Source organism: Hemitrygon akajei, chromosome 3, assembly GCF_048418815.1.
Source record: "Hemitrygon akajei chromosome 3, sHemAka1.3, whole genome shotgun sequence".
NCBI lineage: Eukaryota > Metazoa > Chordata > Chondrichthyes > Myliobatiformes > Dasyatidae > Hemitrygon > Hemitrygon akajei.
In genome coordinates, this window is record NC_133126.1 from 16,604,763 (window position 1) to 16,676,851 (window position 72,089).

A 72,089-nucleotide genomic window follows, 5' to 3' on the forward strand; every position below is an offset into this window, starting at 1 on the left:
GCCCTCATAGGCAGCTCATCTCGGAAAAGGAAAACTCCGATCTCAAACCTATACCCACTCATGGGGAAGGCTACAGGAGTAAACTCCGAGGAAAAGTCCGGAGCTGGAGTCCCTAAGACAATCCTGAATTGAGTTCAACACTGACTGAGAACTCCTGCAATCACTAGTGCCAATCTGTATTGGTCTCTGCCATTCCTTTGGATTCATCAGCAGCGTGGAGAGGGGGAGCCTGCTGCATGGGCAACAGCTTGCTCTCCATATCGTACTGTACTGGCTTGTGTGTCACGTAGACAGCTGGGACACAACAATCATGATTGACCCCGACCAATGGAGGGCCTCCTTGATAAATAAGAGAGAAAAGGCAGACCACTGAGAAGCCAACGAAAAGTTTTGAGCTTCTTTCATTATTCTAACTGGAGATACAATTGTCAAAACTTTTTACTCCATCAGTTTATCACCTAAGGAGCAGAGAAAAGTTTTGGAGCATTAGAAAATCTGTAGGGCACATGAATCAATTTTTCCTGCATGATTCTGACTTTATATATTTTTCCTTACAGCATAGATGTAGTTATGTCAACCCATTGAATTTATCCCCATTTTCCCATCAAATTCCACCCTCCCAGGTTCAGTCCCTCATCTATATATTGGGGGCAATTTCCAGCGGTCAATTAACCTGCACCAATATACGAGAAAATTGGACCACACAGAGGAAGTGTATAAAGTCACAGGGAGAGTGTGCAAACTTCACACATGACAGCTTGATAGCTCTGAAGGTCTGGATTGAATATAAGATCTGGAGCTAAGAGGTAGAGGCTGTACTAGATGCAACATTCAGCTATCTTAGATAAATCTTCAAATGTGCATCAAAGGCAAAGAAGGAAGATAATCTCTCCAGCTCCATTAAATGCCAATTAATATTTACAGTACAAGAATGAAAATAAAATGTATATTGAGAGTAATAAAGTCACACAGCTGGAGAAGACTGCAGTAGTTATTAAAATATGATATTGCTCTCTTAATGAATGTATTGAGTGAAACATTTCATGTAGCTGGTGGTGTGGTGGCATTAGCAACGGACTTTGAGGCAAATGGTACCAAGTTCGAAACTGGCCAGCTCCTTTCACACTTTCCATCGTGCTGAGCTTCGCCTCATAAAAAAGACAATCAAATGCTATGGAAGTGGCAAAAATGCCACCCACTGTGATACAAGGCATAGAAAGGAACAACAACAGCAACAACATTTCAGTTGGTGCTTGTCGGAAGCATATCTATAAGTGAGCATCCTGAAATTATCAGAAGCATAGGGCCAACCATTTGCTATTCTTGGAAAATACAGAAGTTTTTTAGGTTAACAATGCATTAATTTCCCTCATATGACCCAATTAAACATATTTGACATTCTTGCTCTGCCTACCACATCTTTCATCCATTAACTTTACAGTGTTAAGTTTCCAAATTTTAGCAGGATTTAAAATGAGACATTGCAGTGATTAGGGTTGCTTGTAGGGGTGAGTCTAGGTGCAGCATCAGAGTGGAAAGATGTCTCTTTAGATCAGAGGTGAAGAGGAATTTCTTTAGCCAAAGGATGGTAAATCTGTGGAATTCATTGCCACAGACAGCTGTGGAGACTAAGCCATTGGGTATATTTAAACCGAAGGTTAATAGGTTCTTGATTATTAAGGGTGTTAAAGGTTACGGGGAGAAAGCAGGAGAATGGGATAATGAATCAGCCATGATAGAAAGGTGGAGCAGACTCAATGGGCCAAATTGCCTAATTCTGTTTCTCTGTGTTTTATGGTCATATGGATTGCTGAGATCACAAATTCAGACTCAAAATGAACTGCATTTCCAATGATTGCTGTCTCTGATAAAAGTCTATTTGGTTCTTTGATATTTTAATTTCTAATTATCTATTAACATGAATTCCAGAAAACACCAAGTAACGCACCCAAAATGCTGGAGGAACACAGCAGGTTAGGTAGCATTTAGAACCATAGAAGGCCTTTTGGCCCTTCTTTGCGATACATTTATTGAGAGGAATAAACAGTCGACATTTCAGGCTAAGACCTTTCATCAGGTCTGGAAAAGAAGGGAAAAGAAGCCTAAATACTGTATGAAGATGAGGGAGGGAGAGGTGAAAGAATGCAAGCTAGAAGGTGAGGCCAGGTGAGGGGGAAGATAGTGAGTGGAGATGGGGGAGGAATCTGGGAGGTTATAGGTAGAAAAGGTAAAGAGCTGAAGAAAAAGGAATCTGGTAGTAGAGGAAAGTGGACCATGGGAGTAAGGAGAGAGGGATGAGCCCCTGAGAGGTGATAATCAGGTTAGGAGAAGAGAAAATGCAAGGGGGAGCCAGAATGGATATGGAGAGGAGGGGGAGGCTGAGAAATTACCAGATGTTGGAGAAATTGATATTCGTACAGTTTGTGTAATCTCTCTTCATTTTATAGAATAGATGACCCCTCCTCTCTATTCTGATTCTTGGTTAATTTCCTAATCTAAAAAATAATGGGGCTTCATCCTTAATTTTAGCTAATCTTGGTTTATTCCTACTTAAGTTCCATATACAGTGAATTCTAGTTAACCGGGCCATCTGTTAGACAGACCAACACATACAAAATGTTGGAGGTACTCAGCAGGACAGGCAGCATCTATGAAAAAGAGTGCAGTTGATATTTTGGGCCGAGAACCTTCAGTAGGTTTGGAGAGAAAAACAATGAGGAATAGATTTTAAAGGTGGGAGGAGGGGAGGGAGAAACACAGGGTTATAGGTGAAACTGGGAGGGTGAGGAGTAAGTAAAGAGCTGGGAAGTTGATTGGTGAAAGAGACACATGGCTGGAGAAGGGGGAGTCTAATAGGAAGGCCATGGTAGAAAGAAAAGGTGGGAAGAGCACCAGAGAAAGGTGATGGGTAGGCAAGGAGATAAGTTGAGAGAGGGAAAAGGGTTGCGGAATGGCAAAGGGGGGGGGCATTACCAGAAGTTCGAGAAATTGATACTTGTTCCAAGATGATGGCACGACGCAGCTTGCATCGGCCACTCCGGAGCTGATTATCTGTTATTTGTGAAATGGGGTGCCATGCACAATCATAATTGATTGAAAACGGATGTGGGAGCACGGAGGAACATCGGGAAATCTCCAGGAAGACCTTCTTCGTTGCTCCTGCTGCTGTGAGGTCCGGGACTCTGCTGGGAAGAACAGGCCCCCAGTCCTCGCGGTCGCGTTGCCAATGGCTGTTGGCGGGGCTGTCTTAATACGCTCGGCAGAGGATGGTTTTCAGAGAAGCTGTGCCGGAGGGGATGGTTGTCGGTTCGGAGGTTCGATGGACTCGGAGTCGGCTGCGGTCAGGTCGCTTTCGTTGTGTGCTGCGTCTGCAAAGCTGAGTCGGGCGGCGCCGTAGAAGTCCATAGCGGGGGTATTCCCTTCTGCCACCGGCGTGGGATGGCGAGTCTGTCGGGACCCTGGGGACTTGTGGAAACTGTGTGGTGATTTCTTTTGAACTTATAGTCCTTTAACATCTTTGGACTATTTTTACTGTGACCATAGTCTGTTTTTTTTTTATCAATTATGCTATTGTTTGCACTGTTGTAACTATATGTTGTAACTATGTGGTTTTGTGCAGGTCTTGTAGCTTTAGTTTTTGGTCTTGTTTTGTCTGGTGGATTTGGAGCTCCTTTCCGGGGAAGGCGCTAAGACGGTAGCGCGATATTAATACGCAACAGCCTCTCCGGACTCTGGATTGGGGATTGCCAAACATTATGTGGATTTTCTAGTGTAGTCTGTTTTGTCATATGCTTTTGTGATATAATTCTGGAGGAACGGTGTCTCATTTTTTAACTGCATTGTATTTGTGGTTTCGAAATGACAATAAACTGAATCTGAATCTGAATCTGAATCAGGTTGGAGGCTACCCAGATGGAATATAAGATGTTGTTCCTCCAACCTGAGAGTGGCCTCACCACAACAGTAGAGCAGGCCATGGACTGACATGTCAGAATAGGAATGGGAAGTGGATTTCTAGCATCTGCAGATTTTCACTTGTTTGTGATCGGGTCAATCACGGGCCACTTATTTGAGCAACTCTTCTCGAATAAAAAGTAATTGAGAATATAGCTAGGTTTTGTTTCATTTATTTGGAAGACTATGCTGTTTAATTGGGACAAAAGACTGTTGGCAAACACTTTCTAACTAGGATCAGTTGTGTGCACTTGTATGGTCGTTAGACACTTCCCCGTGTTTAGAACAAACAGTTTTTAACTTGCATCAGTTGCGTGTATTTATGTTTAAAAAGCAGTGATTTTGACACTGATAATTGGCAAGAAGTAAACAGTAAGACAATTCAGAATTATTTTGTTCACTGTGGTTTCAAGCATTCAGACTTGGAGATGCCAGAATGGCCAGGAGTGATTCAGTGGGTCTACAACTAGAGGTCATGGGTTAAGGGTGAAAGGTGAAAAGTTGAAGGGGAACATGAGGGGAAGCTTGTTCACTCAGAGGGTCATGAGAGTGTGGAATGAGCTGCCAACAGAAATTGCACATGTGAGCTTGATTTCAAGATTTTAGAGAAGTTTGAATAGGTACATGGATGGTAGAGGTATGGAGGGCTATGGTCCTGGTACAGGCCAATGGGAGTAGGCAGTTTAAACAGCTCGGCATGGACTAGATGGGCCAAAGAGCCTGTTTCTGTGCTATATTTTTCTGTGACTTTCTGACTCTAAAGGAAACAGGTCTCCTGCATCATTACTTACTTCCTTACTTCCTCTATAGCCATCCCAGGGCTATAGACGAAGTAAGAGAGAATAATCCATATGCTCTAACTATGACCTGCTGAGTTCCTCCGGCTTTTTGTGGGTGTTGTTCTGGATTTCCAGCATCTTCAGAATCTCATAGTTATGACTTACAGCATCCACTGCAAAGTCTTTTTGAGGAATGCCTACCCTGAAGAAGTTTCAATATTTTCTTCGACAGCCACTCAGTGAGACCCCCTCTCACTGCCCCCCTCCATGATCTCTGCTGCTACTTCTTCCCCTCCACCACCATATTATTCTTGCTTCTCTCCCCTTCTTTTCCAGTCCTAATAAGTCCATAAAGTAGAGGAACAGAAAAGGCCATTCAGCTCATTGAGTCTGTCTTGCCATTCCATTACGGCTGATTTATTTTCCCTCTCAACCCATACTCCTGCCTTCTCTCCATAACATTTGATGCCAATACTAATCAAAAACCTATCAACATCCACAGCCATCTGTGGCAAAGACTTCCACAGATCCCCACACTCTGTCTAAAGAAATTCCTTCTCATGATGCAGGGTCTTGGCCCGAAACATTGACTACATATGCTCATCCATAGATGCTGCCTGACCTGCTGAGTTCTTCCAGATTTTTATGTGTTTGTCTGGATTTCCAGCATCTGCAGTATCTCTTGTGTTTATAATCTGCAACAATCTTTTGATTCTAGAATTGCTCCCTTGGCATGAAAATAACACTGATATCACAATGAAGAGTGAAAGAGAAAACTTTGGGCAAACAACACAGTTGCCATAAATGCCTTATTAACAAAATAATGCTTACATTTATCTATATTCCTCATAATTTTGTATACCGCTATCAAATCTTCCTCTGTACTCTTTCAACCTTAGCTACATCTTTCTTGTAGGCAGGTAACCAAAACTGCACACAATACTTGAAATTAGGCCTCACGAATGTCTTATACAACTTCAGTATAATATCCTATCTCCTGAATTCAATACTTCGATTTATGAAGGTTAATGTTCCAAAAGCTTTCTTTATGACCCTATTAACCTTGTGGCGCCACTTTCAATGAATTATGGACCCATTGTTCTGCCACACTCCTCAGCATCCTACTCTTTACTGTTTAGTGCCATGACTTTCCTCATTGCTGTTATTTTGCTTACACCAATTTGTTGGATTCATTCCAATCATATTCCTCTACTTTAAGTAGTGATCTAAGAAAACTAATCAGCGAGTCAACCATTTTCCTCTTTTCACAGTCTCTCTTTCTCTATAACTGACTCATTAATCTAGCAACCCTGGACTCATCCTTCTCAAAGATAATCACCACCCCTCCATAACTCCCTCTGGAATGTAAACCTAACTTGTTTTCTCTCTTTCCCAATTCCAATAAAATGTTTTAATATTAAATCACATTCTGTTTTCACAACTGCTACCTGACGTGTTGAACATTGGCAGCAAACTTTGTTTTATTTTCAGGGCTGAGACGATGCAATGAAGACGAAGTTGATCGATGTTGGGTCATTCGGTTGAAGGCATTAGTCAAAAATTCTCACTTAATGAAATAGGCCACCTTGAGGTTGCAATCTTCCATTCTGCCTTGTCAATGTCTAACCATGCAGGACAGTGGTGTATCACGGGGATACGTAAGCCTATTTAACGTTAAAAAAAACCCAGTTTGAACATATCTTGGGAAAGTGCAGGAGAATGGATTGTTCTTCAAAGAACTGGCACGGAGTCAATTAGCTGAATGGATTCCTTGAAACAGTTTATTCTATTCAAAGTCTGCTCCAACATTTGAAAGCCTGTGCTGGCAAACTGTCATGCATACACTGCAAAGCCTCAACTCTCTACAAGTGCTTGTGAACTGAGGAGAACCAACATCTCCCTATTTGCCAGCGACTCACCAGCGTCCCTCCATTGATTTTCAGGTCCTGCAAATATCCTCCTGGATCCACGGAGTCAATCGTCAGCAAGGCATAGTCAACCCTGATGAAGCTTGAAAAGTGAAATTAAACTCACAAGAGGTTTCCCTTATGAAGAAAACCAGACCGTTAAATTTGCTCTGCCAACAAACCACAATGCTCTGATGTGAGAGTTCTTATAATATTTGAAAGGCACCTGGATGAATCTTTGAAAAGCCAGACAAAGAACTGAGAAGTGGGATTAACTTAAACAGTCCAATTTAACCAAATGGACACTATGGGATAAACTTCTCTAATTCTATAAATACTGACACAGAATTAATAAAAGCTACTGTGGGAATCAAATGGAGATAGAAACTGCTTTGGAATTGAATAGTGCCAAAATATTGTATATACATTTTAAAGATTTCTACAATCAGCAAAAAAAACACTGAAAATGCAATGCAGCAAGAAGACAAAGTGCATATTGTGCTTTCAAAGTAAGAATTTAAAATGAAACAGATCTTTAATATTCTTGGTTAACACTCCATTGCCTGCAGCAGTGAAGTTGGCAGTTCCTGTCAAACCTCAGCTGACTGTCTCTTCTTAATCTCTAGCTGACTGCGCAGTCTTATTTAAAGTACTAAAGGGCTGGTCACAACCCTCACTGTAACTCAGCTGCGCCTTGAGAACAATTCTCTGGTTATATTTCTGCTTTCTCCGTGAGCTTAGGTGTAACTTATTTCACTCGTGCACAATGGTCAATTATGTCATCGTATGTTAAGTTCCTGCAGTAGGTCATAAAAATAAACTGGAATCAGTGCAATGGAATGGGAAACCAGAGAGGTACCAACATGAAATGTTCCAAGAAAAAATGTTCTTGTTTGATGGAAAATAGCTTGTAATGATTAGACTAGAAACTTTGACAATATAGTGAGGTAGTTGTTTGCGGGCCAACTCCAGCTTCAGAAAACTGGGTTGGACCTATTTTCCTGTGCCACTGGTGTGGAGATCACCCACTCTCCAAGTGATTACAGAGTAGTAGTATGATCTTTTGAGTCAAGTATGATGATCTCCAGAGGGCTTGTTTTCCAGGATGCTGGGGTGGAGTCCCTTAATAGAAATCACCAGTGCATGACTTTGTTTAACATGCACAGGCAGCCACCACATGATCTTTGACTGATGAGGGTCAGGATCTAGTGGCATGGCATGCAAGATGATTGGGATCCTTCACTACTGCAGCCTTCCTGCACCTTCACTGCCATCATTTTCTGCCAGCAACACCATTGAGGTCTTGATTGGATCTGTCTTTGTCTGAAACCTTCCCCTTGAACTGACCACCATGGGTTACCCTAACAGAAGCACCAAATGGTTAAACTCCAGTCGGCATCACTCTCAGGATCTCAGGAACATAAAAGCTTCTCCACCATGACAAGGTGATGATCCTCAGAGAAGGACAACATAGGTTTTCCTCAAGTGTTCTAGATCCTCATATGTGCCAAAGATATGTTCATTAGTAGGTTAACTGGTGACTATAAATTACTCAAGGGCAAGTGAGTGGTGGAAGGATTATAGTGGGAGATGGAAGGGAGTTGTTTATGGAAATCACATGGAAGATATTAATTATGGACACTGAAGGACCTGTTCCTATGTATTGTGGCACCATGGCTATATATTTTCAAGACATTGGTCAGTGACACATAAACGTTCTGAAGAAATTCACTGACCCAAAATGCTGATTCTATCTCCAGTCTCTCCATACACAGTTGCTGCCAGACCTACTAAGTATTTCCAGCAATGTTGCTTTTAATTCTCCATCTGAAGGGTGGCAGGACAATGGAGCTCGCTGTTGCAAATGGTAACTCCTTCCAAGTTAATTGCTAATTTAAAATATGTGATTCGTAGAATCTTATTAACTAAAGACATGTCATGATCTCGTTGTACGGGAGAATGGAAGAGCAAGCTCCTTGGAATAAGTGGCTTATTCTCATTCCAGTTCTTCTGTGGCAATACTTACTGTGGTAATACCTACTGTTGAGGATGAGTTTCTTTCATGTTTTAAAAATATTCACACAGGAATGTTATAGCATGATGTTTGTTTCAATTTGCTACAGTATGTTCTAAAGTAGGTGTTTTGAATAAGATTTGATCAGGCCACAAAGTTTCCTCCATCAGGATGTATGAAGTAACACATAGAAAATATTGGAGGAACTCAGCAGGTCAGGCAACATCCATGTTGAAATGAATAAACAGTCAATGTTTCAGGCCGAGACATTTCATCAGCACTCAGGACTCAATAATTTGTGTGTGTTACTCTGGATTTCCAGCATCTGCAGAAACTCCTGTGTTACGTCCTTCTACAGGTGTGCAGCAGAGTGGATTCTAGCATTCTGTATCACCGTATGAAGGCTCAACAGTGAGTAGTCAAAACTGCCCAACATCTCACCAGCACCAGCCTACCTGCCATCAAGGACATATATACAGAAAGGTGCTGGAACATGGCCAGTAATATCATGAATGGTCCCACCCACCCTGCTCATGGATTGTTTGTCCCACTCCCATCGTGGGGAGACTATGTACCATCCACACCAGGTCCATCAGTCTCAAAGCAGTTACTTTCCCCAAGCAGTAAGGCTGATCAACACCTCCACCCAATAACCCACCCCACCATCACTACTTTATCATTTCCTGTCAGAGTAACCTTATGTACAGACACTCCTGTACCTCGAGTCACTTTATGAATATACAATCAATCTATGTATATAAGCTATCTTATGTATTTAAATTTATTGTGTTTTTATACTTTTATGTCTTGATCTATTGTGTTTTTTTATGCTGTATCAGATCCGGAGTAACAATTACTTCATTCTCCTGTACACTTGGGACCTGAAAATGACATTAAACGATCTCGAAGAAGAATAGCAAGGTAGTGTTCATGGACCATTCAAAACTCTGATGATGGAGGCGAAGATGCTGTTCCTAAAATGTTGCATGTGGGTTTTCAGGCTCCTGTACCTCCTCCTTCTGCTAGTAATGAAAAAGGGCACGTCTCAGATGGCGAGGATAGAGCTGGCTAAGCCTACAACCCTCTTTATCCTATTTCAATTCTGTGCAAGAGAGCCTCCCCTAACCAGGCAGAGATGCAACCAGTCAGAATGCTTCCATGCTACATCGAGAACTTTGCTGGAGTCTTTGGTGACATAGCAAATCTTCTAAAACTCCTATGGAACTTGTCACCGCCGTGGAACCTAAGCACCCTCACAGGCGGGTAGCCGAAAGAGTCGGCAATCACACTCAAGAGTATGCACATTCCAGCCAGCTAGGATTTACTTGTGATTGTATTTAACTCCCTTCCTTTCATTTCAGTCTTGTCAAATCCTGACTGAAGCATAGTGACAACAATGCTCTCTATTTCTTAATCCACGTTTCAGGAAGGAAGATTACAGTTTAGATTGACACTGTAAAGGAGCAGTATTAGTTTAGTATTAAGTTACTGCTTCCGAGCCACAGTGATGGTGTTAGATTTTAGTTTGAGAGTTTTAGTTAGCGGCTCTGTTGGCCTAGCATTTATGATTTTGTTCTGTTACAGTTACTACTAAATCTCCATGGATTGTTCATCTTGCTGCTGGTGTCTCTCCCTCAGCACTTGAGTCACCTCCGCAAACCCTTCACAAGTACTGTAAAGCCATTGGCGTGTCTTCATCGTGATTGCACCAATATGTTGAGCCCAGGACAGATCCACTGAGATGTTGTTACCCAGAAACTTACAGCTATTCATCCTTCCCACCGCTGGCTTCTCAGTGAGGACTGGTGTGTGTTCTCCTGACTTCCTCTTCCTGAAGCTCCTTGCTTCTGCGGATGTTCAGTGCAGGGTTGTTGCGACACCACTCCACCAGCCTCTTCACAGCCTTTTGAGATTCTGCCAACAACAGTGGCTTCCCATCAGAACAGATCATTGCATAGATGTAAACAATGCATCAAGTGCTTCTGCACTAGAAAGGATTGCTCGAGGGGATCCTTCACTCTAGATTCTACAGATCTGGATGGGTGTTTTGGAATAGGGAGAGGACACGGAAGAGGAATATTCCAAGCTGCAAAGCACTCTCACTTTGAAATTAATATCTTAAAGTCATCCACTTTCATGCTTGTTGAAGGATTAACAAATACACACACACACACATTACAGCAAATGCATAAATTATAGAAGTGAGAGTTGGAAATGTTTACATTTGCCTGTATAGTTAACAGGAGCCATGGGAGCTGGCCTTGACCCAGTGCTGCAACTCCTGCCAGAATCGTCCAGTGTTGATAGATAGAGCTTGAACAAATCAGAAAGTAAAGAACAGCTATTTATCAAGCAAACATCTGTAACTGAGACTTTCTGCATGAGCAGCAACTGTTACCATTTTATACATTCTTCTTTGTAACTTAAATCTGGGCCACGTTCTTGGAATGTTAATTTATTCATGAATCTTCAGTAAGATTATTGGCGACAGTGCATCAGGGGTGATGTGGCCCCTAAATCCACTGTGCCTGTTACCAATCAAAGGGGTCAGAGGTCTTACTGTTTAATCTGGAACATCTTGGTCAAAGCTGAAGCATCCAGTTAAAGAAGTAGGTTTTACTTGCAGCCAGGTAGGAGGGGAGATTTGAATCAGTGGCGCAGCACTCTAACCTACTTGGTTGGTAGCGTAACGTTTACAGTGCCAGCGACCCAGGATCAAATCTCGCACCTGTAAGGGGCTTGTACACGCTCCCTGTGACCATGTGGGTATCCTCCTGGTGCTCCCTCATTCCAAAGATATAGGGGCCGGCCCCCTGGTGTAGTGGCACCAGCACTGGACTTCGAAGCTGACGGTCCTGAGTTCAAATCCGGCCAGGTCCCAACCTAGGCAGCAGTAGTATCTGTACAGAAGAAAGGCCTGGCAATCTACTTCCAAACCTTGGAACTACACTATCTAGGGTCGCCATGAGTTGATGATGACTCGAAGGCACTCAACAACAACAGGGGTTAGTAGTTTATTTAGATCACATTGGTGTAATTGAGCCAGTAGAGCCTGTTACCAAGCTGTGTCCCTAAATGAAAGAATAGACTACTAATTCACACTAAGGTAACTGAGGCATTCATGGAACGATATAGAGGTGTTACATACACTCACTCAATTAGGTACTTCTGTGCTCCAATCATGTGGCAGCTACCACAATGCAGACACTTTTAAGAGGTTCCGTTGGTGCTCAAACCAAACATCAGAACGAGGAAGAAGACTTTGGAATGATTGTTGGTGCCAGATAGGGTGGTTTGAGTATTTCAGTAATTGCTGATCTCCAGGGATTTTCATGCACAACAGGCTCTAGAGTTTATAAAGATTGGTGCAAAAGAAAAGCATCCAGTGAGTGGCAGTTCTGTGGGCGAAACCACTTTGTTAATGAGAGAGGTCAAAGGAGAATGGCCAGATTGGTTCAAGCTGACAGGAAGGCCACAGTAACTCAAGTAACCACCTGTTACAAAGATGGTATGCAGAAGAGCATCTCTGAGTAAAGTATACTGTATACGATGGTCCATGGAGTTGTAGAAATCCCCAGAATGCCTGGATCTTTATTCTGAAAGCTCTCTAAGATTTGCTTTTTACTTTACTTAGCCATGTGGTTGATATTGAGTGCTATGATTTATATTTTGTTTGTTTTCATAAATTCTGTTGTAGTTCTTTATAATCCTGTGAATGCCTACAAGAGATTGAATCTCAAGGTGGTACTGTATATAGTAACATAAATACTTCGATAATAAATTTTACTTAGTATAAATTTAGACTTCCTTAATTGAATAATATATTTATCACTTAGAATCTGTATCTAAGTTATTTTCAGTCAAGTCAAGTCAAGTCAGGTCACTTTTTATTGTCATTTCGACCATAACTGCTATGTACAGTACATAGTAAAAATGAGACAACGTTTTTCAGGACCATGGTGTTACATGACACAGTACAAAAACTAGACTGAACTATGTTAAAGAACAACACAGAGAAAAAAAAACAACAACTACACTAGACTACAGACCTACCCAGGACTGCATAAAGTGCACGAAACAGTGCAGGCATTACAATAAATAATAAACAAGACAATAGGGCAGTAAGGTGTCAGTCCAGGCTCTGGGTATTGAGGAGTCTGATAGCTTGGGGGAAGAAACTGTTACATAGTCTGGTCGTGAGAGCCCAAATGCTTCGGAGCCTTTTCCCAGACAGCAGGAGGGAGAAGAGTTTGTATGAGGGATGCGTGGGGTCCTTCATAATGCTGTTTGCTTTGCGAATGCAGTCTGTAGTGTAAATGTCCGTGATGGTGGTAAGAAAGACCCCAAATGATCTTCTCAGCTGACCTCACTATCCACTGCGATCCGAGATGGTGCAATTTCCGAACCAGGTAGTGATGCAGCTGCTCAGGATGCTCTCAATACAACCCCTGTAGAATGTGATGAGGTTGGGAGGTGGGAGATGGGCTTTCCTCAGCCTTCGCAGAAAGTATGGATGCTGCTGGGCTTTCTTTGCTATGGAGCTGGTGTTGAGGGACCAGGCAAGATTCTTCACCAGGTGAACACCAAGAAATTTGGTGCTCTTTACGATCTCTACCAAGGAGCCGTCGATGTTCAGTGGGGAGAGATCGCTCTGTGCCCTCCTGAAGTCAACAACCATCTCTTTTGTTTTGTTCACATTCAGTCAGGTTGTTGACTCTACACCAGTCTGTTAGCCGCTGCACCTCCTCTCTGTAAGCTGACTCGTCATTCTTGCTGATGAGACCCGCCACAGTCGTGTCATCAGCGAACTTGATGATGTGGTTCGAGCTGTGTGTTGCAGCACAGTCGTGGGTCAGAAGAGTGAACAGCAGTTGACTAAGCACACAGCCCTGGGGAGCCCCCGTGCTCAGTGTGATGGTGTTGGAGATGCTGCTCCCGATCCAGACTGACTAAGTCAGGTAGCTTAGACAATGAAACAGGCCATTCAGCCCACCCAGTCAATGGCGAACCATTAATCCGCCTAGTCCCAATGACCTGAACCCAGACCATTTCCCTGAATAGAATACATCTCCATCTATGTTCCTATCCAAATTTCTCTTAAAAGTTGAAATTAAACCCATATCTACCACATGTGCTGGCAGCTCATTCCACACTCTCACCACCCTCTGAGTAAAGAAGTTCACTCTCATGTTCCCATTAAATATTTCACCTTTCACCCTTAACCCATGACCTCTAGTTGTAGTCTCACCCAACCTCAGTGGAAAAAGCCTGCTTGCATTTTACCCTATCTATAATATTGTATACCTCTATCAAATCTCCCCTCAATCATCTACATTCCATGGAATAGAGTCCTAACCTAGTCAACCGTTCCCCATATTTCAGGTCCTCAAGTCCTGGCAAAATCCTTGTAAATTTTTGCAGCACTCTTTCAATCTTATTTACATCTTTCCTATAGATAGGTGATCAAAGCTGCAGACTATACTCCAAATTAAGCCTCACCAACGGCTTATACAACTTCGACATAAAACCCCAACTCCTGTACCCAGTACATTGAGTTATGAAGGTCAATGTGCCAAAAGTTCTCCTTACGGCCCTATCTACCTGTGATGGCCCTTTCAAGGAATTATGTACCTATATTTGCAGATCCCTCTGCAACACCTCACATTTGACTGCATTAAATTCCATCCGCCATTTTTCAGCCCATTTTTCCAGCTGGTCCAGATCCCACTGCAAACTTGTCCACTATACCCCCATCTTGATGTCATCCACAAATTTGGTGATCCAGTAAACCACATAATTATCTAGATCATTAACTTAGATGATAAACAACAAAGGACCCGGCATCAATCCCTGAGGCACACCACTAGTCAGAGGCCCCCAGTCAGAGAGGTAAACAAGTGTAACCACCGTCTGGCTTCCTCTGCAAAGTCAATGTATAATCAATCCTATGTACTACCTCATCTTGAATGCCAAGTCACTGAACCATAAGACCGTAAGACAAAGGAGCAGAAGTCGGCCATTCGGCCCAACGAGTCTGCTCTGCCATTTCATCACGAGCTGATCCAATCTCCCCTTCAGTCCCATTCCCCCGACTTCTCACCATAACCTTTGATGCCCTGACTACTCAGATACCTATCAATCTCTGTCTTAAATACACCCAATGACTTGGCCTCCACTGCCGCCCGTGGCAACAAATTCCATAGATTCACCACCCTCTGGCTAAAGAGATATTTTTTCGCATCTCTGTTCTGAATGGGCGCCCTGCAATCCTCAAGTCATGTGCTCTCGTACTAGACTCCCTCACCATGGGAAACAACTTTGCCACATCCACTCTGTCAATGCCTTTCAACATTCAGAATGTTTCTATGAGGTCCCCCCTCATTCTTCTAAACTCCAAGGAGCACAGTCCAAAATGTACAATGCAACTTGTTTGATCAACCTCCCACGCAGTACCTTATCAAAAACCTTGCTAAATCATGTAGACAATATCCACTGCCTTGTCTTCATCAACCTTCCTAGTAACTTCTTCAAAAAACTCTATAAAATTGGTTAGACACAACGTACTATGAACAAAACCATGTTGACTCTCCTTAATTAGTCCCTGTCTATCCAGATACTTATATATCCAGTCTCTTAGAACATCTTTCAATGACTTTCCCACTACTGATGTAAGGCTCACATGCCTATAATTTTCTGACATTCTTGGAGCCTTATGGAACATTAGCTATTCTCCAACCATCCAGCACCACACCCATGGCTAAGAATGATTTAAGTATCTCTGCTAGGGGCCCCTGAAATTTCTGCACTAGCTTCCCACAAGGCCATAGGGAACACATCGTCACGTCCTAGGGATTTATCCAACCTAATTTGATTCAAGACAGCAAACACTTCCTTCTCTGTAATCTGTACTGGGTCCCTGACCTCACTGCTGCTTCGCCTCACAGCTACAGACTATATCCATCTCCTGAGTAAATACAGATGCGAAAAATCCATTTAAGATCTCCCCACCTCTTTTGGCTCCATGCATGGATTACCACGCTGATCTCCCAGAGGACCAACTTTGTTCCTTGCTATCCTTTGTCTCTAAATACTGTATATCTGCGGAATCCTTTGGATTCTACTTCACCTTGTCTGCCAGAGCAACCTCCTGATTTCCTTCTTTAAGTCTTCTCTTGCATTTCTTATACTCCTCAAATACCTCATTTGTTCCTGCCTGCCTATATCTGCAATGCACCATCTTTCTTTTTGTTAACCAGGGCCTCAATATATATCTCCCACGCATTGGTAAGGCCTAATTTGGACTATTATGTGCAGTTTTGATCATTTACCTACAGGAAAAACGCCAATAAGATTGAAAGAGTGCAGAGAAAATTACAATGATGTTGGCAGTCTTTGAGAACCTGAGTTATAGAGAAACATTCAATAGGTTAGGACTTCACACCCTAGAGAGTAGGAGAATGAGGAGAGATTTGATAGAGGTATACAAAATTATGAGGGGGTAGAAAGGGTAAATGTAAGCAGACTCTTTCCACTGAGGTTGGATGAGACTAGAACTAGAGTTCATGGGTTAAGGGTGAAAAGTGAAATGTTAAAGGGGAGAATGAGGGATTCAGAGAGTTGTGAGAGTGTGGAATGACCTGCCAGCGGAAGTGGTGAATTCACATTCAGTTTCAACATTTAAGAGGAATTTGGATAGATACATGGATGGCAGGGCTTTGGTTCAGGTGCAGGTCAATGGGACTAGGCAGGTTAATAGTTTTGCACAGACTAGATGGGCCAAAGGGTCTGTTTTTTTTGTGCTGTGGTACTCTATGACTCTATGCAAAGAAACATGATCCAAGGGTGACACAGACTTTATCTTCAGGATATGCCTGACTCCTTCATGTGGGGATGGATTAAAACCCAGCTCGCTACCTTTCCAGATGATACTTTTTCATGTGGAGATGTACACAATTCAAGTACACGGATTTCAAGCTTTAGCAATGCCCCTTCTCATTTTCCTGCCTTTCAGTTACAACATTCTTCAAATCAACAGAGGAAGTTTCTGAGTATTTAATGAGATGCAAACATGACATCATTCTCTTCTGTCAATAATTCATCTAATGTTTAAGTTCTCTTCCTCCTTCATCCTCTTTGCTTCCTTGCAAGCAAAATCCATTCTTCTAAACTTTTTTTTTATTTTGGCTTGGCTTATATTTCTGTCATATAATTCATCATTTTAACCTAATAAAAAATTAGCTGAAATATGTGTTCAAAAATTTACGTGGTGTCATAGAGTCATACAGCATAGAAACAGGCTCTTCAGCCCACTGTTCCCATGCCAACCATGTACCTATCTATATTAATCCAATTTAGCCCATTGTCTATGTGACATATTTCGGATACTTACCCATTTGCTTCTTAAATATTGCAAGATTACCTGCCTCCACCTACTTTCGCAGGCAGAGCATTGCAGATTGTAACTATCCTCCTGGTGAAAGAAAATCTTCCTCATACCCTTTCTAAACCTTTTATTCCTCATCTCAACCTAGACCTTCTGGTCATAGACAGCTGTGCAATAGGGAAATATTTCCTCCTATTCAACTTGCCTTTGTCTTCCATTATTTTGTGCATTTCTCTCAAATCCTACTATCAGCCATCTCTTCCAAGGAAGACAAGCCCAGTCTTTTAAGTTTCATGTTATTTCTGAAACACTTCCTCCTGAGCAATATCCAGGTGAATAACCCCTGCACCCTCTCAGATGCAATCACATCTTTCCTATAGTACAGCAACCAGAACTGAACACAATATTCCAGCTGCAGCATTATCAATATTTTATGCTCTTATAATCAGTACCCCAGCTGGTGAAGGCAAGTAACGCATACAGTATATCTTCTTCACCACTCTATCTACATGTGCTACCACTTTCCTGGATCATTGGGCTAATATACCACGATTCCTACAATCTTACCATTTCATGGGATATATCCCAACATTATTCAACCCACCCCCATTGCATATTGATTCCTTCAATAACCTGAAATCTTTAAATCACTAACATGTCCTACATTAACCTTGTTCATTCATTCCTTATGTGCCTTGTTGTATCATGCAGGCAATCATGATCTTTCCATCACCAGCATTGTTCATGGCAGTTTTTTTCTATAGAAATGAAGTGGTTTGCTATTGCCTTCTTTTGGGCAGTGTCTTTACAAGATGGGCGATGCCAGCCATTATCAATTCTCTTTGGAGATTTTCTGTCTGGCATCAGTATCACATAGCCAGGATTTGTGATATGCACCAGTTGCTCATATGCCCATCCACCACCTGCTCCCATGTCTTTCCATGACCCTGATTGGGGGCTAAGTGGGTGTTATACCTTGCCCAAGAGTGACCAGCAGGCAAGCAGAGGGAAGGAGCACCTTACACCTCCTTTGGTAGAGATGTATCTCTGCCCTGCTATCTCATCTCGTGAACCAAATAACTTTAGCAACAGGTTGTCACAGTTATCATCACAGTAACCCGAGACTCACACTATCAGAGACATTGTCTTGTTCTGGCCATCCCTCCCCCACTCTCTGTAACATAAAATTAATGTTGATTTCCTTTTCTTTGCAATTCTGGCAAGGGATCTTCTTATTATTACATAGAAACCTACAGCACATTACAGGCTTTTCAGCCCACAATATTGTGCTGACCATGTAACCTACTCTAGAAACTGCCTAGAGTTACCCTACCGCATAGCTCTCTACTATTCTGGGCTCTATGTACCTACCTAAGTCTCTTAAAAGACCCTGCTGTATCCAGCTCCACCACAGTCACCGGCAGTGGATCCCATGTACCCACCACTCTCTGTGTGAAAGAACTTGCCCCTGACATCCTCTCTGTACCTACGTCCAAGCACCTTAAAACTATGCCCCTAGTGTTAGTCGTTTCAGCTCTGGGAAAAAGCTTCTAGCTATCCACATGATCAACACCTATCATCATCTTATACACCTCTGTCAGGTCACATCTCATTCTCTGTCACTCCAAGGAGAAAAGGCTGAGTTCATTCAAACTATTCTCATAAGGCATGCTCTCCAATCCAGGCAACATTCTTGTAAATTTCCTCTGCTTTCTCTCTATATTATCCACATCCTTTCTGTAGTGAGGTGACCAGAAGTGAACACAGTACTCCAAGTGGGGTCTGACCAAGGTCTTGTATAGCTGTAACATTATCTCATGGCTCTTGAACTCGATCACACGGTTGATGAATGCCAACACACCATACACCTTCTTAACAACACTGTCAACCTGTGCAGCAGCTTTGAATGTCCTATGGAGACAGACCCCAAGATCTTGCTGATCTGCCACACTGCCAAGAGACCATTAATATTATATTCTCTTCAAATTTGACCTACCAAAGTGAACCACTTCACACTTATCTGTGTTGAATTCCATCTGCCACTTCTCAGTCTAGTCCTGCATTCTATTGATGTCCTGCTGTAACCTCTGACAACCCTCCAGACTATCCACAACACCCCCAATCTTTGTGTCATCAGCAAACTTACTAAACCACCCTTCTACTTCTTCATCCAGGTCATTCATAAAAATCAAAGAGGAGGGGTCCCAGAACAGATCCCCGAGGAACACCACTGGTTACCGACCTCCATGCAGAATGCAACCCAATCTATAACCACCCTTCTGTGGGCAAGCCGATTCTGGATCCACAAAGCAAGATCTCCTTGGATCCCATGTCTCCTTACTTTCTAAATGAGCCTTGCACAGGGAACCTTATCAAATGCCTTACTGAAATCCATATACACTACATTCCCTGTTTTGTTACATCCTCAAAAAATTCAATCAGGTTCGGAAGGCATGACCTGCCCTTGACAAAGCCATGCTGACTATCCCTAATCAGATTGTATCTCTCCAAATGCTCATAAATCCTGCTTCTCAAAATTTTCTCCAACAACTCGCCCACCTTTTTGGTCTATTAACTCTGTTTCTCTTTTCACAGATGCGGCCTGACCTGCTGAATGTTTCCAGCATTTTCTGATGTATTGGCTTTCATTAACTTGTGTACAGTAGTTTCTGTTTGCCTTTAAGCATCAACATTACCTGCCTTCCCATCATTTAACAATACTCTGCTTTTCTGTTTGGTGTATTATATTCCATCTGTCAAGTTTGCCCACTCACTCAGTTGTTTGTCTGTTTAAGGCCTTCCACCTTATGCACAATCCCACCTCTGTTTCTAGCACCAGCAACTTTGAAAATATACCTCAGTCCAATCACTAATACAGTTTGAGAATAACTTTGCCCCTCTACCAAATTCCATGACATCGCAGTATCTGTCCCTATATTGTGCTCTCCAAAGCCAATACTCTATGACTTTGATAAGCTTTCAATCCAAAATCTATGGCAGTTAATTGTTGCCACAATAAGTAAATAAAATGGTATTTTGGTTGAACTGATTACAAACAGGCCTTTGTACCTGCTCAGTATCGCCATAAATACTTCTAAGGCAGTTTTATAATAATAAAAAGAGATATTGTGTAAATTACATCTGTGGACTCAGATCACAGCTGTACCATGTAATCTTACAAAACTCTGTGATGACAGCTTACTTGATTATAACACGGTATTTGAATCACTTCAACCATTACATTATAAGGTATCACTTATTCCAAATCTACTTTTCCCGGTTTAAAATGTGATGACTGCGAATGGATTACAGCTGGTGACCATTCTCAGGTAACCACTAATTGGTCCATCGTTGAGGGAAGCAACTGGGGTATTTGTCTTGGTGCTAATATTTCAGGGTTGACCTGAACTAAATATCCTGTGATCCTCCACACTCAGAGACCAGAAGACACAGAGAAATACCAAGGATGATTAAGTTATAGAAGTTTCAGTGAGCTAATTTGTGCCAAGAATCTCATCTTTGTTTATTTCCATGGAATCTGTCATCCTCTGGGATGGACATTATTCTGGAGCAGGATTATTTGAATGTGAGCTATACTATTCCTCTCAACAGCTGTTTTACATTTTATGCAGAAAGAGAAAAGGAGGTAAAGGCAGATTTATCATTTTCCTCAGTGGAGACCAGATTTATAATGAAGGAAGTGACAGGGTGGTATTTTACATAAAATATACAATTCTACTCTATAAGCTGCTCTGATGCAGCCCGGAGGCAGAAAGTCTCATTGTCCCTCGAAAAGCAGTTACAGCTGTTCCACTTAAGCAGAGGATCACTAACATAGAGATCTTTAAGCCACAGAGAAAAAAAATTCTGGAAGATACAAGAACTTTGAGAGAACTTGCTCATTTTAATGATGAACACATCCAAAATAAAAGTTTCTTATTCATCTTTGGGATTGTACTTGGGTGCCAGCAAGGTCCTGTCCAAGAACCCATACAGCATGGTAAACTCAGTGTGCTTCAACAAAATCCATGTCATCAGTTTCAATGTTAGGCAGAACTACTTTTGAACAAAACATCATTTACAAAGAGATAAAGGCATATAAGTACATTGAATGCATTCTATATGACAACACAAAAGGAAAGTACTGTGGAAATTTGAAACAGAAAACAAGGGTAGGAAGTACTCAGCATTCAGGCAGTCAGAAATGAAGCTAATGTGACTGAGCTGAAATATTGGCACTGTTTCTTTCTCCATAGAAGCTACCTAACCTACTGTGTAACTACAGTATTTGTAATATATAAATAAAAATGCTTACTTTGCATAAGATTTTATCAATCAAACAGTAAGCATTTTTTCTTTGTACCATGTATTATGTGCTCTGCTATCTGAGTTGTTTGTTTTAATGTTAGCATTCATAATGTTAAAAATTCAGAATGATGAATCTTGATTTCGGCATTCATTGTAAGTAAAAACCTTGCACCAATAGGCAACGCAATTATACGTTAGAGTCATAAGGTTACACGCCATGAAAAAAGGCCCTTTGGAAAGGCTTAGTGAAATATCAGCCTTACACAAGCAAATGGTCTTGCACAGACGAGAATCTTGGTTGGTATGGACTAGCTGGGCTGAAGGGCCTTATGGTTCTCTGGCCCAACTCGTCCATGTGTACCAAGGTGCCTACCTGAGCTTATTTCATTTGCCTTTTCATGTCCCTCTAAACCATCCTTATCCGTTCCCACCCAAAAGTCTTTTAAACATTGTAATTATATGTATCTGCCTCTAATATTTCCTCTGCAAGTACTCTATATGTATATATACCGCAGTCTGTGTAGAAATGGTGTCCCTCAGTTCCCATTAAATTTTCCCCCTCATTATAAACCCATGTCCTCTATCTTTAGACTCCCCAATCTGCGAAAAAGACGGTGACAATTTTTTAGCTATGATTGTCATGATTATATAAATCTCTTTAATGTCACCCTTCAGCCTCTTGCACTAAATGAAAAACAGACCTAGCTTAACTAAGCTTTCCTTATAACTCAAGCCATCTATTCCCAGCAAAATCCATGTGAATCCTTTTTGTATCCTCTCCCGCTTAATCATATCTTTCCTGTAATATGGTACTAGGATTGCACACAATATTCCTGGTGAATTTTTACCAATGTCGTGTACAGTTGTAGCATGGCTTCCCAACTATTGTACACAGTTTCTTGGTTTATAAAGGCAAGTGAATCCTACACCTTCCTTGTGATCTTTTCTGGCTGTTGGTCTCCTACCAGGGAACTATGTAATTGTATCACTTAATCTCTTGCTTCTGCAAAGCTTCCCAGGGCCTTGGATGGAGAAGGGATCAGTACAAAGGAGGCTATGTATCTCTGTCTTGTACCACCAAGTGTTTCCCTGCTCTGAAAATGACCCGGTCCTAATACTCATGCAAGAATTTGACCTCTCAGTTTCCTTCAACTGAGTGAGATTGTGCACTCTGCCATGTTTTGGGATAAATGTCTTGGAATTGGAAGAGGTCAATGAAGAGGAATGTTTCAAGCTGCAAGACACTCTTACCCTTGAAAATTATACCTTAAAGTTATCAACTTTCATGCTTTGTGAAGAATTATCTCTCCCTCACTCACACGCACATGCACACAACCACTACAACGTCCCCCACTCACACCCAACTCACTTCCATTGTTAAGGAAGTTGGTTACTCCTCAAGGCAATGCACATACAATACTCAGCAGGCCAGGCAGCACCTATGTAAAAGAGTACAGTTGACATTTCAGGCTGAGACCCTTCATTGGGACAGGGTGAACCAGGCCTGGGAGACTCAGTCCTGATAAAGGGTCTGGACCCAAAATGTCGACTGTTTACTCTTTCCCAGAGATGCTGCCTGGCCTGCTGTGTTCCTTCAGCATTTTATGTGCATTGCTTTGGATTTGCAGCATCTGCAAATATTCTTAGTTAGTCCTTAGTTAGTGCTCTACTTGTTTAACATTATATATATCTTGCTGTAATTTACAATAATAATAATCTTTCTATTGTTATGTATTGCAATGTATCTGCTGCATATCAACAAATTTTATGACATATGCTAATTATATTAAACCTGATTCAGAACATTGCTCTTATTCAGAGTCCACTTATCTGTCTGGCCAGGAGGGACATCTTCCCCTTTTTGCTTCCCAGCACTCCGCAGCTGTGATATGCTTATCTAGAAGTTCAATCCATTAATATTTTATGTGTGATTAAAAGTTATTGTTTTCTTTTTCATCCCAGAGCTAAATGTTATTAGGACACTTAATGGATCACTTTGCATCATTCTGGGAAACTCAACTGGACACTTCACGGGATGAGTCATTCTTACACCCAATGTGTTTTCCTTGCAGGGTACATGAAATGAAAACTTTGCTGTGTTCATTTTGTGTTTTTTTCAGGGTGAGATCATTAAGCCCCTTTCTTCAATCTCCTGACCCCTCTAAAGTATAGGGTTGTAGCCTCTGACCTTCCAATCCCACCAGATTCAACTCCATAGCTCAGTACTCACTTTTCCAACATGAACCCTACCTTTCCCAACCACTCCACCCCGAGACCCAGTTCTCTATCTCCCAATCTTGCCCTCTCCCCTCCTACAATTCTCTGAAGCACAGATACTGTACAACAAAAAAAACAGACGTTATTTTTCTTACCCAAAACCAGTAACAAGTGTTCCAACTAACTCATCACAGAACTTCTGCCAGTCACAATAAATTTTTTGTAGTTGTGGGAGGTGTGAGAAAATCTGTGATGATCCTTATTCAGAGACTATTTATAACTAAAGGTTCCGACGGCCATAGGGGAGGAATACAAAAGTTCACATTGATTTACAAGTTAATGGATGGCAGACCGAAGTGCTGACAGTGACTGCTTTTCAATAAGCCTTTTACATTCTACGCCCTAAACTACAAGAGAACTGTTGAGCCTTTGTTGTAGGGGAAGAGCCTCCATATTGTCTGCAGACTTCTGCAACTGCTATTCTTCATCCTGTGGACTTTAATCTTATCATTGTGTTAGAGGATCAAAATTCAAAAATGCACTCTCTGAAGTTACTTTTTTTTCATTTTTCAGTTAAACTTTGAATTTTTTTTCTTTTCTCTCTCATGACATTTTTTGCTCACTTTGCTGAATGCACTGAACTGCGTCAATAGTCCTCATAGCCTAATGCTAGACAAAATCCTGAACTGCCTAGCCCGTCACTCACTTGGGGGAATCATTATTTAGCAGTTGAGCAGGAGTTACAGGAGAGACATCAGCAATGGGAGACCTGCATAGCATTCTCTCCCCGATCCAAAAATACTGACAATTTCAGAACAATTTCAATTCAGGAAACATAACTCAGAAGGACAGAATATCCTTGGCGTTTGTGTTTCCTTCAGCCAAGTGCACATCAGGAATAGACTGACTGAGGCACATAAACCTTTCTGGGAGCTCATCAATGCTCCTGTGTGACCAGTCAGATTCTATAAGATGAAATATACTGCTTTTCTAAGGCAAAGGCTCAGTGAATGATGGGTGAAAATTAAATTACCTGGTCCAATAAATTTAATTAACAACCCAATTCAGGATCTCTTTGGTCTTGTGTCCGACACTCAACCCAATGAATTACTGCAGTGTCAATAACCAAAGAATAAGAGTATTGATGCTTCTTTTAATCTTTCATTGTCTTTGTCCAGGGCTAGAGGAGTCATAAAGGACACATACACTGGGTGGGTCAGCAGTAAAACATGCCAATTTTTCTATGTCAGATGGTTTTCAAAGCAGTTTGACAGCTGGAGTACCAAGAAGGGACAAATGGAGAAAGGCATCAGCGAGGCTGGAGCGAGAAAATTGGAGCGTGGGAAATCATCCAGAACCAAGAGAGTCATTGTCCTTCGATCAAGAAATGATTTGGAGTGTTGCATGCCTTCAAAATCCTGGAGGTGAGATAGAATAATTCACTACAAAGATTAAATGAAAAATAATTAAAACATCAGCAATGGTGTAATGGTCCCTGAATTGAATGTGGTAACTTGGCCAGACATAAAAAGTATCAGGCATGAAAAAAAACATACCATTTCATTGTACTTTTATCTGTAGAAGTTACTGTAGTCCAACTTTCAAAGCTGTTTTTTTAAACATAGATTTTTTTTTAAAGTTGGATCTCTTCCCCTTCTTCAGTTGTTAATGCAGAAGAGGTTTACAAAGATGGCGCCTGGTTTAGAAGGCATGTGCTATCATGAGACACTGGACAAACCGGGTCTGCGCTCTTTGGAACAGTGGAGGCTGAGGGGAGATCTGATAGAGGTTTACAAGATTATGAGAGGTATGGATAGAGTAGATAGAGACTATCTGTTTCCCAGGGTAGAAATGTCTGAAACCAGAGAGCATGCAGTGAATGTGAGTGGAGGGAGGTTCAAAAGGGATGTGAGGTGTGAGGTTTTTACTCAGATTCTTGGATGTCTGGGATGCACTGTCTGGTATGGTGGTAGAGACAAGTACGTTAGAGGTTTTAAGGGACATTTAGATAAGCACATGAATATGTGGAAGATGGAGGGATATGGACATACTGTAGGTAGGAGGGATTAGTTTTAGTTTTTTAAATATACTTCTTAGCTGATTCGGCACAATATTGTGGGCCAAAGGGCCTGTTCCTTTGCTGTACTGTACTGTTCTATGTTCAATATATTTTGTGTCAAATTCCTTCTGTTTCATACTTTTGTTGTTAGGGTACCATCTGTGAACTTCTCTACTCCACATCCATGATAGTTAGTCTCTGGAGAGTTGTTGCTGCCTTACATTCGAAGTTCCTTACTTTCTAAAAACTTCTTATCAGTTCAAATGTTGCATTTCCATCTCATGATTCGAGGCCACCTGACCTTCCTGGATCACCTTCTTATTGACTCTGGTACAGGGCTACAACCAACATTGCTTTATGGCCTTTCTCCTCAGCCTTGTGCTTTTTGTTCGTTTCCACTCTGACCGGTTCAAACCAGTTAAACTAGGTGACCCAGGCACCGAACCACCTCCTGTTCCTTCTGAAAGCTGTCCGTTTTACATAAAAAATAGCTACGTTTCTGAGAATAGTCTCAGGCTACGTCCACACTACGCCGGATAAATCTGTAACTGAAGCTTTTTCTCTTCGTTTTTATCCTTCATCCACACTAAAATGGCGTTTTTGTCCCCCGAAACCAGAGCTTTTCAGAAACACTTTCCAGGGTGGGTATTTTTGAAAATGCTGCTCGGGCAGATCAGTGTGGACAGGGTAACCGGAGATTTCTGAAAACGCTATCAGACAGCAGCACGCCATTTCATTGTTTTCTTGAACACAACCTAACAATTTCAGAACAGACAGCAACGAGACTGAAGAAAGAAGAGTTAGAAATGTACTCAGCAAATACTTTGACCCATAACTTACTGAATAAATAAGTATACCATACTCACTTTGCCCTGTTTTCTGTCCTTGCTCGTATGAAGGTGGTTTACCTATTTATGCAAGTGCTTCTCTGACAATAGATGTGTAACAGCCTAATGTAACATTGTATGGAAATACAAGATAACACTGATGCAGACATGTTTTATACATTTAACAAGGTGCTTTATTAATGCAACAGAGTTCGTCAGTTTTTCAATGTTTGTCTTCAGCCGGGTCAGTCTGTCCGTGAACTCCCTGTCAGTTGCCTCCGTATGCTCCAGTATTTGTTTTTTTTTACTTTGAAGTTCTCCCACGCGAGAGCCAACAGCTGTCCGTCGTTTTAAGTTTTTCTAGCCTGTAACTACACAAACGCGCACTCTTACAGCGAGATTCGACACCAAACATGTCGCTTGTTTTCGGTAGATGTGTCCTGTGTATGCGGAGTAGGAGGAGATTTACCGAAATCTCCATTTCAATGTGGACGGAGATATTTTCAAAAACGCATAGTGTGGACGCCAATCGTTTTTACGTGAAACCGGCGTTTTCAAAATTATCCGGTCTAGTGTGGATGTAACCTCCAGTTTAGCAAGTCATTAGCAGAAAACTCCTTATGTCCACATTCCAATCCTCTGATTAAATTATCCCAGAGCAAGAAATTAGTTTAAACAGTTCACAAAATAGCAGCTGCAAGAACAGTCTCACAAAATGGCTGCCTCCATTCTTGTTCAATGATTGTCATTATTTCTGGCCAAGATCTTGATCTTAAAAATCTCTTGGTTTAGCTTCTAATGGTAATGCATGGTAATAACAGTATCAGCAGTTGAACTTCACAATGCTGTTTGTGTTGTTGGTATGCGGTTTCTCCTCAGTTTCACTGGTTCTGACGTATTGTGACATCCAGGAACTTACTCTGCCATGATGGGCTGGCTGCAGGTGACAATTTCTAATTCTTTCAAAATTGCAGTTTTTAAAGTGGTAATCTAGTTATCTTGCTGAATGAATTTTAATTCATCTGTAATTCTTATGTAATATGTAAATTTATTCATTATAATGACAGGTACAAGTTGGACAGTACCATAGAACCATAGAATACTACAGCACAGTACAGGCCCTTCAGCCCTCCATGTGGTGCTGATGCATATAATCCTTAAAAAAAGTACTAAACCCACACTACCCCATAACCCTTCATTTTTCTTTCATCCATGTGCCTGTCCAAGAGGCTCTCAAATACCCCTAATGTTTTAGCCTCCACCACCATCCCTGGCAAGTCATTCCAGGCACTCACAACCCTCTGTGTAAAAAACTTACCCCTGATGTCTCCCCTAAACTTCCCTCCCTTAATTTTGTACATATGCCCTCTGGTGTTTGCTATTGGCACCCTGGGAAACAGGTACTGACTATCCACCCTATCTATGCCTCTCATAATCTTGTAGACCTCTATCAAGTCCCCTCTCATTCTTCTATGCTCCAAAGAGAAAAGTCCCAGCTCTGCTAACCTTGCTTCATATGACTTGTTTCCAATCCAGGCAACATCCTGGTAAATCTCCTCTGCAGCCTCTCCATTGCTTCCACATCCGTCCTATAATGAGGTGACCAGAATTGAGCACAATACTCTAAGTGCGGTCTCACCAGAGATTTGTAGAGTTGCAACATGACTTCTCTATTCTTGAACTCAATCCCCCTGTTAATGAAGGCTAGCATCCCATAGGCCTTCTTAAATACCCTATCAACCTGTGCAGCGACCTTGAGGGATGTATGGACTTGAACCCCAAGGTCCCTTTGTTAATCTTCACTCTTAAGTAATTGACTATTAATCCTGTACTCAGTCTTCTGGTTTGTCCTTCCAAAATGCATCACCTCACACTTGTCCGGATTGAACTCCATCTGCCATTTTTCTTCCTAACTCTGCAGCCTGTCTATATCCTCTTGTAACCTTCGACCACTTATAGCTCCATCTACAACTCCTCCAATCTTCGTGTCATCCGCAAACTTACTCACCCATCCTTCTGACTCTACATCCAGGGGTCATTTATAAAAATCACAAATAGCAGGGGTCCCAGGACAGATCCCTGCAGCACTCCACTAGTCACCGACCTCCAGGCAGAATACTTTCCTTCCACAACTACCCTCTGCTTTCTTCCTTTAAGCCAATTGTTTTATCCAAACAGCCAAGGTTCCACTTATCCCATGCCTCATGACTTTCTGGATGAGTCTCTCATGAGAGACCTTGTCAAATGCTTTGCTGAAGTCCATGTACACCACATCCACTGCCTTACCCTCATCAATTTCTTTTGTTACCTCTTCAAAAAACTCAATCAGGTTCGTGAGGCGTGATCTTCCCTTCACAAAACCATGTTGGCTATCCATGAGTAGACAGTACTTCTCCAAATACTCATAGGTCCTATCCTTAAGAATCCTTTCCAGTAGTTTGCATACCACTGACGTAAGACTCACCAGTCTATAGTTCCCAGGTTTCTCCCTATTACCTTTTTTAAACAAGGGAACTACATTTGCCATTCTCCAGTCCTCCGGCACTTACCCTGCAGCCAAAGAGGATTCAAAGATCATAGCTAATGCTCCTGCAATCTCTTCTCTCAATTCCCACAACAACCTAGGGTGTATCATATTCGGCCCTGGGGATTTATCAATCTTAATCTTTTTAAGAAGATCCAGCACTTCTTCCTTAAACTCCACATTGTCCAGCACACAGGCCCACTCAACTTCGACCTCATCCTGATCAAGTTCCTTTTCACTTGTGAGTACTGAAGCAAAGTATTCATTTAGGACCTCCCCAACCTCCTCCGCCTCCAGGCACATGTTGCCCTCTTTATCCTTTAGCGGTCCCACCTTCGTTCTCGTCATCCTCCTATTCTTCACATACGCATAGAAAGCTGAGATCAACTGAAAAAATAAATCCCTAGGAGGTAGATAATATTTCTTTTCAATTTTAATTGCTTCCTCAGCAATTTTACGAGCTTGATGTTCAGCAAAGATTGATGACTTCGTCAATTATGATCACTCCTGTAGTGTTCTTAGGGTGGATGATCTCTTTCTGATTGGATATCTTCCCGTATTGAGAGATTTAATCCTGTTCTGAGATTGGCTTGCACACAGAAGCAGTAAGTAATATACATACAAGAAAGATTCGTTTAGTTGATAAATGTTACCCTCACATGTAAATCATACATTGACTCTAACACTTCAGTGCCTTGCTGAGGCATTATTGTGCTATTGGATCAAACTTTGCTTCAAATAAAACTCTCAACCATCTTCCCACCCAGACAAAACACATGTGATCCCTTGCTGTTATTTGAAGAAATCTGGATGAATTCTGTTCACAGCCCTGCCAAAATTTATCCAAAAATCATCACTACTAATGTAGATTCTCTCGACATCTATTCTCATTATGGTTTGCAGAACCTTGCTATGTGTAAGTTAGTTGTTGTGTTTGTATTCAGATAACAGAGGCTTGACTTTATAAGTACTTCATGGACCTCTGAGTGCTTTGGACATTCTGGGAAAAAGAACGACACTTTACATTGAAAAATACTGATCTTGGTCTAGTGCCTGACACTGTACAACTATTTAGGAGTGTTGAAATCTAATACCTTCCTTTCTGGTGGCAATCACATTTTTTTAGATTAGTATTTCTTCTTCATTCTTAGAGTTGGGGCATGCCTGATGACCACCAAGTTTAGGTGTTGGACAATAGTATTCACCGCAAAAAATACTTGAGTTGGTCCTTGGGCACAGAACTGGCTCTTCAGCTGAGGCCTTCAGTCCTTGACACAGCACTAAACTGAGCTGACTCAGTGCCTACCACTCCTGCACCATTTTGGGGAGTCTGGTTTGATGTTGAATATTCTGTGCTATCTTTTTGCCGTTTGCAAGATTTATTCTATTTTTCACACGTTGGGTGTTTGATGTTTCCTTTGAACGGATCCCATGGTGTTTCTCTGTTTCGTGGCTGCCTGCAAAAGGACGAATCTCAGGGTTGTATACTGCATAGATACTTTGATAAAAGATATACTTAGAAACTTTGAATCTTTAAAACCTTACATACAGAATATGCATTCAAAGCTCATAAACTTGGATGGATATTGCTTTTGAATTTAGAAAATGATTTATGAATATCTGGCAGGTTAAAAATTCAATAGATAACAAACTTTATACTAAGCAGTCCACCCCATGTTTTATCTGCTTCCCTCTGAAAGTCACTAATGGACTCCTACAACCAGCAAAAAAATCTCCAGTTACCATCAATTTGCTCATTGAACAGCCTGTCTACAAAAGGGACATGCGTCAACTATATCAATGGGTCTCCCCTCAATAATCTCCTGCAATTATAGCCACCCTTGCAAATATTGACCCACCTTATGACTGTGAGTACCTCTTCCTTTAACCTCTCCCCTTCCATCATTCATCCATGTGCCTTTGTGAGCCCGCTTACAAAGTAGGGCCCTCATAGGCACATACCTGGCCATTTGTATTCTGTCCAACCTTCAAGAAACCTGTTCTCACAGCAACCAGCATAACCCACTGCTTCTCACCCATGAACCCTACTATTCAAAAGCTGATGGTTGGTTTTTGAATAGATACTCTTCTGCCCGGCCAGGGTATCAAAGGATATGGCGAGAAGGCAGGTGTATGGAGTTGAGTGGGATCTGGAATCAGGCATGATGGAATGGCAGAGCAGGCTCAATGGGCTGAATGACCTGCTTTTGCTCCAATGTCTTATTGTCTTATGGACTTATGAATTCATCTTCAAGAATATCCTAATGCGTACCATTTAAAATTTAGTAAGATACACTCAATGGCCACTTTATTAGGTACCTTCTGTATTAGGATTATTAATATCTAGTGCCTTCATTTCTGGTGGTAATCTCATTATATTTTGAGATGAATATTTCTTCTTCATTCTTAATGTTGGGACATACCTGATGACATTAGAGTTTTAATAGGTACCTCCTCTACCTAATGAATTGGCCACTGAGTATATGTTCATTATCTTTGGCTGCTGCAGGCCATCCGCTTCAAGGTTCAACGTGTTGTGTGTTCAGAAATGCTCTTGTGACACCACTGTTGTGATGTGTGCTTATCTGAGCTACTGTCACCATCCTGTCAGTTTTAACCACCCAGAGATATGCTGAAAAGTATGTTTTGGCTTCGACCAAGATATAAACCCATGTTGTCCAGCATAGGAATGTGAGTCAGCCAATCAGGATTGTGAGATATGAGAGATCTTTCTAGAGAGCCGTGGGGAAGAGTTTTCTGAAGGAGAGTGGTCTGGTTAGGGTCTTTTGGTGGGAGATACGGAATGAGACAGACGGAAGACGCCATTGGAAGGATAGTCGCTGTTGCTAGAAATACTTTGTGTAGATGAATGGCTCCAAGGTGGAAGGGCAATACTCCTGAGAGAGAGAGCCAGTTTGCTCAAGCTGCTCTTTGAGGGGAGTTCGTAAATGTGGTGGGTGCCTACACACAGACCGTGGGTTCAGCACATGAGTAAGAGATATACCCCTGAAATCTCCAATATGAGGTCCAATGGTTGTGAGCACATTGGACTGGTTTAACTGTAATGGGCTCTTTTATTCTCTTTTCTTTCCTATTAAGCTGACATTGGTGAATATACTCACGTTGTAATTAGTGCGGTCTTTGATCTGTTATTTCTTGCCAACTGAAATCTGCGTATGGGCAGTAATTACATAGCATTTGCTCAAATTGAGGTTTCTTTAATTGGAACCCCAAATAATACCAACCCTAGATATACTGTATATAGGTTATGGAAAGTGGCCTTCACACTGCTGAGTCACATGGCTGTTAGCTGATTGGCTATCGAGCCAAATTTTCATAAGTGCCCAGTGAGAGAGTTACATACAGTATATCAACGACACAGATGATGAAATTGATAGCTCTTTGACCAATTTTGTGGATAATATGAATATAAGTGGAAGTGCAGGTAGTTTTGAGGAAGCAGAGAGGCTACAGAAAGACTTAGACAGATTAATAGGCAAAGAAGTGGCAGATGGAATAGAGCTTTGGGAAGTGTATGGTCATGCACTTTGGTAGAAGAAATAAAAAAAAGCATAGACTACCTTCTAAATGGGAGAATATTAAAAGTCTGAGGGGCAAATTGACTTGGGAGTCCTTGTGCAGAATTCCCTTAAGGTTAATTTGCAGATTGAGTCTGTGGTGTGGAAGGCAAATGTAAATTTAGCATTCATTTCAAGAGGACTAGGATATAAAAAGCAAGGATGTAATGTTGAATGTTTATAAGGCACAGGTGAGGCCTCATTTGGAGTATTGTTAGCAGTTTTGGGCTTTTTATCTGAGAAAGGATGGGCTGATATTGGCGCGGATTCAAAGGAGGTTCACAAAAATGATTCTAAGATTTAAAAGTTTATCGTATGAGGAACGTTGGTGGGCTCTGGGCCTGAACTCACCAGCATTTAGAAAAATAGTGGGGGGGAATCTCATTGAAACCTATCGAATGTTGAAAGGGCTCAATAGAGTGGATGTGGAGAGGATGTTCCCTATGGTGGGAGAGTCTAAGACTGGAGGACACAGCCTCAGTATAGAGGTGAGAAGGAACTTTTTTAGCCAGAGAGTGGTGAATTTGTGGAATTCATAGCCACAAGAGGCTATAGTGGCCAAGTCATTGAGTATATTTAAGGTAGAGGTTGATAAAGTCTTGATCAGTTAGAGCATGAAAGGGTATGGTGGGAGCAAGAGATTGGGGCTGAGAGGGAGATGGATCAGCCATGATGAAATGATGGAGCAGAATGGATGGGCCAAATGGCCTAATTCAGATCCAATATCTTATGATTTTATGGTCTTATATTGTTAACAGAAAATGCAATCTTACAAAAGGCATGTACTGCAGAAGGCGGGCAAATACTTCCAGGAAGCCAAGGCAACTTAATGATACATGCAGATACATGAAAGAAATGATCTGAATTACACAAAGTAGCACGCAGCACAGTGCAAAAAAAAAGGCAAGGAAAGAAAGTACACACATTCAATCAATACACTGAAAAATTTGGTGGACAAAGAAAACACAGAAATAACTTGGTAGTGCAATTGCAGAAGATAAAACCACAGAAAGACAAAAGCACACACAAATTTAAAAAGTAATGAAAAACAAAAGGAGAACATTGATTAGGGTGTAGATAGAACACCTTGTGCTGTTCACTTAGCCCCTAATAGAAAGGACATTAAAACCATAGAAGATCTAATGAAGATATACTAGCACGGGGGTTCCCAACCTTTATTATGCCATGGACCCCTACCATTGATAGAGGGGTTTGTGGACCCCAGGTTGGGAAACACTGCTAAATCTGGAAAGAGATCCAATGTTTATAGCAAAGAACAATTTACTAGAAATTGAAAAATAAAGAAACATTTTAATAGACCGGAAATTTTTCTCTAGTTGGAGAATGAGTAATAGGAGGTCAACACTAGTCAAGTACAAATTGGGTGAGTTTGTAGGCATTTCGAGGGAGTTGCTCAGGCTAGAAACAAATTGCCAAAGGGAATGATTCAAATAAAGACAACTGAAGCCATTTAAACAGAGGAGGAGAGCAAGAAAGAAAGAGAGAAAGGGAGGGAGAGAGGAAGTGAGAAAGAGAAAGAAGAGGAGGGGAAGAGGTTATGGAAATAATTTTGGATCCCTCTAGTAAAATTATGTCTCAGTGAAAATGAGCTATCTGGCCTCCTTCTTTGCTACTAAATTAGTCTCTTAACTTATGATTTAAATATCGGGTGCCTACAATTTGGAACTCGAGATGTCAGACACATTGAACTTCAAGCTAAACAGTAGAAATCAATGTGTTGCTTTTTTGGCTCAGGAGGCAAAGTTGATCGCAGCCACAGACACTACACATATATAGAAAAGCGTGACTCATAACCACTGATAAGCACAATAAGAAAACACATTGGAGATAAATTTCCAAGTCCACTCTGGTGGCCGGGAACTCTGCCCGCTGGCAGGAAGCCTATGACTTCACAAAAAACTCAGAGAGCTGACCTTACTGAGTGACACATATGCGCTTAGGGACCACAGGAACTAACAACCATATCAGTGCAAGCTAACTGTGTGAGTTTTTTTAAAAGGAATGTTTGTACTTGAACAAAGCAAAGTCATAATTCATTCCATATAAATGGATACCGATAATTTCAGTTTTTGTAGGCAGCTTGAATAAGAGAAGATCTTGGACTCACACTTGAACATTTCTCACGGTTAATAGCTTTTCAGCTACTTTCATTGACCATTCTCTCATCTTGCTGTACATCATTGAGATCTTCAGTACCAGTCTAGTGAAACATTCAGCACATTACTAACTTTGGCAATCTATAGAAGAGAACGAATCAGGTCTGTTCATGGATAATTCATATGGAATATAACAGACCATCTGCTGGAGGAACTCAATGTGTCGACCAGCCTCTATGGGAGGAAAGGGATTGTCAACATTTCAGGTCAAAACCCTGCATCAGGACATTCTGAGTCAATCCTGACACATTTTTTCTGTTGTCATTGAGTGATCCTCCTCATTCTCTCTTGCCTTCTTTGTCCGACCATCAAATCAGGCCAACAGCCTATCAAGCTTCTCCAGCAAATTGTTTGTTAGCAGATTGAATCTACAATCTCTTGTGTCTCCAATTTTGCACTGTACAGTCTGCCTGATTGTTTAGATAACAGCAGATCTCAAGCAGAGGAAAGTTGGTAAGTCAGTAAATTGGTTTATTATTGTCATAAGTTCAAGTTATTGTCATTCAACCATAAACATGTATACCGCCAAACGAAACAACATTCCTCTGGATCAAGGTGCACAATTCAGTACATATAATTCACACTCTTAACACATAAAGTAATATTACCACTAGTAAATTAACAAATAATATGGAGCATTTGCAACACAGGCTAAAAAGTAAACAGTGCAATGCTACGAGCTCTTCATACACGATGAGACCTGGGTGGTGGCTGGGGGTTCAGTAGTCCTACAGCCCGCAGGAGAAGCTGTTCTCCATCCTAACAGTTCTTGTCCTAATGCTACAGTGCCTCCTGCCTAATGATAGGATGGTCAAAGATATTGTTGGATGGTATGTGATGGTTCATTGACAATGCTAAAGGCCCTGCGTTCACAGCACTCCTGATAAATATCTGTGGTGGGTGGAAGTGAGATCCCAATGATCCTCTCAGCAGTCATCACAATCCTTGCAATTCCCCCTGTCAGACAGTGATATAGCTGGTCAGAACCCTTTCAATGCTGCTCCTGTAAAAATTGTTCAGAATGGGAGGGTGTGGGAGCTTCACTCGCCTCAATCTCCTCAAGAAGTGGAGTGTATTATCCCTCTCAACCCCATTCTCATGCCTTATGCCCATAATCTCTGATGCCCCTACTAATCAAGAACCTATCAAGCTCTGCTTTAAATATACCCAGTGACTTGGCCTCCACAGCACCTTGTGGTGATGAATTCCACAAATACAGCATCTTCTGGCTGAATAAATTCCTCCACAGCCCTGTTCTAAAGGAATGTCCTTCTATTCTGAGGCTGAGCCCTCTGGCCCAAGCTCTCCCACTGTAGGAAACATCTTTTCCACATCCACTCTATCTAGGCCTCACAATATGCAATAGGTTTCAATGAGATCCCCCTTCATTCTTCTAAACTCCAAAAAGTACAGGCCTAAAAATGTCAAACAATCCTATTACCCTTTTGTTCCTGGGATCATTCTCATGAACCTCCTCTGGATGCTCTCCTATGCTAGCAAATACTGTCTTGGATAAGGGGTCCAGAATTGCTCACAATACTCCTTGCTGTCTGACCAATGCCTTATAAAGCCTCAGCATTATACCCTTGCTTTTAAATTCATCCTCTCAAAATGAATAGCAGTAGAGGAGACCATGGACTGATGTCAGACTGGGAAAGGTCATGGCTTCCTTTACTGCGTCAATAAGGCCACACTCAGCTGGGAGGAGCAACACCCTATATTCCATTTAGATAGCCTCCAATATGATGGCATGAACATCGATTTCTCAAACTTCCGGTAATGCTCCTTTACCGTTCCCCGTTCCTGTTTCCCTCTCTCACCTTATCTCCTTACCTGCCCATCATCTCCCTCTGTTGCTCCCTCCCCTTCCCTTTTTCCATGGTCTTCTGTCCTCTGCTATCCATTTTCCCTTTCTCCAGCCCTTTATCTCTTCCACCAATCAGCTTCCCAGCTCTTTACTTCACCCCTCTCCCAGTTTCACCTATCACCTGCCATCTTGTACTACTTCTTCCCCTCTCCCCACCTTCTTATTCTGACTTATTCCCCTTTCCTTTTCAGTCCTGATGAAAGGTATCAGCCCAAAACGTCAACTGTTTATTCCCATCCATAGATACTGCCTGATCTGCTGAACTCCTCCAGCACATTATGCGTATGCTACCTTCCACTTCTTAGCTCATTCTCCTAATCTAAATCCTTCTGCAGACTCCCTGCTTCCTCAACACTACCTGCACCTATCTTCTTATCATCTGCAAATGTAGCCACAACGCCATCAATTTTGTCTTCCAAATCATTGACATATAATGTGAGAAGAAGTGGCCCCAACGCTGACCCCTGCGGAACACCACTAGTCACCTGCAATCACCAGATGTAGATCATTTCATGACAATACTGCTTTGAGAAAACAATAACAGTTACAAAGAAAGTATACTACAGGCAGGCAATAACTTGCAGGATCATAGCAAGGTAGATTGTGAAGTCAAGAGTCCATCATATCGCACTAGGAGACCATTCATTCGTCGTATCATACTGGGATAGAAGCTGTCCTTGGAGCCTGGTGGTACAGTCCTTCAGGCTTTAGTATCTTCTGCCCGACGGGAGGAAGGGGAAGAGAGAATGTCTGGATAAGTGAGGTGTTTGATTACATTGGCTGCCTTATTGAGGCAGTGGGAATTGCAGACAGAGTCCATAGAGGGAAGATTGGTTTCTGTGATAGCCTGCTGAGCTGTGTTCACAACTCTCTGCAGTTTCTCAGAGGGTCCGTGAGTGTGCAACAACCTGCCTGCAGCAAGTGGTGCATGCGAGCTCGATTTCTATGTTTAAGAGAAGTTTAGATAGATGCATGGATGGTAGGGATATGGAGGTGCAGTTCAATGGGAGTAGGCAGCTTTATGGACTAGATGGGCCAAATGACCCGTTTTGTGCTGTACTATTCTATGACACTATGGCTCTTGGAGTCATGGGCCGAGAAGTTGCCACACCAAGCCATGATACATTCTATGGAGCATTGGTAAAAATTGGTAAGGATCAAAGTTCAAAGTAAATTTATTGAAGTATATATATAACACAGCCCTGAGATTCATTTTTATGCAGACATACTCAGTATATCCAAGAACCACAATAAAATCAATGAAAAACTGCACCCAACAGGGTGGACAAGCAACTAATGTGCAAAGGACAAACTGCAAATACAAAGATAAAAAAATGAAAATAACTGGGACATGCCAGATTTCTTTAGCCTCCTGAGCAAGTAGAAGTGTTGGTAGGCTTTCTTGACCATGGCATCTACATGGCTGGGCCAAGGCAGAATATTGATGATGTTCACTGCTGGGACCTTGAAGCTCTCAACCTTCTCAACCTCTGCACTGTTGATGTCACTGGGGATATACACTAACCCCCTCTTTTTGAAGTCAATGACCAACATTTTTATTTTGCTGACATTGAGGGCAAGGTTGTTGGCATGACTCCATGTCAATAGGTGCTCTACCTCCTTCTTGTACTCTGACTCATCATTATTTGAGATTCAGCCCACTACAGTGATGTCATCTGCAAACTTGTAGATGGAGTAAGAACACAATCTGGCCACACCATTGGCAGTGAATAGATGATAGAGTAGGGGCCTTAGGACACAGCTATGTGGGACATCAGCATTGAGTGGCAGAGGTGCCCCTGCCTATCCCTACTGATTGCAGTCTGTTGCTCAGGAAGTTAAGGATCCAATTTGAAGCTGCATGGGAAATCCCAAAGGATTTCAAGTTGGCCATAACTACCATGGTCATCCATGGAGGGTGTTCTCAGTATCATGTCTCTTTCCCATGAAAAGTTCAGCTGCCTTGCATTCCTTGTGTGAAAGATAAACTGTACAAATAAATAACTAGATAGATAGATAAACAACCAACCAAGTAAATAAATAAACAAAATGATAGATAGATATATAGGTAGTCAAACAGACAGATGGATACAGTACTGTGCAAAAGTCTTGGGCACTGTGCCTAACAATACTTATACATTAGAAAGTTACAATTTAATTGCACAATTGAAATTTTGTTGACGAATGTCCCCAATCCTACTTATTTACCATGATAGGTTGCTCTTGCTTGCATTTTATGTAACTTAAAATAGATATCAGATATTTTATTTTTGCAAGACAGACTTGTCTGAGATAGGTGAGGGTAACGTACAGCTGTACACTAATGTGATAGGGTTAAAGAATTTCACCTTGTCAGAAATGTTGATATCTAGGTAGTGATCCTTTTACAAATGTGACTTGAAATGGTCAGAATACTCCCTGCATAACTTGTTAATTATGCGATAAGAGCAGTGAACTAGTTATATATCCCATATGGGATGATAAAATTCAAGATGTTTTAATTAATGCATTCATGGGGCATGGATATCACTGGCAACAGCAATACTTATTATCCTTGCCTAGTTGCTCCAAACTGAATGAACCAACCACAATGCACTCACATCTGGGCAAGAATCTGTAAAGAGAGCAGATTGCCTTCCCTGAAAGATGTCAGTGAATCAGAGATTCTTTCAGAGATAATCAAGTACTTTCATGCTTATTATTATTGATATTAAGTATTTAATCCAAATTATTTAAATACTTCAGTTCCACTGCTGCCTTGGTAGATATGCTACTAGGTACGATTGATGTTGCGGTGCTTGCTGAGCTTGGCAATTAGTTTGTGGATGTTTTATCGCCAGTCGAGATGACATCCTCAGTGGTCAGTTGTCAGTGTTTCTCTCTGGGACTTGCTTGCATTTATATTGTCCCCTACTGGCTTGCCTCGATTCTGATTGGCTACTCCTTCAGTTGACCTTTGAATTCTATTCGCTCGTATTTCTTTGGCTCTTGGGGGTTTGTAGGTGGCATCTATTTTGATATGTTTGTTTATGGACTTATCGTGCCTGCTTCATGTTTACCTGCTCCAAAACCCTCCGTGGTGTCCCACGTAAAGTGGTGTCCTTCTTGGTCTTCATGTGTGTAGCTCAGTGACAGTAGATCATGTCTCCGTACCACCAGTTTGTGGTCCCGTAAACAAGTTGAGAGCTTACATCCTGTCTGGCCACCATGGTTCTCACTGCAGTCTCCATAGGTGATCTTGTATACTACATTACTTTTTTCAGTTGTCTTTACTGGTACCTTAGTTCTCGAGACAAGCTTCCTTAAAGTTGTCATTGGTTTGTCAGTGATCATGATGTCGTGAGGTTCGAATGGTTGAGTTGTCGTTTCTGTCATACTACTACGCCCCCAAATGAATAACCCAGAAGTTTAATTGAGTAAGTTCATCACAATTTTATCCCATCACTGCATAGTATCATTGTTTGTGTTCTTTTAGAAAGGAAGACCTAAGTATTTATTAGAATGGATCACATTAGTAGGGGCAAAATTTCCGAAACAAAATTCAGAGAATGCGGATTTTAACTCTGCATGAGCACTGCTTTCCATTGATAGATTCTGACCCCAAATGGCATCCAAACTGACATGTTTAGTTTCCGTTTGGCAGTCCAAAGCAAGATGCAAGGGAAAAAACTTTCCAATTCACAGCCAAGGTCCACCACAAGCAGAGGGCTAATTCCTGATTCTACGGTGAGGAACATTTGTTTCTGGACCTAGGCTTATGTCCTGCCAAAAATGGTTGGCAATGAACCTCAGCAACAGCAGGAATAGTACAGGACAAGAAATGCATCTGATCTCATTCCTGAAGTGTAGCCTTGATGAAGGGTCTTGGTCCAAAATGTCAACTGTTTATTCCTCTCTTGCTAGCTAACTTGCTGAGTTCCTTCAGCATTTTATGAGTGTTACTCTGGAGTTCCAACATTGGCAGAATCTCTAGTATTGATGGTATGCAGCCCATCCTAAAGTGTAGGGAAACTTAATCACAGTCACAAATTTACCCAGGCTAAACTTACCAATTATAGTTAAATGAAAATTCTTTTGGCTCACTAACATATCCTAAATCCTAACCTGATTCCTGGTAGAGTTTGGTTCCCTGCCTTATTAAAGCAACTTCTTGATGTGCACAACGTATTCCCCCATTTCACCCGACATACACACGAAGGCCATCCATATCAGAATTATCCCAAATTCCTCCTTTTTATCAATGCTTAAAGGCTCTGTGTAAGATTGCCATAGGTCTGTCTTAGTACAATGTGTGATACATGATTGCTGGTTTTGTGGTCCATCTGATGACAGGAAATAAGGCTGTCCAATGAAAGATAGACAACACTTACTGGCAGTATTTGGGGTTTTTCTTTGAGACTCAAGTCATTCCATCTTGTTGGAACAGTTAGACGTACCTTCATTCTGTATCCAGCCATAGGAACAAAGAGCTTGGTTAATAAAAATGAAAGGCAGTCACCTCTTGATTTTGGTTTTGGTATTAGTTTATTATTGTCACATATACCAAATTCAGTGAAAAGCTTGTCTTGCATATTGTTCATACAGATCAGATTATTACACAGTGCATTGAGCTAAAATAAGGTAAAACAATAACAATGCAGAAAAAAGTGCAAAAACTCCCAAAAATGTACAGTGCAGATAAACAATAAAATGCACAATCATACCAAAGTAGATTACAAGGCCTCGTCCAATATTGTACATCATTACTTTAGTGCATATTATCACAGTGTTGTATTCATATAGCACATTCTCTGTTTAAAGGGTTCAAAGTAAATTTATTTTCCAAGTCATCATATGCAACCTTGAAATTCCTTGTGGTAAGACATCCCAAATGTTTCACAGAAATATTATCAAACAAAGTTTGATATCAAGTCCTATAAGTTTGGATGGCCAAAGCTTTTCTTATTGGTAGATTTAAAGGAAAGCAGGACAGCAGGAGAGAGCGTCAGGGACAGTAATTGCAGCGCCAGGTGTCTGAAGGCATGGCAGCCAGTAGTAGAATAACTACACTTGGACATCAATAGATCAGCATTGAAAGAGTGCTGATCCCTAGGACTGTAGCAGGAATGGAGTAAATAAGGAATTGATGTGGGTTGGAGGGTAGGAAAAAAATCAAGGAATAAAATTTTAAAATAATAAAGCTTATTATAAAATCAGCAAGCTGTAATAACACAGTAGAAGGACTTGTGAGTCACTATCAGCTCCCACCAGTCCCATTTCTTTGCTATTTCCCTGTAGTCCTGCAAAACTTATTGTTTGCCAAGTGTTTAACTGACTCCCCTCCTCAGCACTGGGTAGTTCTGCTCCAGTACCATCACAGGGAATGAGCTCACCCTGGCAGTCCTATCTTTGTCCTAACTATTGTCCCTGGATATCAGGATATGGAACCATAATTCCCCTATGCAGTGGGATTGAAAATTAAGCATGGAGATGGGGTGGGGAAAAGGTGAGCACATTTTACATATCTCATACCCTCACATGAATTGCATGTCTAGTTCACTCCATTGGAAACTGGGTACAACCAAGGGAACTTTGGATGCTCCAGAAAATAATATAAATAGACTTATAACTAATAAAACCAACTGATGGACAAACTAATTGTTTGCCATTATCCTAGAATCTTAATAATAATGTGTGAATAAGGCCAGAATGCATGTCTCCAGCCAAGTACAAGGGGTTTTGGCCATCTAATGCACAAAATCTATTTTCCCCAGAGTTACTAGACTTCACCAAAGCAAAGTAATTTCCCCCAAAACAGCAGCAGAGTGCAGCACTGTTTTTAGGAAAATTGGATAAAGGAATTATGATTGGAAAATCAGAAGGAAATGTTTCCCCTCTGATTTTCCATTCATGGTTCCTTTGTTGATTTTTTGTATAGTCTTTCACATTACTGTATTTACTTTACAGTCAACTTGGACCTAACTTGCTGAATTATTGCTGATTAAAGGTTATGATCAGCCCAGAAGGATAGTTACAGACAGATTGGTTGTTTGAAATAAACAGTGGGAAATGGGACAAAAGCCAAAGGGAAAGTTACCATTTAAATATAACAGAAATTGAGATGCAGAATGGTGGTGGTGTGTGCTAAGTGATAATCCACTCAGCCACAGCAGCTCGAAGGCTCACAGTGATTTTTTTTCCCCAAACGTTGTTGGGTTAGGTTCATGTCAGATGTTAAAAACTCTGGAAGAGGAACTGAAGCCCCTTCCTGTTTTAACAGAGCCAAGGCAAAGGATGATTCAGCAAGCCTGTTTGAGGGAAATGCGTTGTTCATTAATAGTTGTTCTATGTTGAGGAATGTGGAGAGATTTTCTTTGCCTCAGGAAACCCGGCAACTGAAGGTAGAAAAAAGGGTTGAACCATTCCGTTTACAACATTGCTTGGGGATCAACAGAAGGAGTAATATTTCTACAGCGCCAGTTAGCTTACCAGTAAACCTGCTGATCAACATTAGACTGATTGAACATCATTGGACCAACTACTTCCTGCCTCCAATAACATCTGCTAAGACAATCTCAAGAACCAGATTCATTTTATACCTAATTCATCGTAGTGTTAAGGGAAAAACAAGCAGTCCATACAGAATTTGGTAAAGACCCTCTTATTTGTTGACAAGACAGTCCACTCACAGACAGACAGATTAACCGTGGTACAGACTGAGGACAGGAACATCTGCTTTAGTTTGCATTGGTCCCGTCATCACAACAAAGTCAAAAGGAGGATGATATTAGTATGGAAAGATTATTGGCTGCTTTGCAGCTTGCAAGTATGGATGTTTTTTTATTTGAAGTCAGAACATGAAGACAACAATACAGATGTTTTCTTTTATTGAGCTTAAATTGGCAAATTTTGAGCATTTTGCTCATGGTATAAATGAAGCCTTTGTACGCTAATAAGAAAGTCACTGTCACTGGATTAATGCAGTCTGGCATCAAACAAAAGTGGTGTGAAACTTAATTATTAACATGACTGTACCCAAGAATAAATCAAATTATCTTGATACAGGCGCCATGCTACAGATGCAAGCAAAGAAGGAACTATTTCTCATAACTACTAACATTCTGAACAGCAGGGAGTTTGTTTTAGTTAATTCCAAATTTTCCATTTGCATTCTTACACACAGGAACTTTAGGCAGAGGGCAAACTCTATGGTAGATGCCTGGAAGCGACTGTCTAGTGGAAGAAACAGATATGATAATAGCTTTTAAGAGGCCTTTAGACAAATACATGAGTTTGCAGGAAAAATTCAAAGTTCAAAGTAAATTTATTATCAAAGTACATATATGTCACCATATACACCCTGTGATTCATTTTCTTGTGGGCATTCACAACAGAAACAAAGAAACACCTTAGAATTAATGAAAAACCACTCATGATAAGATGGATAAAGAACCCATGAACAAAAGACAACAAACTGTACAAATACAAAAAAAATATCGAGAACATGAGTTTGAAGAGTCCTTGAAGTTGAGTCCATAGGTTGTGGGTACATTTCAGTGTTGGGGTGAGTGAAGTTGTGAGAAGTTATCACCACTGGTTCAAGAGCCTGATGGTTGAGGTATAATAACTATTTCTGGACCTGGTAGTATGGGTCCTGAGGCTCCTGTACCACCTTCCTGATGGCAGTAATAAGAGGGCATGGGCTGGATGGTGGGCTCTCTGATGATGGATGCTGCTTTCCTGTGACAGCTTTCCATGTAGATATGCTCATTGGTGTGGAGGACTTTACCGTGATGTTCTCGGCCGTATCCACCACTTTTTTCAGCTTTTTAATTTAAGGGCTTTGGTGTTTCCATAACAGGCCATGATGCAACCGGTCAATATACTCTCCACTGTTCATCTATAGAAATATGTGAAGGTTTCAGATGACATGCCTTGACTTTGCAAACTTCTAAGAATCTGGAGGTGCCGCCTTGCTTTCTTTGTCATGGCACTTATGTACTGAACCCAGGGCAGATTTTCTGAAGTTATAATGCCAAGAAATATAACGTTGCTGGCCCTCTCCACCTCTGATTCTTGATGAGGACCAGTTCATGGCCTCTGGTTTGCTCCTCCTATAGTCAGTGATCAGCTCCTTGGTCTTGCTAACATTGAGAAAGAGGTTGTTTTTGTGGTGCCACTCAGCTAGATTTTCAATCTCCCTCTTATATGCAGATGTGTCACCACCTTTATTTCAACCAATGGCAGTGATGTCATCAGCAAACTTAAATATGGCAATGGTTCTGTGCTTAGCCTCACAGTCATAAGTATAAAGCGAGTAGAGAAGGGGCTAAGCGAGTAGAGAATTGTGATGCAGTTGCACTGATCGAGATTTTAGAGGAGATGTTGTTGCTAATCTGAACTGACTGCATCTGCAAGTGAGGAAATCGAGTATCCAATTGCACAAGGAGGTATTGAGGCCAAGGTCTTGAAGCTTATTGACTAATTTTAAGGGGATGGTAGTATTGAATGCCCAGCTATAGTCAATGGAAAGGATGGAGGAATATGGATCATGTTTTGGCAGAGGAGGTTAAATTTAATTCGGCATTGTGTTTGGTGCAGACAGACATTATGAGCCAATTGGCCTGTTCCTAAGCTGTACTCACCTATAAGTAACTGTTGAACCATGGAATTTAGCATTTATTCTATCATTAGGAGAAACTACTGATGGTTCATAACTGATACACTTAAGTTTTCACCTAATTTAAAAAAAAATCTTCTACATTCCTCCATTGAGTTCCCTGATTTACAACCCCTAACTAAAAAAAAACCTGATTTGGTGATGACTGGGTGCTTGGACAAAACTAGTCCACTACAGGCTGAACAAACTGAACTAAAGGTCAGGTCATTTGAATAATTAGGATAAATAATTTAAAGGAAACTTGCAGGTCTTTTGTACATGAATAAAGTGCTTTAATATTGCTTTAAGTGACCAAAATATTGGCTTTGTTCCACCAATTCATAATGAAATAAAACCACAAAGTGGTTCAGTCTAAAAGAATGTGCCATTAATACTTAGAAGAGTCTGAAATTATCAGTTCATATATACCCAAGATTTTTATTAAAGTAAATTTAAAGGAAAAAAAAGGTGAAGTACAGAGGGTAACCATTCATCTACACTCAACTTTATCGGCTGTCTAGGTATTCAATATATTTCCTTGAATTATTGGAAGGAATCAACCAGCTTTAAGAATTACAGTAGTGATCCTCAAAGTTGTGGACTAATCTGTTGAATGTAAATTACTGCATTACTCATTTTAATGGAACAGAATACAGAGATGGTAAGATCATCACATACCAGTATGTATTTTTCTATTAAAAAGAGCAAAGAAAAAGGTAACTCCAAATGATTAAGTTGTTACTGAAAAGAATACGATAGTTTACCCTTAGGAATCAATTATCATTATGGCTAATGGTTATAATTTGCATTCCAGGCAGGGATTTTATAACTCAACAGGAGCACAGACTGGGAATTCAGGCAGGAAAGTCCATGGCCCCAAAGAATTTCCACTCCTTAAAATAAAACAAAAATTGATAAGTTTACTACACCTCAGCCACACACTCCCATATAGCCCACCCTCCTGTTATCAATTTCCATACAGTGCATGAAGTTCACAGAGAGCACACAATTTTAAAGTTTGCCTTTAGCAATTTATAACTCGGAGCACACTAGAAACTCAAACTGTAACATTTACTTGCAATATGTCAATAACAAGTGAATTATAGAGGGTAAAGTGCAGAGACAACCAATATCTGCAGTAATTCACCATGGAATTTCTACATTCTTGTCTTCAAAGTAAGAAATTAATTCACATAATTTTCAGATCCACTAAAAGTTTATGAAGTTTACCACTGGGTATATGCCAAGAACATATAGTTTCTCAATTGTTCAATTAATTTTATTTTGCAATGTACATTGTCCATTGGTTTCCAAATAAGTAATTTTAGTTATACTTAACAATAGCAGTACCCTAGAGACATCAGCAGACCATCCAAAGTTCAGAGTCTAGTAATGTATTCAATCTGACATTTTCACTTTATATTTATCGCTAATGTGGGAGGAAACTACTATAGATTTATGTTTATAGTATCTTAGTATAGAAGCAAAAAAGGATATTCTAAGGTTCAGAAGTTCAAAGGTTCATTTAATATCAAGGTATGTACTGTGTGCAGTATACAACTCTGAGACTTGTCTTCTCCAGATAGCCAAGAAACGAAGAAATCCACAGAAGTCATTCAAAAAGTAACAGCAAACCCAAACCCAGCACAAAGTGTCATCCCAATCATCAAATCCCGAAACCTTCCTCCCCTGCAAAATCCTTGAGTTTGCTGACAGAAAAACCAGAAGGTCTAACAATGAGAAAGAACTAGATTCTTTTTCAATAGGGCAATCCCATTGCTTTTCTATTTTTCCACCTGATTGCAATATCTTTAATTCAGTGTCTAAATATCAGTATCAGCCTTGAATATACAAATGGCTGAGCATTATAGAGGTTTATAACACTATGAGAGGTATAGATAGAGTAGACAGACAGTATCATTTTTCCCAGAGTTAAAATATCTAAAAGCAAAAAGGCATGCATTTAAGGTGAGATTGGGTAATTTCAAAGGAAATATAAAGTTCAAATTGTTCACACAGGAGTTGTGAGTGCCTAGAATACACTGCTTGGAGTGGTAGTAGAGGCAGATGCATTAACGAATCTCCAGAGATGTTTAGATAGGCACAGGAATGTGAGGAAAATGGAAGGACATAGACAATGTGTAGACAGAAGGGATTAGCTTAGTTGGCCATTTGGTTACTATTTTATTTGTTTTGGCACAACATTGTGGGCCAAAGGATCTGTTCCTGTGCTGTGTTGTTCTATGTTCTATTCACATTCCTCTAAAGTATGGAATTCCAATGATTTACAAGCTCCCTGGTAAAGAAGTTTCTTCTGAAATTAGGCTGCAAGTTTTAGACTCCGAATGGAAGAGAGCCATTTGAGTGTTCACATCTGTGGTGGCTCTTTGAAAGAACTGTCACATTGCCACACATGTTTTTACTTTATAGTTTGCTTTCAATTCATGTCTGGACAGTTGCTCACTGCAATTTTGTTTTCAACATGCCATCATTACTTTTGCTACTTACTTATAGAGTGTAAAGAAAAATTGCTGGACTTATCCTAGTATGTAAAGTTTATAAATTACTTTAATTACCTAATACTGCTCATTAAACACATTCACAAGAATTTAATATAAATTTAATCTGAGATCCATGAATTTTTTTAAACTGAAGGATGCTGAAAGACCATTTAATTATAGTTATATTTTGCAAATAATTTAGAAGCGCAAATACAGAAAGACTGTTCCTTCATGTTAGGGAGACAGTGACAACCAGCCATTAATTTTAAATTATTGTCAACTAACTAAGAAGGGATTCCAGCTTTAATTTCTTTATATTTGACATGTTTTGCCAAAGCAAATGAGCACTGCCTCAGAGTAGAAGGACGTTGTTTTAGAATGGCGATGAGGAGGAATTTCTTCAGCCAGAGCGGAATTCATTGCCACAGATGGCTGTGGAGACAAGTCATTGGGTGTATTTAAAGCAGAGGGTGACTGGTTCTTGATTAGTAAGGGCATCAAAGGTTATAGGCAGAAAGCAGGAGAATGGGGTTGAGAGAGATAATAGATCAGCCATGATGGAATGGTGGAGCAGATTTGAGGCAGAGACTTCTAAAAGAAAAGTAATATTAAATGAAGATGTAAACCAGTCCGTGAAAAGAGGTTAAGATAGTATAACTAATTGTGAATTACACTGGCAATCAGATGGCCCAGACTTGAAAGAATCATTGAATGTTATAACCATTTAGACCATCAAATCTTTGTGTACTTCTTTGCAGTAAACCTGGTTAGCTCACTTAAAGAAACAGGTTTTATTTATTTATTCACATTTGTGGGCATCACTGACAAAACCAGCATTTGTTCACCCTAAATGCCCAAAGTCAAAGCCGTGTTTATTGCACATGTACAATGTCATGACTGCACAGGTGCAATGGCAAAATCACTTGCAGCAGCATCACAGGCATTCACAAGAAAAACATAAAATACACAGAATTTTTACATGAAACAACATAATTAGAACAAAAAGAAACAAAATCCGTTGTAAACACAAGAGTTTCTAGAAATTCAGGGTAACATAACCAGTCCTGATGAAGGGTCTGGGCCCAAAATGTCAACTCTTTATTCCATAGATACTGCTCGAACCTGGCTGGCTCCCTTGCATGCTCTCCATCCGTGCCTGGGTTGAGTGTCGAGCTAGCAACTCAACCTCATAAAAAACAAACCTGGAGAGGGATGGGCTCCACCAGGTTTCAGATGCCCAAGACACGCCATATGATGGGCAATCACCAAAAAGATTGGTGCAAAAAGCTTGTCATGACGGCGTCTCGACGACTCCACCAGGAGTTAAGGGTGCGCGCGCATGCCACACACACACACACACACACACACACACACACACACACACACACACACACACACACACACACACACACACACACACACACACACACACACACACACACAAACACACACACACACGACATTCGTGAATTATGAGAGGAAGCTGCCGACTAATATCAAAGAAGATACTGAAACAGAGTCGAAGGTAGATATAGGACCAATAGAAAATGACACTGAAGATATTGTAATGAGAGATGCAGAGATGGCAGAGGAACTGAATGCGTATTTTGTATCAGTCTTCACAGTGGATGACGTCTGCAGTAAACCGGACATTCATGTCAGGGAAGTGAGGTTTGTGCAGTGAAAATTACGAGTGAAAAGGTGCTCAGGAAGCTTAATGGTCTGAGGGGGGATAAATCTCCTGGACCTGATGGAATGCACCCTCAGGTTCTGAAGGAGGGCTCTGAAGGAGACAATGCAGAGTCATTAACGATGATCTTTCAAGAATCAATAGATTCTGGCATTGTACCAGATGATTGGAAAATTGCAAATGTTACTCTGCTATTTAAGAAGGGTGGGAAGCAACAGAAAGGAAACTATAGACCTGTTAGCCTGACATCAGTGGTTGGGAAGTTGTTGGAATCGATTGCTAGGGATGAGATTACGGAATACCAGGAGGCACATGACAAGATAGGCCAAAGCCAGCATGGTTTCCTGAAAGGGAAATCCTGCCTGACAAACCTACTGCCAAAATTACAAGCAGGGTAGACAAAGGAGATGCAGTAGATATGGTGCACTTGGATTTTCAGAAGGCCTTTGGCAAGGTGCCACACGTGAGGCTGCTTAGCAAGATAAGAACCCATGGAATTACAGGGGAGTTACTAGCATGGGTGGAGCATTGGCTAATCGGCAGAAAAGAGAGTGGGAATAAAGGGATCCTACTCTGGCTGGCTGCTGGTTACCAGTGGACTTCCATAGGGGTCTGTGTTGGGACTGCTGCTTTCTACGATGTATGTCAATGATTTGGACTATGGCATTAATGGATTTGTGGCTAAATGTGCTGATGATACAAAGATAGGTGGAGGAGTGGGTAGTGTTGAGAAAAGAAGAGAGCCCACACAGAGACTTAGATAGTTTAGGGGAATCGGTAAAGAAGTGGCAAATGAAATACAATGTTGGAAAGTGTATGGTCATGCACTTTGGTGGAAGAAATAAACGGGTAGACTATTATTTAAATGGGAAGAGAATTCAAAATGCTGAGGTGTCAAGGGACTTGGGAGTCCTTGTGCAGAATACTCTAAAGGTTAACCTCCAGGTTGAGTTGGTTGTGAAGAAGGCGAATGCAATGTTGGCAATCATTTCTAGAGGTATAAAATATAAGAACAGGGATGTGATGCTGAGGATCTATAAAGCACTCGTGAGACCACACTTGGAGTACTGTGTGCAGTTTTTGGCTCCTTATTTTAGAAAGGATATACTGACATTGGAGGGGGTTCAGAGAAGGTTCATGGAGAATGATTCCAGGATTGAAAGGGTTACAATATGAAGAACGTCTGGCAGCTCTTGGGCTGTAATCCCTGGAGTTCATAGAAACATTCCAAATGTTAAAAGGCCTGATGAGGCAGAGGAATGTGCAGGTTATGTATTGGGCTGAATCTATTACCTTTGATTCAACCATTCAGGATATTTTCAACAGTTCCTTTGTAAAAGTTTAATAGAGTACTCAGTAACATGCCAAATCTCTTTAACCTTCTTTGACAGGTTGGTCATGGCACAAATCAATTCCAGCCTCAGAGGTGATCTGAATTCATTTCAGTTGTCTATTGCCACAAAAGGACAACATCAGAAGCAGTTTCTCTGGCATTTGTTCTGCTCTGGGTCATCTGAATTACAGGAACACATATGCCAGCTACTGTTGCTCAACTACAGTTCGGCATTCAATGCAATCATCCGATTTAACGTTATCGAGCCGCAAGACCAGAGCCTCTGAACCCCTCTCTGCAACTTCCTCACTGGCAGTTCTCAATCAGAGACCATATAGATGCAATCACAAGGAAAGTGTGTCAGCATTTCTGAATTGGCAATCCCCTTACATTCCTTTTCCTGCCTATCCCCTCCCTGCTTCCCCTCACCCACCCCTTGATCTTTCCTCTGATTGGTTTTTCACCTGGCACCTTCCACCATCTTCCCACCTTCTTTATAGTGCCCCTGCCCCCTCGTTCTTCAGTCATGATGAAGGGTCTCGGCCCGAAACGTTGACTACTCCTTTCAACGGATGCTGCCTGACCTGATGAGTTCATCCAGCTTTTGTACGTGTTGATTTGACCACAACATCTGCAGTTTACTTTGTGTTTACATAAGGTCATGAACTTTGGTAGAAGTAATTAAGTGGAGGGAAAATACAGAAAACAGAGGGGACTTGTGCAAATTACGTCCTAAAGGTTAATCTGCAGGCTGAGTCTGTGGTGATGAAGGCAAATGCAATGAGCACGTTCATTTCAAAAGAACTAGAATGTAAAAGCAAGGATGTACTGTTGAGACTTTATAAGGCACTGGTGAGGCCTCACTTAGAGTATTGTAAGCAGTTTTGGGCCCGTTATCTAAGAAAGGATATGCTAGTATTGGAGAGAGTTCAAAGGAGGTTCACAATAATGATTCCAGAATTGAATCGGTTGTCATATGAAGAGCGTTTGATGAATCTGGGCCTGTATTCACCGGATTTCAGAAGAGTAAGGGGTGACTTCATTGAAACCTATTGAGTGGTGAAAGGCCTTGATATGGTAGATGTGGAGAGGATGTGTCCTATGGGTGGGAGAGTCTGAGACCAGAGGCTCAGAATGGAGGGGCATTCTTTTAGAATGGAGATAAGGAGAAATTATTTTAGCCAGTGAGTGGTGAATCTGTGGAATTCTTTGCCACAGTCAGCTGTGGTGGCTAAGTCTTTATGTATATTTAAGAAATAAATTGATAGATTTTTGATTGGTCAGGGCATGAAGGGATATGGGGAGAAGGCAAGAGATCAGACTGAGAGGAAAACTGGATCAGCCATGATGAAATGGCAGAGCAGACTCGATGGGCCAAATAGCCTAATTCTGCTCCTATATCTTATGGTCTTAATTACGTATATCCTAACATCAAATAATTTTGACAAAATATCTCATTCATATATATAATAATCTGAATATTTTGCAAAGTCCTATGCAATACAATTCACTCCTTCTTCCATTTCTTGGTGTACATAGCATTTTGCACCTAGGGGCCGAGCACATAGCAAAGAAGGGTAAAGAAAATATATTCAGAAAGTAATGAGAAAACCCAGTTATGTTCAGAGGGCAAGGCATGTTCATCAAGTATTTTAATGTCAGGAAAGCATTAATCTTGATTAATTTATTTAAGAAATATTGATCCTGTGAATGAATAATATTTTCGTTGTTTAGCAATTACACTACTCTATTCAAACTTTTTAATCCAACTTCAAATGTATTTACTGCCTATACTTATATACTTCCTATGTCTATGGTCTACCTTTCACTGACTAACTCCAGGTCATGGACCTGCTGAACAGTATCTCTGAGCAATTCCAGCAGTCACTGGGCAACACACACCAAATGCTGGAAATCTCTGGACAGTTGATGTTTCGGGCTGAGACTCTCCTTCAGGACTGAGAAGGAAGGGAGGAAGGTGTCAGAATAAAAAGGCTGGGAGGGGTGAAGGAGGACTGGCAAGAAAGCAATAGGTGGAGAAGGAATCTGATAAGGAGAGGAGAATGGACCATGGGAGAAAGGGAAGAAGGAGGAGAACCAGGGTGAGGTGATAGGCAGGTAAAGAGAAGAGGTACAGAGACCAGAGTGGGGAATAGAAAAAGAGGGAAAGAGGAAGGCAAAAGGAAGGAAGGAAATTATCAGAGGGATAATTTCAGAAGGAAAACTTGATGCTCATGCCATCAGTTTTGATGCCACCCGGACGGATTATGAGGTATTGCTCCTCCACCCTGAAAGTGACTTTATTGTGGCAAAAGAGGACGCAATGGTCTGACATGTTGCAACAGGAATGGGAAAAGGAATTAAAATATGTTGGCTTCCGGGAAGTTCCAGATTCATTGGCTTCAATCAGAAGAAGTAGAAAGGGCAGAGGTATGTAGCATTTAGAGAAAATTAGGAAAGATTCTGGGAAGTGTGAAATAGAATATAGGATATGCTTAGTAGTTGATCCCTTGTAAAACCTTCACTCTGATGGGTACTACCTTTCCTAATATGTTAGGTTACATCAGCATTTGACAAGATTGATGTACAGCAAAACTGCCTTCCCTTTTTAAATCTTAAATCCAGTTTGTTAACATATTAGATCATAAGACCATTAGATATAGGAGCAGAATTAGGTCGTTTGGCCCATCAAGTCTGCTCCGTCATTTCAACATGGCTGATCCATTTCCCTCTCAGCTCCACCCACCTGCCTTCTCCCCGTATCCCTGCTTGCCCTAAATAATCAATAAGCTATAAACCTCTGCCGTTAACATACCCAATGGCTTGGCCTCCACTGCCACCTTTGGCAACGAATTCCAGAGATTCACCACTCTCTGGCTAAAGAAATTCCTCCTCATCTCCGTTCTAAATGGATGTCCCTCTATTCCGAGGTTATGTCTTCTGGTCTTGAACTCCCCCATCATAGGAAACATCCTCTCCACACCCACTCAATCGAGGCCTTTCAACATTTGATAGGTTGCAATGAGACCCCCTCTCTCCCATCATTCTTCAGAATTCTGGTAATTCTGGTGATGGCCTAGAGCCATCAAACACTCCTCATATGAGAAGCTTTTCCATCCGGGAATCATTTTTGGGAACCTCCTTTGAACTTCCTCCAATACTAGCATATCCTTTCTTAGATAAGCGTCCCAAAATTGCTTATAATACTGTAAGTAAGACCTTGTAAAGTAAATTGCAAGTAAAGACTCAACATTACATCCTTGCTTTTATATTTTTCTCATTTCAAAATGAATGCTAACATTGCATTTGCTTTCCTCACCACCAACACAACCTGCAAATTAACCTTAGGCAATCATGCATGAAGACCCCCCAAGCCCCTTTGCACCTCAGATGTTTGAACCTTCTCTCCATTTAGAAAATTATCCATGCTTTCTTCTAGCAAAATGCATGACCATACACTTATTAGTATTGGGAAGCATTTGCAAGGGCACTTTAGAGATCTTTCTGAAATAAATAACACTTGAACCATGGATGTTAAGCAACATAGGTGGCTGATAAATTTCCAATAAAGGCAAGATATCTTTTAATTCAATTACTTCATATACTTTCAATAAACTAAGAGAGCCTAAATGGTATAACATATGTAAGTTATATCTGAAGGTTTTGTATAAAAGAGTAAATTCTACACTTGGGGGAGATAGAAGAACCAATAAAGTTTTTATTATTACAACCTAAAGCGGAGACTGTCAAGTAATTTGCTAGGAACACAAAGTTTTCAGGATTGACTGATATTTGAGAATTGTAGTCTGGAAAACTGGATCCAAAACTGGCACAGAGATGGGAAACAAAGTATAAAATTTGATGGAAGCTTTTGTGACTGGAAAACTGTTGCAAGTGGGGTTCCTCAGGACTTATATCAAGTTCAAGTTCAAAGTCAAGGTCAGCTTTAATTATCATTCAACCATACTCACGAATACAGCCAAATGAAATGGCGTTTCTCCAAGACCAGCATGCAAAACATAGTGCCAACAGTCACACATAACACACAGCACATAGAGCACATATAGCAGAAAAACTTAGAGTTACAAAACAAAATTAAGATAGTCCAAATCCCTGAGTGTCATGGCCTGTAGATTGATGTGGTATAGGATGTTGTCCTGGAGCCAAGCTTCCACAAGGTCAAACACATATTAATGATTTAGATTTAAATATCTGGGGAAGTTTGAAAATGATACAAACATTGCTGTGTGGTTGACAACAATGAGCAAAGGTTTGCTCATTTTTGGTTTTTGGTTTGTTGGGTGGTAGAGTTGGTCTCCTGATTTGGTGTGTCTGGGTAGTCTTGTTTTGTCTGGTGGATTTGGAGCTCCTTTACAGGGAACACGCTAAGACGGTAGCACAATATTAATACGCAGCAGCCTCTCCGGACTCTGGATCGGAGATTACCAAACGATACATGGATTTTCTGGTGTAGTCTGTTTTGTCATGTGCTTTTGTGATATCATTCTGGAGAACGTTGTCTCATTTTTTAACTGCATTGCATTTGTGGTTGCTAAATGACAATAAACTGAAACTGAACTGAAAGATGTGGTTGGTCTGGTCAGCTGGGCAGAAAACAGGCAAGTGAAATCTAATGCATGGAAGTGTAATGTATTTGCGGAAATGCAACAAACCAAGGTAATTTTCAATAGATGGGAGGATACTAAAGCCAATGGATGAATAGATGAATGGTGAACTATATCTCAGTAGATCCTGAAAGATGGCTGGACAATTGAATAAAATGGTTGAAAAGGCAGTTAGATGTTTTCATTTATTCCCCAAGGAGTAGAAGTAAAGAACATGGATGTTATGCTATCCTGCACCAGTTACACCCTGTACTGCATACAGTTCTGGTCACCGTACTGGAGGAAAGCTGTGCTTGCACTGAAGAGGAAAGAGCAAGAATTTACCAGAATTTTGCCAAGATTGGAACAACTTAGTTCAGGAAAAATTGATTATAAAGTAATTAAAAAAGATCCATTTTGTTTATTGGATCAAAACATGGGGTGATAAATAAAGTTCAAGTTTAATTGTGTTTCAACCCTACACGAATACCCACGAATGAAGCCAAATGCAACAGTGTTATTCTGGGGCCAAGGCGCAAAACACAGTACCAACCATCAAACATAGCAAAAGGCACACATCGCACATGTAAGGCAGCAGTAGAATCGAGTCACACATAAAAAATAGAGTCCAAATCCCTGATCCACGAATCTGCAGTTGAACACAATACATCATGTCTTCCCCTGAACAAACACTGGACAGTAGCACCGACTCCAGCGTGTACACTGTGCCGCACCTCCTCCAGCATTCCAGTGGAGTGCACCAACTCTGACATCTTTCTCCAGGCAATACCACAGCTTGAGGTCTGGTCCTCGCTACAATCAAGGCCACGCTACTCCCCTGCCATCCGCCCCACAGCTGGCCAATAAACCAGTGAATCAGACTTGCAGAGATCCACATTAACAATCTCTAAAAGGGTCTTGCAATCACAAGAAAAGCAACTAAGCCAATCACTCCCCGTTAGACTGCACACCTCCTTCGCACACCCACTCCGACGCCACTCTGACACAGCCAGCAGCATGATCCACACCAAGTCCAGCTCCTTCAGTTTTTCCACCGATGAGCAACTTACTAATGGGGCAGACCTGCAGTACTTTAAGTTGTTAGTGTCCAACAGGATCTTGCGATTGTAAAAAACATGTGCAAAAAAGACAATAACACCATTGGTTGACCATATAGAAGCCGTTGCATTGGAGCGCGCCACCATCTTACCGGAAATCAGTATTAGATTGAGAATAATTAGTAAAAGGATTAAAAGGAAATTAAGAAAAAGAATGGATATCACCTTGTGGGTGGAGCTGTTTGAACGGAAGAACATAAGAAATAGGAGCAGGAGTAGACCATCTTGCCCATCAAGCCTGCTCCGCCATTCAATAAGATTATGGCTGATCTGGCCATGGACTCATCTCCACCTACCTGCCTTTCCCCCATAACCCTTCATTCCCCTACTATGCAAAAATCTATCCAACTGTTTCTTAAATATATTTACTGAGGTAGCCTCCACTGCTTCAGTGGGCAGAGAATTCCATATAATTCTCTGGGGAAAGCAGTTCCTCTTCATCTCCATCTGTAAGATCTCCTCTCATTCTTCTGAATTCCAGTGAGTACAATCCCAGGTGACTCAATCTCTCCTCATAGTCTAACCCCATCATCTCTGGAATCAACCTGGTGAACCTCCTCTGCACCGCTTCCAAAGCCAGTATATCCTTCCTCAAGTGAAGAGACCAGAACTGCACACAGTATTTGAGAAGTGGCCTCACCAGTACTCTGTGCTGCTGCAGCATGACCTCCCTGCTCTTAAATTCAATCCCTCTAGCAATGAAGGCCAACATTCCATTTGCCTTCATGATAGCCTGCTGCACCTACAAATAATAAACACAAAGTACACTGCAGATGCTGTGGTCAAATCGACACGCAGAACACGCTAGAGGAACTCAGCAGGTCAGGCAGCATCCATGGAAATGAGCAGTCAATATTTCGGGCCAAGACCCTTCGTCCTGACAAAGGGTCTCAGCCCGAAACATTGACTGCTCGTTTCCACAGATGCTGCCCGACCTGCTGAGTTCCTCCAGCATGTTATGCATGTTGATGCACCTGCAAATAAATCTTTTGTGATTCATGTACAATCACTCACAATTCCCCCTGCACAACAGCATGCTGCAAATTTTTATCATTTAAATAATAATCTGCTGTTTCATTTTTCCTTCCAAAGTGGATGACCTCGCATTGTACTCCATCTGCCAGACCGTTGCCCACTCACTTAGCCTATCTATATCTCTCTGCAGACTCTCCATATCTTCTACATAATTAGCTTTTCCACTCAGTTTAGTATGATCAGCAAACTTGGATACATTACACTCGGTCCCCTCTTCCAGGTCGTTAATGTAGATCGTGAACAGTTGTGGGCCCAGCACCGACCCCTGTGGCTCACCACTGTTTGCCAACCAGAGTAACACCCATGTATCCTAACTCTCTGTTTTCTAGTAGTTAACCAATCCTCTATCCATGCTAATACATCACCCCCAACTCTATGCATCCTTATCTTATGGATAAGTCTTTAATGTGGCACCTTATCGAATGCCTTCTGGAATCCAAGTAAAAGTCACTGTCTGAAAGGGTGATGGAGGCAGAAACTAGTGTTACTCTTAAAAAGTTCTTGGATGTGTAATTGAAGGGCTGTATCCGGCAGGGATATGGGCCCCGATACTGAAAGGTGGCATTACACTTGGTTGCCATTCTTCTGCTGCCCTGGATATGATAGGCTCACTTCCTCCTTCTGTGGCACAAACTTTCCATGATTCCTTGAAAAAGCAACGAAACAAAATATCACAAGGTTTAATTTCTTATGTCACAAAAGGCTGTTGATTCTTCAGTTTTCTTAATAGTGTCATCGAACACTATACCATAGAAATAGGCCTTTCAATCCATATAGTCCATGACAAACTATTAATCTGCCAAATCTCATCGACCTGCACCTGGATCATAGCACTTCATACCTCCTCCCCATTTATGTACCTATCCAAATGTCTCTTAAATGTTGAAATCAAACCCACATCCACTACTTCTGCTAGCAGCTCATTCCACACTCTCACCACCCTCTGAGTGAAGGAGTACCCCCTCATGTTTAATCCTAGTTCTAGTCTCACACAACCTCAGTGGAAAAAGACTGCTTACATTTACCCATCTATACCCCTCATAATTATGTTTATCTCCAACAAATTCTACTCTTCCTGGATCTCTTCAGATTAAACATGAAGTGGTTAGTTTTGCTCTGGGTTGGTCTTTGGGTGCAGGAGCATTCAGAGGCCCAGGACCAATGGAAATTTGATTTTAGACCTCATTGATACACTAGGTGCAAGTGGCAGATACTGCTTACACCTCCAGATAGTTTGCTCGAGCGATGATGGCAATACCGAGTGATAAACCCCTAATCTACATAAGAAAAGCATCTGCTCCAAATGCCTATATAGAGAACTATGAACTGCAGAACTGATTTGATTTAGTTCAGCTTACATTAGTGCCCTTCCGCCTCTGGACAGTGAGGGGCTGAGTCTGGTGGGGAAGCCCCTCAAACAACGAAAGTGTGTATCACATCGGGGGGCCACATCCTTGGCAATAGTGACATGTTCAAGAAAGTGATGTCTTAACATAACTAAGAATAGAATGGGCAACATTCAATTTACAAGACCAAAGAACACTAAGAACGTGTTTTTCTTTCATTCATATATTTTTATTATTGTGAATAAAATTTATTTTTGGAATGTTAAAGAATGTTTTTTTCACTATTTGATCAATTGTTTCACTGTCTATTTCTTCCTGATATTCTAACAGTCTGAGCAGCTGAGCCTGACTCACTCTCTGGGCCTGCTCCAAATGTTGACACACTCCATATGTGCGCCTAGTATTGTACCCTTCTATACACAATAGAAAGGGTTTTAATTACTGGGTCAGGTTGATCTAGAGCAGAAATAATACAACTCTGAAACTGTGGACTACTTACAGATAATTGCCTTGGCTATGGAAATTTTGTTATCCTGGAGATCGTTGCTTAGTTTTATAGCAGATTGCTTAGACACTGAAAAAAATGTATTTGTGTTCAGTCCTTAGAAGCCTTTTCATTGTTTGTAGATAAACCTCAGCATTTCCTCTCTCCACAGACATGTTTCCATTTTTCTACAGTTCAGTGGAACACTTCAATATTTTTTTCCAGCATTTATGAAGCAAACAGAAGTCATTCAGCCCATTGTTTCAATGCTGGACAAAAACTAACCACCCAGCCTAGTCCCACAAACCAGCACTGTGTTTCACTGCCCTGTTTTCACCTGGGTGAAAGAAAAGTACCTTTTAATTATATTTTCATTCTTAATGTCTGACTTCATATATGTGAATACATTATCTCAGAGAATTGCATTCATTGTCAATCTTTAATAATCTCGACCAACTATAACCTAGTGCACCAGCCTCCAAACAGCATCCTGTACCTACTGACAAAAGCAAAATTATCAGTGCTCACCATCTTCTTCACTAATTTTACAAACAACAGATATTACAATGTCCACCCATTGCACATATTAGGAGAGAACTTAATCTGATCATGCATTCTAGTTACCCTCACCTACCCCCCTCTGTCTTTTAAATCAGTCAGTGCACTGCAAACACTTTAAACTATTTCTATAATGCCGCTTATATCGTAAGTGCAAGATGGTATTTATGTATTTATGCACATTTTGTTCCATATCTCTACTAACTTTATTTTATATAATGCTTTATTCTGTATAATTGTTGAATTTTGTTGTTTATTTCTGTTGTATGCTGTGCCAACACACCACAGTAATTTCCTAATACACGTAGTACGTATCTATCTATCTATCTATCTATCTAAATGTATATGCTGAATAAAGATAGATAGATAGATAGATAGATAGATAGATACTTTATTCATCCCCATGGGGAAATTCAACTTTTTTCCAATGTCCCATACACTTGTTGTAGCAAAACTAATTACATACAATACTTAACTCAGTAAAAAATATGATATACATCTAAATCACTATCTCAAAAAGCATTAATAATAGCTTTTAAAAAGTTCTTAAGTCCTGGTGGTAGAATTGTAAAGCCTAATGGCATTGGGGAGTATTAACCTCTTCATCCTGTCTGAGGAGCATTGCATCGATAGTAACCTGTCGCTGAAACTGCTTCTCTGTCTCTGGATGGTGCTATGTAGAGGATGTTCAGAGTTATCCATAATTGACCGTAGCCTACTCAGCGCCCTTCGCTTAGCTACCGATGTTAAACTCTCCAGTACTTTGCCCACGACAGAGCCCGCCTTCCTTACCAGCTTATTAAGACGTGAGGCGTCCCTCTTCTTAATGCTTCCTCCCCAACACGCCACCACAAAGAAGAGGGCGCTCTCCACAACTGACCTATAGAACATCTTCAGCATCTCACTACAGACATTGAATGACGCCAACCTTCTAAGGAAGTACAGTTGACTCTGTGCCTTCCTGCACAAGGCATCTGTGTTGGCAGTCCAGTCTAGCTTCTCGTCTAACTGTACTCCCAGATACTTGTAGGTCTTAACCTGCTCCACACATTCTCCATTAATGATCACTGGCTCCATATGAGGTCTAGATCTCCTAAAGTCCACCACCATCTCCTTGGTCTTGGTGATATTGAGATGCAGGTAGTTTGAGTTGCACCATATCACAAAGTCCTGTATCAGTTTCCTATACTCCTCCTCCTGTCTATTCCTGACACACCCCACTATGGCCGTGTCATCAGCGAACTTCTGCACATGGCAGGACTCCGAGTTCCTTATTATGCTTAGATCAACCAAACTTATCCAACAGGAAACTGACCATATCAGTACAACACTGATCTCATAACCTACTCAATATTACTTGGATGAAAATATTAAAGATCAATCCAGATGCAACAGAGATCAAAATAGCACTGCAGCTTGGTGACTCATTGCAAGCTCTTTGCAGATCAACGCGTTACTTCTATTATAATCATTCTACTCTTATAAAATCTAAGTTTCATAACTGTTTACTTGCACATTATTGTCCGTCTTTTCTGTGACTGATTACCAGCACATTATTGTCTGCCTTCACTGCACTTTTTCTGTAGCTGTAACCCATTATTCTACGTTCATTTGTTGCTTTTCCCTTGTACTACCTCAAGCACCGATTTGATGAAATGAATTGATCTGTATACAGGCATGCAACACAATGTTTTCCACCGTACCTCGGTACATGTGACAATAATAAATCAATTTACCCATTTGCTAATATGGTAAACAGCATGTAAATACAGAAACAAACTCTCCCGAACAGAATGATATGCTAATGGGAAAATCTTCTCATTGCTACTGTCAGTATGTTTAGGAGCCTGAAGATGCACCCTCAATATTTTAGGAAACAGCTTCTTCACCTCCACCATTAGATGTTTGAATGGCCCATGAATCCATGGACACTACCTCATTATACCTCTTTTGCATTATTTTATCTATTTTATTTCTTATTGTGGCTAATAATAAGTTTTTAATATCTTGCACTGTAGTGCTGCAATAAAACAGCAAATTTCATGACATATGTCAGTGACAATAAACCTGATTCTGCTCTGTTACAGCTATGGCAGGCTAAGTGTTTTGGCACAGACTAGATGGGCCAAACAGCCTGTATCTGTGCTGTACTTTTCTATGACTGTATGACTCCAAATTGGCTAAGTCATGAATGGTAATTGTCCTGCTCTTTTATTTGAAAATTTTCACCTGAAAGAGCTGTCAAGTCCTTAGTTAAACATCCCATTGGAAGGACAGCTCTCGCATCAGTGCAGCAATTCCTCAGTACAGCATACATTTCAGGATATTTTATAAACCAATTTCTAAAGTAGGACTTGAACCCACAATCTTGATTGGATCTTGATACAGTCTTGTTGGAGGCCAAGTCCGTGCATATATTTAAGGCAGAACTTGGTCGTTGCTGATTGGTCAGGGCATCAAAGGATATGGTGAGAAAGCAGGTGTATGGTGTTGAGTGGGATCCGGGATCAGCTATGATGGAATGGTGGAACAGACTTGATGGGCTGAATGGCCAAATCCTGCTCCTGTGTCTTATGGTCTTATAATCTGATCTACTGACACAATGGCAAAAGTGCTACTCTTCAATACAAGGCTTACTTGTCTACTTAACTAAGAAACCATATATGATATGTTCTATACATAGCTTTAGACATTCTGTACAACTTCAATCTATACATTTATGAACAGAGCAGATTATTATTGCTGCAGCAAAGTGATACATATTTCTTCTGTAGACAGCCTGTACCATATTATGCCATCTTCATGGGATGTGATCATGTTCTACTTCTCAGCATTAGCAACTTGTCCCTTGAAAAGGCTGATATTGGCAATGGGAATGATCAGTAGAGGAAAGAATGAACAATTTCAAGTTTCTGGGTGTCAATATCTCAGAGGATCTATTCTGGGCCAACAAAGAAGGAACAACATCAGCTACTGTATATTTCATTAGGAGTTTGAAGAAATTTGGTATGCTACTAAAGACACTCACAGATTTCTACAGATATACTGTGGAAAGCATTCTAACTGGCTGTATCACTGTCTGGTATGGGCAGTGGGGGGCTACTGCACAGGACCTAAAGAAGCTGCAGAAAGTGATTAACTCAATTAGCTGCATTGTGGCCATGAGCCTTCGTAGTATCCAGGACATCTTCAAAGAGCAATGCCTCAAGAAGGCATCCACCTAGGTCATGCCCTGTTCTCACTGCTACCATCAGGAAGGAGGTATGGAAGCCTGAAGGCACACACTCAATAATTCAGGAATGCTTCTTCCCCTTTGCCATCAGATTTCTGATTGGAGTAGATCCATGAACACTACCTCACTACTTATTGTTTTGGCTACTTATTTAAGTTAAATAATTACTATTTATATACTTACTGTAAGTCACAGTTTTTTTCTGTCATTATGTGTTGCATTGTACTGCTGCTACAAATGCAACAAATTTCACGATATATGCTGGTAATATTAAACCTGATCCTGACGAGTTTTCACATTATCTTTCTCCCATTTGTGTGAATGCCCTTCCTTGACAAAATGTAAATCACTTCTACAAAAAACAATTAGAAAAAATATTAATATTTTTCACAAGAGAAGTAATGAATGATATTATTCATTGGATAATTCACTGTTATTTTCACCAGCATTGCAATAGAAAATGCTCTATGATTGGGGGAAAAAAATCAAAACCTTCACTACTTCTGTGGGAAACTAACCCTTCTGACAGCTAATAAATTTGAAATATTTTCATAAACTTACTGTTTCTTTAACCTATGCATTAGGGTTAAGGAAATATCACCAGTAAGGCTACCTGAGCTCGTTCATCATTTTACAACAGGAAGAAGAAGTCACAGTGTACAAATTATTAGGCTCATCCATCTCTTTTAATGAAAACACAAGGTGCAGTTATCAAAGATATATTTCCTAGTTATCAAGTAGGTTTAATATGGGCAAGAGTCAAGAATAATTTAGAATCACATTAACATGAAGACCTTGGATACATAATTTAACATAGAAACATAGAAAACCTACAGCACAATACAGGCCCTTCAACCCACAAAGTTGTGCTGAACATATCCCTACCTTAGAAATTACGAGGCTTACCTATAGCCCTCTATTTTACTAAGCTCCATGTACCTATCTAAAAGCCTCTTAAAAGACCCTATCGAATCCGCCTCCACCACCATTGCAAGCAGCCTATACCACGCACTCACCCCTCTCTGAGTAAAAAAGTTACCCCTGACATCTCCTCTGTACCTACTCCCCAGCACCTTAAACCTGTGTCCTCTTGTAGCAACCATTTCAGCCCTGGGAAAAAGCCCCTGACTATCCACACGATCAATGCCTCTCATCATCTTGTACACCTCTATCAGGTCACCTCTCATCCTCCTTTGCTCGAAGGAGAAAAGGCCGAGTTCACTCAACCTATTCTCATAAGGCATGCTCCCCAATCCAGGCAACATCCTTGTAAATCTCATGTCATGTCACCAGTTGAGGATTAGGTGATTAGATGGTTGAATACAGAAGCAATGACAGAACTAAAACTGCAGGCATAATTTGTAACTATCAAACCCAAATTTGCGGAGCCTGCTCTCAAAACTTGAGTTTTATTTTTGGGCTTTGTTTCAAAAGACAAAATGTCAAAATGAATAATGGAAAATTCTAGATTTGTTTTGTCTTGTTGGATGAGTTGGCTGAATAGCTTTTTGTTTAGATGATACATATCAATGATGTCAATGGAGCTGGAAAAGTTTCCAAGCATGACAATTTAAGTTACGTCTTCAAATTAACAGCCGACTCTTACTCTCATATTATTTTTGATTCCCGACATGGTCACTGCTCAGCTAAGTATTTGTGCCAAGACTCAGTTGATATCATCTGTAATCCATAATTAAGGAAAGTTCCTTAATAACTTCAGAAAGAGATGAATCATAACTAACAGAGTGCTGACATTAAAGAAACAATTAAACAATTGTGTTGAAAGAACTTGAAGTGGCTGCTGTATGAAAATGTCACAAGCTGTATCATTTGGATTATTTAATTATTCTGTGAAAATTAGATACAGCAGAGTGGGTAAACAGTTTCTCACATAGTAAAATCTCTCATCTTTATGACAGAATAATGAATGCACCAGTGCAGAGGTAGAGAAGATAGATTGCAGAGACCTTGCATTTGGTTTGTGCACGTGTTGCTGCTAGATGGTTCAGAAACTGCCACACATGCCTGAGTGAACATTAAGCCATGCTCCTTGGATTGGATACCATGTTTTATGAGGATAGTTTGAGTGAGCTAGAGCTTTTCTCTTTGAAGTGAAGGCGGATGAGAGGGATAGTATCACAGCTATAGAAAGGAAGGACGCCGCAGAGGGAGTGTCCACTGAGTCGGTGTGGGTGGAAATTAGAAATAGGAAGGGGTCAATCACTGTGCTGGGAGTGGTCTATAGGCCCCCAAATAGCCCTCGGGACACCGAGGAGCAGATAAGCAGACAGATTTTAGAATGGTGCAGGAAATACAGGGTTGTAGTTATGGGTGATTTCAAACTTCCCTCATATTGACTGGCACCTCCTGACTGCAAGGGGGATAGATGGGGCTGAATTTGTCAAGTGTGTTCAAGAAGGATTCCTGACACAGTATATGTCCCGGCCGATGAGAGGAGAGGCCATACTGGATCTAGTTCTAGGTAATGAACCTGGTCAGGTAGCAGACCTCTTGGTGGGGGAGCAATTTGGTGAGAGTGACCACAACACCCTTAGCTTCAGCATAGCTATGGAAAGGGATAAAAGCAGACAAAATGGAGAAGTGCTTAACCGGAGAAGGGCTAACTATGAAGGGATGAGGCAGGAACTAGCGCGAGTAAATTGGAAACAGATGTTCAATGGTGAAAGCACAGAAGTAATGTGGAGGAAGTTTAGGGATCATTTGTGCTGAGTTCAGGATAGGTTTGTCCCACTGAGACAAGGAAAAAATGGTAGGAAAAGGGAACCGTGGCTGATGAAACATGTAAAGCAACTCGTCAAGAGGAAGAAGGAAGCATATGTTAGATATAAAAAGCACGAAGCAGGAGGGGCTCATGAGAAATATAGGGTAGCCAGGAAGGAGCTTAAGATAGGACTTAGGAGAGCTCGAAGGGGGTATGAGAAGGCCTTGGCATGTAGGATTAAGGAGAACCTCAAGGTGTTCTATGCATATGTGAAGAACAGAAGGATGACAAGAATGAAGTTGGGCCGCTAAAGGATAAAGAAGGCAACATGTGCCTGGAGGTGGAGGAGGTTGGGGAGGTCCTAAATGAATACTTTGCTTCAGTATTCACAAGTGAAAAGGACCTTGATCAGGGTGAGGTTGAAATAGAACCGGCCTGTGTGCTGGACAATTGTGGAAATTAAGGAAGAAGAAGTGTTGGATCTTCTTAAAAACATCAAGATTGATAAGTCCCCAGCCAGATGTGATATACCCTAGTTTGCTGTGGGAAGTGAGAGAAGAGATCGCTGGAGCAGTAGCTATGATCTTTGAATCTTCTTAGGCTGCAGGGGAGGTGCCAGAGGATTGGAGAATGGCAAATGTAGTTCCCTTGTTTAAAAAAGGTAATAGGGAGAATCCTAGGAACTATAGACCGGTGAGTCTTGCATCGGTGGTCTGCAAACTTTTGGAAAGAATTCTTAAGGATAGGATCTACAAGCATTTGGAGAAGTACAGTCTACTCATGGATAGTCAATATGGCATTGTAAAGGGAAGGTCGTGCCTCATGAGCCTAATTGAGATTTTTGAAGAGGTAAAAAAAGAAATTGATGAGGGTAGGGTGGTAGATGTTGTCTACATGGATTTTAGCAAGGCATTTGACAAGGTCCCCCATGAGAGACTCATCCAGAAAGTCATGTGGAATGGGATCAGTGGAACCTTGGCTGTTTGGATAAAAAATTGGCTTACAGGAAGAAAGCAGAGGGTAGTATTGGAAGGAAAGTATTCTGCCTGGAGGTCGGTGACTAGTGGAGTGCCACAAGGATCTGTCCTGGGACTTATGCTCTTTGTCATTTTCATCAATGACCTGGATGAAGAGGTGGAAGGATGGGTGAGTAGGTTTGCAGATGACACGAAGATTGGTGGAGTTGTGGATGGAGCTGCAGGTTGTCAAAGGTTATAAGAGGATATAGACAGGCTGCAGAGCTGGGCAGAAAGATGGCAGATGGAATTCAATCCGGACAAGTGTGAGGTGATACATTTTGGAAGGACAAACCAGAAGGCTGAGTACAGGGTTAATGGTCGCTTACTTAAGAGTGTGGATGAACAGAGGGACCTTGGGATTCAAATCCATGCATCCCTCAAGGTCGCTGCACAGGTTGATAAGATAGTTAAGGAGGCCTATGGGATGCTAGTCTTCATTAATAGGAGTTTGAGTTCAAAAGTAGAGAGCTCATGTTGCAACTCTACAAATCTCTGGTGAGACCACACTTGGAGTATTGTGTTCATTTCTGGTCACCTTATTATAGGAAGGATGTGGAAGCTATGGAGAGGGTGCAGAGGAGATTTACCAGGATGTTGCCTGGATTGGAAAACAAGTCATATGAAGCAAGGTTAGCAGAGCTGGGACTTTTCTCTTTGGAGCATAGAAGAATAAGAGGGGACTTGATAGAGGTCTACAAGATTATGAGAGGCATAGATAGGGTGGATAGTCAGTACCTGTTTCCCAGGGAACGAATAGCAAACACCAGAGGGCATATATACAAAGTTAAGGGAAGGAAGTTTAGGGGAGACATCAGGGGTAAGTTTTTTACACAGAGGGTTCTGGGTGCCTGAAATGACTTGCCAGGGATGGTGGTGGAAGCTAAAACATTAGGGGTATTTAAGAGCCTCTTGGACAGGCACATGGATGAAAGAAAAATACAGGGTTACAGGGTAGTATGGGTTTAGTACTTTGTCTTAGGAATATATGGGTTGGCACAACATAGAGGGCCAAAGGGCCTGTACTGTGCTGTAGTATTCTAGTGTCTAGGGTGTCTAGTGTCTATTTGATAGAGGTGTACAAGATGATAAGAGTCACAGATCAAGTACATCATCAGAGACTTTTTCTGTGGGTGCAAATGGCTAATACCAATGGGACAATATTAAGGTGATTGGAGGAAAGTGTAGGAAAGATGTCAGAGATTATTACTTTTTTCACATAGAGAGTGGTGGGGGCATGTAATGCTGTGCTACGGGTGGTGGTAAAGACAGATACATTAGGGACATTTAAGAAACTCTTGAATAGGCACATGGATGATGGAAAAATGGAGGGCTATGTGGGAGGGAAGGGTTAGATTGATCATAGGGTAGGTTAAAAGGTTGGCACAACACAATGGGCCAAAGTGTCTATACTATGTGGTAATGTTCTATGTTCTATATTCTATGTCCCATTATGCTCTCCTGGAAAAGTTAGCTTTGAAAGTCAAGTCCAAGAACAATTAAGGATTGCAAGAACCTCCACCATAACATCTCATACTCTGCAGAAGGGTAGGGTGCATAGATCTGGAACAAGTTAAATATACCGAACTGATTTTCAAATATGTACATTAAAAAATGTGCATTGCTTCGTAACTCTTTTCCTACCATAGGTCAATGTCTTCAGAGGATTGCTTTCCCTCAAATTTGATGAGAATTTTCAGCTGATCAGCTACTGGAGAAGATCCATGCTAATCCAAGCGTTACATTCACCATCACAATACAAATTGCTAATCAAACTAACACGACACTGTAAAAGTCTTCTGGCTTGGGGGAGGTCCATGAATGGCTAAACTCCACTTAGCTTCAGTCCATGTCCCATCTCTTCAAAATCAGATTTTGAATATCTCCATGGAATCGGATCTGGCAGCCATGGATTGATGGAACTCGCTGCCAAAGATCGTAACACTACACAAGAAATGGGCTGATCCTGCCCCGGATAACCATCAGCCTGCTAGCCAACAATGAATCTTAGCAGAAAAGATTAATATCATCTATGTCACAAACAAGAGAAAATCTAAAGATGCTGGAAATCCAGGTAACACACACAAAGTGCTGGAGGAACTCAGCAGGCCAGGCAGCATCTATGCAAAAAAGTACAATGAACTGTACTTTTTTCCATAGATGCTGCCTGGCATGCTGAATATCATCCATGTACTGACCTCTGCTGCCTGCATCATCACCACTCATACTTACACAGTATTCTTCTGGATGGACTTCATAGAGGCAATACAGAAACAAGACAACACATACAAAATTCAGGAGGAGCTCAGCAGGTCAGACAACATATATGGAGAGAAATTAACAGTCAATATTTTGATCCAAGACCCTTCATTAGAATTATAAAGTCCTGATCCTGATAAAAGGTCTCAGCATGAAACATCAACTTTTTACTCCTCTTCTTAGATACTGCCTGAACAGGTGAGCTCATCTAGTATTTCGTGTTTGTTACTCTGGATTTCCAGCATCTGCAGAATCTCTTGTGTTTAACATAAATGAGAGAGCCTGGCCTAACTCCAGATTTAATTGGGAAGCTTCCTTAACCAACCTAGATTAAGAATGCAATATTTATATATAGCAGCTATATCTACTTAGTGATTCCCTCCCCAAAATTGGAGACCCCATCCAAAAGGCATGAATGCATTATCCCATCAATGGCCTTCTCCAAGATAAAGTAAATATTCTTTGTTGTGTATTTAATATTTCAGTAATAGATCAAAGTACATTGATTATCAAAGTATGCACATATTATATACGCTTGTGATTTGTCTCCTTAAAGGCAGCCATTAAACAAAGAAACTCAAAAGAACCCATTTAAAAATAGAAGATGGTCAAACACCCAATATGCCAAAAATAACAAATCATGCAAACAATAAAAGCAAGCAAACTGTGTTGAGAAATGAAGTCCACGAAAAAGATTCCATCCACAGACATGAAGCCACAACCTCAGTTCACCGCAGAGCCGAGTAAACGTCGTGGAGCAGTGAGCTGAACTGGCCCGTCCCTCATCTCCAGCCCCAACACCCTGGCCTTTTCAATCTGGCCCGGCACTTAAATTGTCACTCAAATATCAGTTTGTGTCGCTTTGATACAGTCTGGAGCCTGGACCCCATCGCCTTCATTTGGCCTGTACCTGACCTTTCCAGTTCTTAAATTGATCAAACCTCAGGTTTTCCCTCACTCTCAGCGATAGGCCCGCTGCCTCGTCTCCCTTCACCATGGTTCCTCTGCATTGAATCATCTCCAAGTCCAAAGGGAGGTTACAGGCTATTGTTTTCAGTGATCATTTACCAGAAACAGTGTTATTAATAAAGTGCAAACCCGAGGAAATCTGCAGATGCTGGAAATTCAAACAACACACACAAAATGCTGGTGGAACACAGCAGGCTAGGCAGCATCTATAGGGAGAAGCGCTGTCGACGTTTCGGGCCGAGACGTCGACAGCGCTTCTCCCTATAGATGCTGCCTAGCCTGCTGTGTTCCACCAGCATTTTGTGTGTGTTGTTTGTTATTAATAAAGTATTTAGTCAGTTGGTTCCTTTGTTTTGTTTTGTTTGTCACCGATAAGTGGTCACTGAGATTCACGAGTGCCATCTTAATTCAGAAGTCAGTTTAATATTTGAGTAACATTGTAAATGTTTTGGTTGATTAAGCATTATGTTTATATGATAAATTATGGGTTATACGTAAAAGAACCTGAATAGCATACAGTACATCACCACGCCACTACACCATCAATGCAACGTCCAGACAGAAACCTGCCTGGTCGAACAAATTGTTATTATTTGGTAAGGGGCTCACATACACTAGTCCAATGCAGGTTTAAACATGAAACTTGCAGAAAATGCAACAAAGTAGGACACAGACAAAGAGCATGTCAGGCGGACAAAAACAAATGGGCTACACAGGGAAAAGAAAAAGGTAAAAAGGTAAAAAGGCAAGCTGCAGTTCCAAAAAGAACACTAGTCTGCATGCTGTTGATGAAAACAGCGTGCAGATCGGTACTCTTTTATGGTGAAGGTGACACAGGACAGAGTGACCTTGAGACTTACAATGTGAAAGCTAACAATAGATAAGCAATATGGCTTACACCAGGAGTAAATGACGAATTAATTAAAATAGAATTTGACACTGGCTTGGCTGTATCGTCATTCCACAAAAAAGATATTGAGCTGAAGCCTACAGATATCCAATTAAGAACTTAAAATGGAAAAAAGGATAACTCCTGAGGGAATGCCACTCATAGCAATGAAATGCAACAGTCAATACACCACATTGGGCATGTATGTGGTGTAAACAGGAGGACTAACACTGTTTTGTTTGTCACAGATAAGAAGTTGCTGATTGGCTGAGCCAACTACAACTTGATTGGAGATTCATCCACCATTCATCCATCACCGGAGATTGCATGCAACACCCCCAGTCCCCTGAAAGTGAATTAAGAAAGGTACTAGATGATGCAACAGCAGTGTTTAAGGATGGCATTGGAAAACTCAAACATATCAAGGGTGAAATAGTGTTAAATGAAAATACTACATCCAAGTTTTACAGACCTATCCAGTTCCTTATACCATCCATGATAAAGTAACCACTGAGCTAGATCATATGGAGGCTGAAGGAATTCTTTCCAAGGATGAGAGGAGCCCATGGGCTACGCCAGTTGTCCCAGTAGCCAAAAAGGATAGGTCTGTTGGGATCTGTGGTGACTTTAAGGACACCATCAACCCAGTACTAAAAGTTAATCAATACCATCTGCCCAAGATAGAGGATATCTTTGCAGACCTTTCTAGCAGAAAACACTTAAGCAAAGTGGATTTAGCTGCAGCTTGTCTACAGATGGAGATGGAAGAAGAGTCCAAAGTGTTTCTCTCAATGAACACTCACGATGGACTTTATCACTATAATAGGCTTGTTTTTGGAGTAGCGGCTGCACCTGTTCTCTGGCAGAGAGCTATGGACCAGATACTGCCCAGGCACTCAGTGTTACTTGGGTAACATCATTGTCACTGGTAAGGACAAGGATCACCTCTAAAATCCTAAGAAAGAAAATTCTTTGGGGCACTCCTCTGTTCTTGTGGATGGTTACGAAGAGAAAGCATTTCTGGATGTATATTGTATACACTTCTCTGACATTAAATCTACCTTTGAAACCTTTGAAACTTTGAACATTATGTGCTCAGAG